The sequence below is a fragment of the Tiliqua scincoides genome, chromosome 4, assembly GCF_035046505.1.
Source record: "Tiliqua scincoides isolate rTilSci1 chromosome 4, rTilSci1.hap2, whole genome shotgun sequence".
Lineage (NCBI taxonomy): Eukaryota > Metazoa > Chordata > Lepidosauria > Squamata > Scincidae > Tiliqua > Tiliqua scincoides.
The window spans coordinates 153,058,733-153,130,821 of NC_089824.1; the positions used below are offsets into that span (position 1 = coordinate 153,058,733).

General features: G+C 43.3%; 1 protein-coding gene across 6 annotated transcripts; it reads left to right on the plus strand.

Moving 5' to 3' along the window:
- The first annotated feature begins 4,324 nt into the window (after window positions 1-4,324).
- Window positions 4,325-49,594, plus strand: OMA1 (OMA1 zinc metallopeptidase). Of its 6 annotated transcripts, XM_066626351.1 has the most exons (11): window positions 4,411-4,564; window positions 6,736-6,792; window positions 7,196-7,261; window positions 9,241-9,765; window positions 16,114-16,342; window positions 18,198-18,371; window positions 18,540-18,647; window positions 19,602-19,730; window positions 22,826-22,900; window positions 25,568-25,717; window positions 45,774-49,594. In XM_066626351.1, exons 4-11 carry the CDS (start codon window positions 9,269-9,271, stop codon window positions 45,909-45,911), a joined length of 1,500 nt encoding a protein of 499 aa, XP_066482448.1. In that variant the 5' UTR covers window positions 4,411-4,564; window positions 6,736-6,792; window positions 7,196-7,261; window positions 9,241-9,268; the 3' UTR covers window positions 45,912-49,594. The 6 variants fall into 6 exon arrangements, with proteins under 6 accessions (XP_066482452.1, XP_066482448.1, XP_066482447.1 ...); XM_066626350.1 differs by lacking the exon at window positions 7,196-7,261; XM_066626352.1 differs by lacking the exon at window positions 6,736-6,792.
- Window positions 49,595-72,089: the final 22,495 nt, after the last annotated feature.

Here is a 72,089-nt window from a genome sequence, read left to right on the forward strand (position 1 = left end):
CTTTCCTGTTGAGTTGCCCCTGCCACACCTTAGATATGCCTCTGATGCTTAATTCCCCCCCCCCCCGGGGGGGGGGGAGGAGGATAAGATTGGGCTGTTAATAACACTGCTTTGAGGAAGGGTGCATTTCATCTGTGGTGGAGTAAAGGATGATGGAGGGAAAATGGGTGTAACACCTGGCAGTTAGTAAGGCAGAAGAGGGACATCACTATCTATTTCAGACTTCTTACAGGTTAAATTGGGAATAGATGGAAAAAGCAGTACTTTGCTACCATCGTCTACTAGAAAGCCCAGACAGAAAAAGACTTTTTTGGGAAAGCTTTTCTGTATCAGGTTAACAAAGAGTCTCAAAATCCAGGGAATGCCTTAAAACCAAGTAGTAGCAGAAAGTGATGGTCTGGGAGACATGGCAATTCACCCATTCCTAACTGAACACACAACAGACAAGAAAAATGCAAGAGGTTTGGTAAAGTGCTGAGGAATCAATCCAATGGCTGGAAAAAGGCAAAGAAGGAAAGCAAGTCACTGATCAAGTAGCAAATGGAGAAAAGGGTGGGGAGGGAGAAGCATGAATAAAAGCTACTGCATGGATCAAGATGAAGGCAAGGTAAAGAAAGGTGGCAAAAATTGGCACAGAGGTTAAAAGACAAGCTAAAAACAAATCCTTGCCACAGCTTTCTTGGTACAGTCCCTACCCTGACTACTCATATTCATGTTTACACATGCAGCATGGAGCAGGCAAGCCTTTTCTGAAGCTTCCAATGACACAACTGGACAACATGCAGAAAGTATGTATGCACCTCCCTGTATATAGCCTTTTTAGGTATCTGGTGAGTTAGCAAAGTTGAAAACAAAGGAATATCAGGGATTTTTACAAGGGATATCAACCAACATAGTAAGATATAAATGTTTTGCAACAAGATTCATAGTATTCTACCCAACCATTTTTGGGATTCTTTCAGACCAGGGGTGGGCAAACTTTCAACTTTAGGGATCTTGGACATGTCAAGCTGCACCTGCTAAAATTCTCTCTCCTACACAATTGTTAAAGGTCCAGGATCCCTAAAGTTGAAAGTTTGCCCACCCCTGTTTTAGAATACAGTACTATGTACAGTATTGACTGTCTCATTTTAACAGATACAGGAATTAAACTAGGCATTCTGGGGAGGGTTCTTCCACCTGAGTTTTCACCAAAACTTCATATTTTGACACTGAAATCGAATTAAACTTTAATCTGAGAACTACTCCAAATTTCAGCAAAGTGTCATTTGTTATGCTTTTCGTTGCAACCTCTCTGGACATTGTACACATGGTGCTTGGTAGGCAAAGTAGGCCCCAGGTAATGAACTACAGATGGAGTTCTATTTTTCTCCCTTTGTCACAGTAGCAAAATGCTGGAAGCAGCTATTGAAAGGACAAAGGTTGGGTGTATCTCAGAATTTGCATATAGTTAAATGCATGGGAGCAGCTATTGAAAGGATAGGGTGTATCTCAGAATCTGCATGTAGTTAAATGCACTCTCTTCTGTAGAACCCAGGCCTGTACCCATCACAGGTGCCTGGTGAGCTGTACAGAAAGTACGCTTTCATGTGTTACTAAGATTGGAGTATTTCTTGGGTCTAGTTCTTTTTTATCTCCCTCTGAAAAGAAAAGGTGCCGTATCTTAATTACAATTCAAGAAAAGCCACTGCCTATAATGACTACATTTAATGTCTTTTGATCAAGCTGTCCATTTAAAGAAAACCAGTGCTTATAAATTTCTAATTATATAACTATACATGCCATATTCCTATACAAAGAGGCATTCTCAGTTGGATTTCAATAGAGATAACCTGTAATTATCTAGGCTTTATTTGGTGACTACTTTGGAACTGTAACATGTAAGATTGCCTGTCAAGAATGTTGTAGAAAAGCAGGATACATAACTTTATTCTCATCAGGTATTCTTCATACATCCAGAGTAGACACAGTAACTCTGCAGAGTCTCTCAAGACTTTGAAATTGTTGAGATCAAAGCACAGCTAATTGAAAGAGAGATGTTTAGTTACAGGATTACCAACTGTAGCCAGTTTAATTTTACTGCAAGTCTCATAATTTTATCCCACAGTTTTTGTTAAACTAGCTTCTAGAGCTGGGTCAACTACCTCAGGGGTCATGAGGACATGAGGAAAGCTTTCTTTCTCATTTGCAAACAATCTTCAAACCCTTACATAAATAGATATATCCCTACAGATTCAAAAGCTCAACACTCAAATTTTAAAGTAAGCCTGCTTCTTATTGTTTTATAAATTTTTAATGGAGATTTACCATTATTATTATTTTATGAACATTTAGTGAAAGATGATTTTTGTTCTGTTTTGTTTAAAGAACCAGACCACAGATAGGGTTACCTTATTCTTCTGATTGAAATGATGAAAAATGCAAACAAGACTGGACAGTGAGCCTACTACTGTTCAGTTTTACCCCAGTTACTCCTAGGGATAATGTGGAATATCTTCCAGGTGGCTATCTATTTCTGTATAATTTGACATAAACTAGAATCACCAACCCCACCCTGAAGCAGTGACAGTGAAATGGGAAACTCCTGGGAAACTCCGTCCTCTTCAGATTATTTTTTTTAGATTGGGTGCATGTTTGTGCAGTGAAGATGGTGAAATAAGTGTTAATGAGTGTTGGGAATTGATTTGTAACTTTTCATATGCACTGAGTTATGTTTTAATGTACTTACCACATGTGCATGTAAACCTATCAGATCAGCTACCAAAGCTGATGGGGACAGAAGTGAATGTGCAGAGAGGAGGGGTGTGGTGGGCTACAACATCAGCACTCTAGTCTAGCCCATCTTCTCCTCTCCTCTTTTGCTCCATCCCCTGTTTTCCTTTCATAACCAAAAAAGTGGGAGGAGGACTGGTGGTAAGTGGGTGGAAGTAGGTCCTGCCTGCCAGCCAATGGCAGCTGCCTCAGGTAGCAATCCTTTACACACTTTACTTGGAGTAAGCTCCATTGAACATACTGGGACTTGCTTCTGAGTAAACATACGAGCTTATACATAAGCTTATGCTTGTACATAAGCTTATGCTATAAGTCCTGGGTCAGTCAGCCCTGTCAACAGCACACCTGACAGGACCATCAATGGCTGGTACCTAACTATTCATATATACAGGTGCCACAGCAAGTACTAAATGCACTTGGAAGGCCTGCTGTACACACAGAGCAGAATACACTACATTAACAGTGCTTCTCAAACTGTGGGTTAGGACCCACTAGGTGGGTTGTAAGTCAATTTCAGGTGGTCCCCTTTCATTTCAATGTGTATTTTATTTTTAATATATTAGACTTGATGCTACCATGGTATGTGACTGCATCCGGGGAAATATTACAGATCCGTACTTTGAACAGGCTACTGCGTATATGCTTTTAACAGTGATTGTCAATGGGGCTTACTCCTGAGTAAGCATAGATAGATTGCAGCCTTTTGGGATATCTGGGGAATGTGAACAGATTGGCATCTGCTTGGGAGGCCTAGGAGGGCTCTTCTGTATTTCAGATAGATTAAAAAATTTAGGGTAAACTTTTAATTTATGTAATTTGATTTTGTTGGGGGGGGCGGTTAAAAATTTTCCCTGCTTGATGATGTCACTTCCGGCCATGACATCACCTCCAGGTTGATGATGTCCCTTCTGGCCATGACATCACTTTCAGTCATGGTCCCAACAGATTGTCATTTGAAAAAGTGGGTCCCGGCGCTACAAAGTTTGAGAACCACTGCAGTACAAGAAGCAGGTGGTGGTTTGGGGAGGAACAGCGTTCTTGAGTGTTGGGGTGGCAATAGGATACAGGGATCTTGTGTGCTCCCTGAGGTGGGCCCCTGTGAGATACAGGAAGCTGGGACTAGATGGGCCCTTAGCTTGATCCAGCAGGGCTCTTAGGTTCTTAAGAGCAGCCGTTCCTTTCAGACTCGCTGCAATGAGAAAACAGGCACAGCTGGGGAAGGCTCCGACTCCCTGCGCTGCTAGCTCACTAGCTGCAGGGCGGTTTCCTTATGGTTCACGCGTGGGGGGGGGGCAGAGGGCGGGAAACGTCCCCCCGCTCCAGCCTGCTCTGCCTTTGTGCCCAAGGGAAGGCTCCCCTTCCCTTCCCCTGCGGCTTGCGCAGCGCACCTCCACCCGCTTCCTTCCGCGAAGCCGGCAATTAAGGGAGCAGGCGGAGGCGCTCCCCTCTCAGCCTCGAAACTGCCCGGACCGGGAGCTCGGTCCCCACCCCGGAAGAGAAGCCGAGTGGCCGCCCCAGCCGGAGACTGAGAGCCTGGCGGGGAGGAGCAGACGGCTGGCCTATCGCTGCCTGGAGGTGCCCTTGGCTGGCGCGCCTTCATGTGCTCCGCGCCGGGGAGGGGGGGGAGGAAGAGGGGGAGGAGAGGAAGGCGCGCTCTTCCTTTCTCTGGGTCTGGAGGCCGTGGGGCGGCTCTCACTGCCCTCCTTGCTGGAAGGGGCAGAGCCCAAGGACGGAGGGGGTGCCTGGAGGAGACGCTCTCCTTCCCCGGAGTACCTCATTCCCCTCACTGCTGGTGGGTGATGGGGAGGCCCGGCGAGAGCCCCACTTTGCGCCTGATGCCCTCTGGGCCCCTGGGCTTCTTTCCCCATAGGCGCCCGGGGGGATCTAGTTGCCTGGTGCTGGGAGGGTTTGTTCTTCCCCTGGAGATCCCAAGAACATACCCACAGGCAGGGCAATCTATGCAGCTTCACTCCTTCCAGGAAGCGCCAAAGCCCAAGTGGCGGCTGTGAGTCACTCTCTCTGCGCCTGTAGGATGACGTGGGGAAGAGACACGTCTGGGGGCCCCATCCTGTCCAACTTGCCAGCACCGATGCAGCTCAGGAGGTCTCTGTGACTGCCTCCCCACCATAAGATGCAGTGCACCCCCCTCATTGCCACGGCACTGCCAAATCGGATCGGATTGGGGCCCTGGAACCTGCTCCCGCAGCCAGCGGTGGGGATCTGCTGTGGCGCATAATTCTGCAAGCTCACCAAGTAGATGGGCGAGTTCCTTTGGGAGTTCCCTCTTGCTGTGTAGATCCACCCCCCTCTGTCCTCACTGCCTGCTTCTGGATTCCTAACCATTCAGGTGGTTTATAATCCCTGCTGGCTTCAGCCCTTCATTAGCACTGAACCGAGAAGAAGGGAATGTGCAAAATGAATGGAAAAGGAAAAATGAAACTAATCTCAGTTGGGCTTCTGTGTTGAGGTGGTGGCTGTTGTTGAATCCCTTGACACAGTGACAAAATGTGAGAGCTTAATTCAGAACAGGTCAAGCAAAAACTCTCTTCAGTCTGCATTCTTTTTTGTTTTGTAACAGCTCTTTTATGTTGTCACATCTCAAAAAGGACATAGTGGAAATGGAAAAGGTGCAAAAGAGAGCGACTAAGATGATTGCTGGGCTGGGGCACCTTCCTTATGAGGAAAGGCTACAGCGTTTGGACCTCTTCAGCCTAGAAAAGAGATGCCTGAGGGGGGACATGATTGAGACATGCAAAATTATGCATGAGAAGGATAAAGTGGATAGAGAGATGCTCTTTACACTCTCACATAACACCAGAACCAGGGGACATCCACTAAAATTGAGTGTTGGGAGAGTTAGGACAAAAGAAAATATTTCTTTACTCAGCATGTGGTTGATCTGTGGAACTCCTTGCCACAAGATGTGGCGATGGCATCTGGCCTAGATGCCTTTAAAAGGGTATTGGACAATTTTCTGGAGGAAACATCCATGATGGGTTACAAGCCATGATGTGTATGTGCAACCTCCTGATTTTAGAAATGGGTTATGTCAGTTGCAAGGGAGGGCACCAGGATGCAGGTCTCTTGTTATCTGGTGTGCTCCCTGGGGCATTTGGTGGGCCTCTGTGAGATACAGGAAGCTGGACTAGATGGGCCTAAGGCCTGATCCAGTGGGGCTGTTCTTATGTTCTTGTGTCTTGCTGTGACCTGTTGTGCAGCCATTGACTGAACTGCATTCTGCTTGCTGATGTGGAGAGGCATAACTGGAAGCCCCAGCACCCTGGGTAGTGATGTCTATGATGTCACATAAATCTGTGATGTCATTTCCCAGTTCTCCCTGGTGGAGGAAGTGCTGGCTGGTTCGCACCCTTCTGTTCCTTTGGGGAGTGCCCACAAGAGAAGGAATGGGGGAGTGGAGCCACCAGCACCTCCTCCTCCAGGGAGAACCTGGAAGTGAGTGCCTTACACATTTGCCTCCCCCCCCAAGCAGTGCCTGGGGCAGGTGCCCCTCAGACTTTCTGACATTTTGATCAGGCAGTTTTAATTGAAGCTGGCCTATCTATTTCCCAAAATTTCTTTGTAGTTTGCCTCTGGGGTGCATGATGTCTTGGCCTGTGTATTACTGTCTCTGTTCTGATGGGGTGGAAAGTAGTGCCTCTGGTGTTTTTACTGTTGGAATTGGAGTGTGTCCTGGATTTCCACCTACTGGAGCATGAGTGCACTGGTTTTTAATAAAATATAGCCTTCATATAATACTGTAGAGTTTTCAAAGTGTTTTGCATTATCTCAGAAATCCTTATAACAGTCTTGTCAGGTAGATCAGTATTATCCCCATATTGCAGATGGGAAATGGCAGCTGAAACTGAGAAATAGTGGCTTACTTAAGAACACCTGGTGAACTGATAGCAGGAATGGTATTTAATTTATTATTTTCTTTTTTTTATATGTTTATACTCCTCCAAGGAGCTCAGGGTGGTGCACATTATTCCATCCATCATTTCATCACAACAGCCCTGTAAGGTAGGTTAGACTGTGACTGGTCCAGTGTCTCTCAGGAAGCTTCATGGCTGAATGAGGATTTGAACCTGGCTCTTTCAGATCTAAGTCCATCACCAGAACCACTATACCAGAGGATCCCAAACTGTGGCATTGCAATGCCCAAGCCGGGGAAGCTCTGCCTCTGTCCCCTTGAGGGGCAGAGTGACAGTGAAGGCAGCAGCAAGATGAGGATGATCAGGGTACTGCTGGGGAGGGAAGGGTTTTTTACACCTACGTGGAGGACACTATGGCTCTCTGGAGAGTCTGGGGAACCTGTGACCCCCTCTGCAACCTTCCTGGCAGCTCCCAACTGCTGTGTAAAAGAAAAAAAAAACCACTTCCTGTTTTCATTGCAAATCCAGAAGTTTTTCTTTGTTTTTCACAGTGGTTTGGTGCTGCCGGAAGGACTGCAGAGGGGGTTAGACCCTCCAGAGACCATTGTGACCCCCAGGTAAGTTTAAAAACCTTCCTTCCCCGGCAGCAGCGCGATTGTAATAGATTCTCTCTTTTACTAGAGCACAGTATCTGCAGATTTCAGTGTGTCATTCTAGAGCTAAAGTTTGACTAATTATCACTATGTGACATCCAGTCCCTGCCATGTCTTCGGAATCCTATGTCCATGCTCCTGTCCTGCTTGCCTGGACAAAGCCACCAGCATATGCCTGTTCTTTAGTTTTTATCTGTTCAGATTTTATCACACCCTTTCCAGAACAGCAGTGTGACTGTTATATCTCAAGCCTCCTCTCTTCCCCCACCTCATCCATTCTCTCCTTTATCTTTGCTGCCCCTTTGCTCACTCTTACTCCTGCTCAGCCTCCCATCAGCCACCTTACTTCCCGTTTTTGTTCCTGGCATCTTCCAACTCTCTCCTTATTCCCACCCTCAGCAACTCTCATGTACTATGTAACTGTAAGCCCAAACTGCATGTTTTCACTTCTCCCATAATCAAGACAAGAAACCTTTTTTTGGCATGTTTAAAATACAAACAGTGTAAAGCACAAAATTGGCTGGAGGGCAACATAAATCAAACAGTTCACCTTCAACCAGGCCTTGCTGCCTCAATTCAGCCATTTGGGACCAACATAGTAATACGTCTCTTAATAATCATTTTTATATATTTGGCCCCTCCCCCCCTCCCCGAAAGCTCTTCATTAACCCCACCGAGTATGTATGCAATTGTGTTCTGGTCATCCCAACCCCAGATAGTGGCCAAGATTGGTGCTAAGTAGCATATACGAAGATCTTGGTATAGTGTGCAATGTAATAACATGTGGGAAAGAGTTTCTAAATTTCCCATCCTACATAGGCAAACTCTGTCTGCAGCTGGAATGCCTCTATATCTGCCAAATAACTGCTCAGATGGGATGACATTGCATCTCGCTAGGGTAAATACCCTCCGTTCTTGGGGGCATTCCAAGAAATCAAAATATTTAGGCCTCCTTCCAGGTAGAACAGCAAGATGGAGATGTACTGGAGAGCAGGTTTTGTGGGCATTGCTATAAAGGTCCTGTTGTTTGATGTCAAGGAGCCTTTGTTTCAGGGTTCTGTAGGCCTGCTCTGCATCTAGAGCACCTAGCAAGTCTAAGGAGAGCACCATAGAACAGATTTTCTTACTCAGAAGAGCTAAGCCTGGAAAGAGAGGAGGATCGGGTAAGAGGCCCCAAATCAGGCTATCTTGATCTGACAGGTGATACACTCTGAGCCAATATCTAAAAGTCCTAAGCCATGCCAGGGTATCCACTCTGTGTTGACCAGCTTCCAAACAAAGAGTTGCATAGGCTACACAACGTGGCACCCCTAGTATCTTACGTAAGAACATCGCCTGCTCTCTCTCAATTGTGCAGTCGAAGGCCGGTGATCCATAATCACTATACTGTACTGTGTTCATGCTCAGATGTGACTGTGGGGGAAAAAGACCCAAGGCAGAGAAAATTAGCCTCCAGAGTCTTTGGTTATATCTTAGTTCTAATTGTTGTTGTGGGTGTGGTTCACACAGGACTGTGGAGTGGAAGTTATTCATATTCTTTCCCATGGCATATATAACCTTTTATTGCTCACTGAGTTGCATACAGTCTCCGTTCAGCTCAAAAATTAAATGTGGGAATGGAGCCTACAATAGTTATCCTGTTTGTCCTGAAAAGTTAAATGCAAGCTGGTGGGAAAGAGTGTATGTGCTGCCATATGTATCACCTATACACTTGGACTCTGTGTGAACCAGCCCATTAAATGTAAAAAGATCTTGTAAGCCACATTGTCCCTGACACCCAATCCTGCCACCTCTTGCAGATTTACTTGGAACTTTTCGTTTAGTATTGATGATTTTTTTTGACCAGAAACAGGTTTAAAAGAGCATGCTATTACCTGACACAAGGCCATTTTTCTTAACATTCGTTATTACAATAATATCTTGTCTTTGTTATTTTCATTTAGATACCAAGATCAAACACCTGAGAGAGAGATGATTGCCCTTGGTGGTTCACGCCTAGCAGGCAGGAACTGTGTTTTAATTCGATTAACAGCTTTGACCAATTGGAGAAAGTCCATTAATCCTTACCAGTTCTCCAGTGAGGCCTTGAAGGGATACAGACATCAAGTGACTAAGTGCCAACAATGGAATGAAAGCAGCACCACAAGATGCTACTTTATGACTAGAAGTTCCAACTTCTACCAAAGCTGTCTTAATCAAAGCCAAGGGTGGTTGCTGAATCCGAAGAATGCAGGAATACGCAATGTTGCATGTAGCTTCTCTAGAAAGCCTTGTACTTTCTCTGGGCAAAGGGTGAGAGGAAAGGAAGCTCTCCTAGGCATGTTACCTTCTTGCAAAGTACAAAACTTTCCTGCTGTCCAGATCTTCAGGCCTTTTCACCAGTCGTCTGCATTGAAGGCTGCTCCTGTTCCCATTGTCTTGATGATCTTGAAGCCAGTTCAGAAACTTCTTGCTATCATCGTTGGGAGGTAATGTATGATTGTTGCTGTGGGCAAATGGGATTCACTACATGCCCTATTGTGCTTTTATAGCAGTTTGCACATAAGTATGGCAAGGTACTTTACAAGCACTCTTGTGGGAAGCGTTCGTAAAGTCGATGAAAGCTCACAACTTGCTAGAAAGTTCCCTGTGGTGCTGTCTGAGCTCCTTTTTGTGATTGTTTTAAAGCCAGGGAGGACAACTAGGATAGCTGGGTGGTACTCTTCTCAGCTTGAATAGAGAGCAGTGCATTGCTGTGCTGTTCTCCAGATTAACAAGCAAGGGCATCCTCAGAAATGATTCTTGGTGGGGAAAGGAGGACACTTAATTGTAACTACAGGCCACCAGCCTACTTGACTCCCTGCAGTCATTTTATCACTGACACCTGTGCCTCCTGCACTACTGCATGCTGCTAAAGAGAAATGAGGACCGAAGATGCCAGAACTGTATGGGTAGATTACTACAATATGCAGTATTGTACATTTTGCGTCCAACAGGCAGTTTTAATGTTCAGTTTAAAAATACAGAAAGGGTTCTAGGTAGGCATTGTAACACAGATTCAAGCCATGCCCCCAAGGCTGCATTGCATGGCTCTTCCACAGAATCTACGTTCTGGCTCTGGAATGTCAGGCTTCAGGTCTGAAGCTAGTTGGACTTCTTTATTACTGTGTGCCTGTTTCTTTTAAAAGGAAATCCAGTGAAGTTTGCATGTTGAATTTAGAATTGGAGGCAAGAGGCAAGTAGCCCCTCTCCTCCATCTGCTGCTCCCTTCCCCCATACACCATGTTATGGAGTTTATCTAACTGTTAGGAAGAATAGCAGTCCTTTTTTCTGTTAGTACTATGAGGCTGTGGGCTCAGTTCTATCCAACTTTCTAGCACTGGCAGCCACAGTGCAGGCCCAAGGTAAGAGATTAAACTTTCCTTTACCTTAAGAATGCCTCTATGACTGCCCCCTCAACTGCAGGATGCCTTGTTGGTACGGCTGCATCAGTGCTAGAAAGTTGGATAGAATTGGGCCCTGCCTCTCTTCAATGGCGTCACTAGGATTCGCGTCACCTGGTGTGGGAGGCCTGTGCATCACCCCATGCAGTGGGCGGGGCTACGTCCCAGGTGGTGAGCGTGGTGATGTACCATCACTCCGCCCCCACTGGTGTTTTGGCTGTACTTTTTGTTAGAACACAGATATTTCAATGTGGTTTGTTTCATTGCATTCTGCATGAAATTACGCATTGATTGATATATAACACGATGGTATTATTCCTCCAAACTCTGATTTTGAAAACTTGTGGAGTCACACACACACACACACACACCAACTTACTAACACCTTATTGCAGCAGTTCCCAAACTTTTAGCACCGGGATCCACTTTTTAGAATGACAATCTGTCCAGGACCCATTGGAAGTGATGTCATGGCCAGAAGTGACATCATTAAGCAAATTAAAATAATTATAAATAATTAAATTAAAATAAAATAAATAATTAAATAAGGGGGAGCCAGTCCTGTTCCACCAAGTGAATCTACTCTGAAATAAATCCTATTGTGGTCAATGGGGCTTACTCTCAGGAAAGTGTGGGTAGGATTGCAGCCTGTGAGCCCAATCCTATGCATGTCTACTCTGAAGTAAGTCCCATAGTGGTCAATGGAGCTTACTCTGTAGTCTGCTTGCAATAACAACCCCCCCAAAAAGAATCAGTGAGATATTCAGCCCTCCCCAGTGCCCAGTTTAAAGTTCTCTTTCAGGCATATCAAGATAAGGACCCTCCTGGCTTTGCAAGTGCAAAATAGAAAACTTCCCCCTTACCAGTTGAAGTCTCTTTTTTTTGTCCTTTTTAGTGAGGGGGGGAGAGGCTGCCATCTGGAGCATTTGTTGCACTCCAGCTCCATCGAATCAGGACCATTCTGGTGTCCTCACATTTTCCTTTGCCTAGCCTGACCACCAGCCAAGGCACGTATGCCTACTCACAAGTAAACGCGACCGTGAGGCTGCTTCGCTTTCCATTGGATCAGGACCATTCTGATGTCCTCGGAGTCCTATCAGCCTGCCCTTTCCGATGGGCTAAGGCAAGTGTGCCTACTTGTGAGTAAACGCACAATATGGCTCATTTTCACTTTCCATAGGACTCCATGCATTTTTTCTTTCCGGCTTTTTTGCCATAGCCTTTGAATGAAAGGAGCTATTTCACTCTGGTTTTTTGCATTGCACTCCACCAGACATTCCACATCCAATGGTGTATGGCATGATGGGGTAGCTCCTAAAGCCGCGATTTTAGTGTGTCATCCCCCAGGGCGCATCACCCCCCGGTGCATCGCCTGGTGGGGTCCGCACCCCCCTAGCAACGCCAATGCCTCTCTTTCTGGTGCTGTTTTTCTAGTACATGTGTGTCAAGCTGTTTCTGATTCCAGGAAAGAGAAGTAGCAGCAGCCCTTAGGAGGAAGTGACTTTCTGTTCACCTGTGCCAAGAGGCAGGTGCTTTTTGCCCCAGGAAAATGACACATTGCACTAAGTGATTTAATGCATGCCCTATGCCTGTAAATCTGAAAGCAGCTACTGCTTTTTAGTGACATCTTGTAGACTTTTACCTCACAGATGATCAACTTAATTTCATCAAATTTGGATTAGCAGAAATATCAACTGCTCCCTTTATTTGGCATGATAGCTCTCTGCTCTTTTTTGAAGTTTTCACATATAAAGATGGGCATGCTGCAGTCACTTGGGAGTAAAAAAGCACATGGACAGAATAAAACGTGTCCAAAATATGGTTAGCTTGAAGTCACACCCAATTGGTGGTACAGATTCTCTTTCTCTGGCTTCCAACCTGTATTTTCAATGCAATTGATGCATTTCCCAAACACTGATTAGGAGTGAGGCACACTATCTCATAAAGATAGTGCTAATTTGTAATAAAAACTGCAAAATAAATTGGAGCATATCTTTCACTAGAAACATGTTGAGTGATGCTTTGTTACACAGTTTTCATTCGTATTGTATTGGCAACCTTCAGTCTCGAAAGACTATGGTATCGCGCTCTGAAAGGTGGTTCTGGCACAGCGTCTAGTGTGGCTGAAAAGGCCAATCCGGGAGTGACAATCCCTTCCACACCGGGAGCAAGTGCAGTCTGTCCCTGGTCTGTCTCCCTGGCTATGGGCCTTCCTTCTTTGCCTCTTAGCCTCAGACTGTTGGCAAAGTGTCTCCTCAAACTGGGAAAGGCCATGCTGCACAGCCTGCCTCCAAGCGGGCTGCTCAGAGGCCAGGGTTTCCCACTTGTTGAGGTCCATCACTAAGGCCTTCAGATCCCTCTTGCAGATGTCCTTGTATCGCAGCTGTGGTCTACCTGTAGGGCGCTTTCCTTGCACGAGTTCTCCATAGAGGAGATCCTTTGGGATCCGGCCATCATCCATTCTCACGACATGACCAAGCCAACGCAGGCGTCTCTGTTTCAGCAGTGAATACATGCTAGGGATTCCAGCACGTTCCAGGACTGTGTTGTTTGGAACTTTGTCCTGCCAGGTGATGCTGAGGATGTGTCGGAGGCAGCGCATGTGGACTGATGTATAAAACTTGTCCTAAATATTTCAGCCTTTTTCATCTCACAGTACACTGACAAGGTACTGAAATTGTCAAGGCACACCATCAGTTTTTTGACAACTGTCAAGGCACATCATGCTGTTGGTAGGGGGCTCATATTCCCCAGTGGTCCTGCTAATAAATGACCCTGCCCCCAAACTCCCGTGGCACATCTGCAGACCATTTGCAGCACACCAGTGTGCCATGGCACAGTGGTTGAAAATGGCTGATGTAATTGCTTGCTTTTCTTAGGTTTTAACAGTGGTTTGGTAGAAACTTGATTTCATTCCTTTCTCTTCAGAGCTTGTGTGAAGCATGTTATGAAGCAGTTTATAACAAACTGAATGCTAATGTACTGAAACAAGAAGACTTGCTGGTTTTTGGTTGATTTTCTTGATAGTTTTAGTTGGTGGCTCCCGCAATCTGGGCATATCATACTCATGGTAGGACATCAGCCCATCTCTGCCTTGTATGTATGTCCTGATAACGCCATACCTTTGCACGGTTCTCATGATCCTTGTACCTCAGAAGGATTGTGATAATCTGGGGCAGTGAGTGTAGTTTGTGTCCTCTCTGCACATTGTTGAATTGTGATTAGGGTGTGCCTGACCTCATGTTGTATGTAGTATTTCTGGAAAAGTGGTATGCGCACACTGACCTTAAGAAGAGTGCAGTAGGTTGTACTTGAAATATGAAGAATACATTTTTCCCCAACAAGTTTAAATCTGAAAAGCTGCTTAGGCTTGCCAAAGGGGCCTGCTAGTCCTGTGGAATTTTTGGCAGCTCGTGCCCCCATTCTCCCTACCCTATGCCATATAACAAACTGCTTTTGAAACCCTTTCTCAGTTTTGAAAACAGTTTTTCCTTGTGGCATGAAGGACTGCTGTTTGAGCACAACAAGTCTAAGACCCCCTTGGGCTGCTGGAACCCATCTCGAAGTTCTTTGGAGCCCGGCCACAAACTTCGCATACATTGGTTTAGTCGTCAGGCAGGCCGGAAAAGCAAATGCTGCTCTCCTTGTACTTTTTACCATATGGATGTTCTTCTGCTGCTTGAGAAATTGACAATAAGATTTAAATTCCACAGATATTCATATACAAATGGGGCTTTATGAAAAGAATCCATGGCATATGTGGTAAATCCCACCCCTAATTTAACATTTTTTGGTTAAGACATGCCAAAAATTCCCATTATTTTTATTGTAAATATAACTTTGATTGTGTTTTTTTCTTCTTTTCAGCAAGAGAACATACTCCTTTAAAACTGTTACACTTTATCTTCAGTTTTATTTACTACACGTTCTTTCTTTTTCTGTTCTCAAAGGTTCCCAGAGTTATTCCTTTAGTTCTGTAAAATATATTTCTTGTTTGTTTTTTAAGCTGAGTGTACCTTTTTTTTCCCTTTTCAGTCACTTTTTTCCTTCACTTTCCAAGTTTGGATTAAGCATGTTTGTTTGTTTTTTCTATTCTCTGTGCCCCCGCCCCACCTGCATCTACCTCTGTTTTCTTTGCATGTGAGAGGCCATTTTCTGCTCAGGTGTGTAGGTGTACTATATACATTCGTTCCTATTTCAATCTTCCTCTTTAGCTGTATTGCAGGTTAACATTTCTTTGGCCTGTAATTGATAAACTTTTTAAAGCTATGTTCGTGTTAACTGATCTATCCTACTGTATAAATTACGATTTACACTGTAATCTATGCGTAACTATTTGAAAGTATGTAAGCCTTATTCAGCACAACGTGTTGCAACCTTAGTTACATTAATTTAATCAGTTACTGTTGTTCTGAGTTGGATACTCTGAAACTCTGTGATCCTGCTGCAGGCTCCTGAATGCGTTCATGAAGGAAGGTTCTGAATGTGTCTCTAGGCATGCACGAATGGGTCCTGTTCACTCAGCAAAGAAATATGCTAGAACCACACCAGTTTCTCTCCCCCACCCCTTAGCAAACAGAAGGATTCAGTTGTTGGGTGTGTTCCCATTTTTTTCAGAGTTCTTAGCTCAATAGAGAAAACAAGAACACACCCAACAACTGAATCCTTCTGTTTGGTAAATGGGGGGGGGGGAAAGCTGGTGTGGGTCCAGCATATTTCTTTGCCCCCACCTCTCATGTAATTTTGCTGAGTAGGGAGCTTGTTCTTCTTGCATTCCACTGAACCTACTCCTTCTGTCTGTATTCCCTCTCCCTGGGCTTTGTACAATTCCTCATTCCTCAGTCCTCATGGTACATCTGCCCAACCCAATGGATCATGCCATTTTTTTCATTGCTTTCCAATTTGTCTCTCAACAAAGTCCAGGTTTTCCTGAAAACCCATAGTATTGCCCTACTAATGACTACAGAAACTAGGTCTCTCTTTCCTCCTGTTCTTGCAACCTGTTCATCTACATGTGCTGCATACCCACTTGAGAGACATGAAAACGGACACAAGTGCAGTTTTGGCGCTTGCTGTATCGGTGTGCTTTCGCATTTCTTTCCGGCCTCTTTGGAATATGTCTGTGGCTTACTTGAGTGCTTCAAATGTGATTATTCACTCTTCTAGCCCACTAGGCTGGGTATTAGTTAGCCTCAAATGTACTTGTTCCAAGGAACAGTCTTTTTGCTGCTAGTCTTACCTTTGCCCATCACTCAGAGGGAGGAGAAAGGAAGCTGGTAGTGCTGTGATTGAAATGCAACAGTAGGGTGTAGTTGTCATTTGCAGCTTGACTAGGGCAAATGATAACCTTGACATTCACAATAAACATGATTTTTTTTTTTTGGTACTTTACAGAAGCATAAGAAAATGGTGGAGTGCACTTCCTCCGAACAAAAAGGAGCTAGTTAAAGAAGCTGCAAGAAGAAATAAATGGAAGATAAGCCTGGGTCTTTGCAGCCTTGGAGTTGTATTTATCATGTTTTATTTTACTCACTTGGAGGAAACGCCGATCACCGGACGTGCTCGGCTTCTGGTGTTTGGGAAGGAGCATTTAGCGGAACTGTCCCAGATTGAATATAACATGGTAGGTAATAGTTGAAGCAAGGAAGTGAACAAAACAAAGTAATTCCTCTTCCCTTTTTTATTTTTTTTTTAAAGGCAAGCTTATTCTGTTCTTGTAAGGGTGTGGTGTATGAGAGGTGTATTGATGTTGAAATAACCCTTGTTATTGAGGGCATTCCCCAGATCCTGGGCATGACTTCTGACTGTACATCACTCTTAGTCAAGTACAGTTTTTCCCTTTGCAGTATATAAATCAGTGAAGCCTGATTTTCAAAGCAAAACTTGTCAGACCAGTAGGATGAGTTGCTGTGATCTGAGGAATAATAGTCTTTCTTTTTATCAGCATATTGAGAATTCATATCTCATGTGTCTGCTACAGTCTGTTCCTTGGATCCTTGTCTCAAGGACACACCCATGTGACGTTGTGGGGGGGGCGCAGAGGGGTTTCTTCCTGTAGTTGGGCCGCACAAGCTCTGTCCTCATGGCTTCAAGTAAATACATGACTGAAACTGGTCTTAACTCGGGAATGTTACACTATGTGCTGCTGGGCAGCAAGGGTGTGGAGGAGCCTAGACACGTCCCTGGTGTAACACTTCCTTGCAGTGGGAGATTTTTCGGCTACAGGAAAGCTCCTGAGCTCCATAGACTGCCAAACTGACTCTGCAACAACTTCCTTCAGGGCATTCTTAGTGAGTCTGGTGCTGAGATTAATCTAATTGATTTTCCCTGCAGCATTCCCTCCCCTGCTGAAGGAGGCAGGATGTGCTGCTTTATAATTTCTGAAGCCTGGCTGGAGAGGGGCATGCATTTTCTCCTGTACTTCAATTTTCTGGCTGACCAGAGCAGTATAGGTATAATAGCCAGTGATGCCAGCAGGCCATGCCGCACCGACACTACAGTCGCCCTGCATAGTAAGGAACTTAAAAGATTATCAATATGAAAAGAAGGTGCTTCGATAATCATGGTTCAGCAGTGCTTTGTGCCTTGGTGGTCCTGTAGGATCTGGTGACGTCTTCTCCAGCTCTGTTCCTAATAGCAAGCACAAGAGATGTTCAAAACACATAGACCACTCACATGAGGTCCAAAACACAAAGCCACTCACATGAGGTCTCTTGTTATCTGGTGTGCTCCCTGGGGCATTTGGTGGGCCGCTGTGAGATACAGGAAGCTGGACTAGATGGGCCTATGGCCTGATCCAGTGGGGCTGTTCTTATGTTCTTATGTAAGAGAAACATCCTTTCTGAGCATGTACTGTTGTCCCAAATGTGTATCTCAGCTCATTAAATGTTTTTCGCTGCTAATGTTGCATGAATGAACCAGACCTGCTTAAAAGCATGCTGAATTTGGGTGACTCATATTCTTTTGTGAATACCAGTAGATCTCAGATTTTTATGAAATGGACATTTTCCGTCCTCCCAACATTCCTAACTAGAAACCTCATTTGACTATGGTGCATTCTTGGAGTAGGGCTCATTCTGTGAGGGGAAGACCCATGTGGTCAGGCCTCACTCTACAGTTGCGATTTTCAACCGGTGTGCCATGGCACACTGGTGTCCTGTGAAAGGTCCGCAGGTGTGCCATGGGAATTTGCAGTTGACGAACAGCCGTTTGAAGATCAGCAGATTATTTTGTTCTGAGAGAAGCACTTTAAAGTGGAACCTAAAATTTGTGTTCCACCAAATATCACTTGTCTGAAGCAAAATAACATTTAGCATTTTTAAAATTGACTCTTATATTGGTGATACTAAATCCTTCATGTGTATCGGTGTATATTGTAATTTTGAACTACCATTTGTATGGCATGATTATGTCCATACAATTATGATTGTATGTTCTTCTCTCTCTCTCTCTCTCTCTCTCTCTCTCTCTCGCTTCAGTGGGTAGAGGACTTTAAAGATAAAATGTTACCCGAAACAGACCCTCGTTATAAAGCGACGAAGCACATTGTTCTCCACTTGGCTGAAAGCAACAAGGATATCCCCCAGATCTCAGAGGTCAGCTGGACAGTCCATGTAGTGGAGGAGCCTGGCATGAATGCTTTTGCACTTCCAGTAGGTAAAAATGGGGGAAGACAAGCTATGTTTCTATTCTTCTTCTTCGTTGCCTTGGAGATGCCCGTGGCACAAAAGGCAGGATGCAAATGTGTTCAACAATAAATAAGCTTGGGAAGAAGCTATTGAAGTAGCTTGTTTTACAGTGCATTTTCTTTTTGCCTACAGAATGGACAGATATTTGTTTTCACTGGTTTGCTGACTGCTGTGTCAGATATCCATCAACTTTCTTTTATTTTGGGACATGAAATGGCTCATGCTATTCTGGGACATGCTGTAAGTATTCATTCTCTCTTTTTCTCATTTTAAAGCACTGACTTTTAAAAATTCTTTTATAAATTTTGTTTATGGTTGCTTGCAATCAGTAACATGGGAAGCTATCCTATCAAAATGATGTAACAAAACTCACAGTCAATAACCTTGGACCTGGTATCTATGCAGATAATATTGTATGTGTGTGATTGTCAATTTACTGAACAGCCATGAACACATGCTAGGTGCATAGAGTACAGCTGAACAGGGCATGAGCCTGGAGTTCTTGATGTGCTTGAAATCAAGGCAGAATTGCCCTAAAATGGTGTATAAAGTTACCTAATCTCAGACTGATACTGCAGAGCAATTAAATATTGCATCTAATATTTCCATGTATGAGTGGAGCCTTGGTATCCATGGGGGATTTGTTCTCGAACCCCCCATGGACACAAAAACCCACAGATAAGCAAACGTGGTTTTTGGCTCCTTATGCCCTCCAAAAGGGACTCTGGTGGGCTTTCTGAATTCCACAGAGACTGTGTTCATCCGCCTGTGGGCCTCAGAATGCCTCATACAGGTGAAAAAAGTATAACTTCTAGTTTTTGGAGGAAAACCACAAGTGACGTTTTTATGCCTTTTAAAGGAGCTAATGCCTTTAAAGGCATAAAAATGTCACTTTTGGTTTTCCTCCAAAAACTGGAAGTTATACTTTTTTCACCTGTAGGAGGCATTCTTAAGCTTGCAAAGGCAGCAGGCAGAAACACACTGCCCCTGTGGGCTTCAGAAAGATCTGTGGACTTGACCAGAGCGCAGCTCCAGTTCCCTTCGAAGGGTTGAGGTTGAACCATTTCTGTGATAGAAAATCTGCAGTTACGTGGGCTCAACCTGTTTTTTAAACTGTTGTTAGGATTATGGAAAACTCTATACGTGACTGAGATTAAGTCACAAAGAAAACAACTTCATTTTCTTTCTTTTTAGGCAGAGAAGGCAAGCCTGGTTCATTTCGTGGATTTCCTGTCGCTTATTCTTCTCACAATGATTTGGGCAGTCTGTCCTCGAGACAGTCTAGCAATTCTAGGCCAGTGGATCCATTCCAAGTTTCAAGAGGTAGGATAATTAGGCTCTGCTCAGTGCCTTGCCCTCCAGTTTGGCCTAGGTCTGGTATCAGTTTGGGGTTTCTGTGTCAAAGGGCGTGTCAACCACTGTTGAAATGGGAAGCTAGACGGGATGAATGCTGGGTCTGATCCAGTTCACTGTGAGTCTGCATATGCTTTTTGGCATACATGTGTATGGCTAGATGATCATATTTTGACTTGTTTGCTTAAAACAGTGGAAAGAAGTTGTGGCAGAGAATGGTAGAGAGGTGTCATGTTATGTACAAAGAGGGACTCTCTTTATAAGACAGAATTAGGGAGTGGAAACTTTGACTTAAAGTGATAAGATTTATAAAGAGGAATTTTTCCACCTAAGAAATAAGAGGCTATAAATAGGGGTACCAGGGATTTACTGCTAAGATAGTGTTTGTGCAGGAAAACCAAATATCCAGGGAGGGCATGATGCAAATACTGAAATCCTATACCTACTTACCTGGGAGTAAGTTCTATAGAACTCAGTGGGGCTTACTTCTGAGGAGATGTGCACAGAATTGTACTGAAGGACCCTCTCCCTGTTACTCCAATTAATAACAGCCCACAATGCCAAAACACAACAAATACCAAAGTTTACAACATGGAACTGTACTAGTGATGTCCTTTGAAGAGAGCCCAGTGGAAGGTGGGGAAGAGAAAGAAGATCACACAGGCAGTACAATGACATAATGTAAATACTGTATCCTGCACTGTCCCTTTAAGAATGTGGAGTTGAAAAGAGCTTCTGTAAAATCCAGACTGCCCTTTTCAAACCTCAGAGAGAAAGAAGAGCATGTGGGACATAAGTTCAGGGAATTTTTAACACTCAGTTCTTGAAAAAGTTGAGTGCTTATATGCAGGAAATATGTAAGTGGGGGCCCATAGTTGTTGGCAACCTTCAGTCTCAAAAGACTATGGTATTGTGCTCTGAAAGGTGGTTCTGGAACAGCGTCTAGTGTGGCTGAAAAGGCCAATTCAGGAGTGAAATCCCTTCCACAGACCTCCAGCACCTGACCAATAAATACGTAGGGGACTTGGTGTACTGTCATCTTCTAGACCTCAGTCTTGAACACTCTGAGAGTACAGTTTTCTGTTCTTTCTCTGGGCCTCTGCTCTGAGCCAGAAACATTTTTCTTAGAAACTCATTCTACTGGACCCTGCGAGACTACTGAGTGGAACCTACTTGTCTAGAATCAATAATTTAAATTCTACCATAGCATTCATCACTTGCAATATTTACTCCTTGCATCTGAAAAAAAGGTTACATTTGCAGCTGAACTTCCATCTCCTTTTTTGCCTCTGGGTTTTTGAAAGCTAGACTGATCACCTAGAAGATGGTATGAAATGCAGTGTGGCATGGGTGACTGGGCGTATGCATATTTTTATTTAGCCAGTATTATAGTATTTTAGTTGTTTGGGGGAAACCATAAAGATCTCAGAAAATGAATGGGTTAGTCTCAGAACTTTGAATGCCTTAAGATCCTTCCACTTGGCTTCTTCTGACTCCAAGCTCTAAGGCTCATTAACCAGAAACAGAAAAGAAGATAAATGACCCTGTCCTTGCTGCAGAGTTGCTTGTTACATTTGAACTTCATGCCAGTCTGGAATAAAATCCAAGATGTTGGAAAAGGCGGCTGAGCTGGGAAAAACGATCAGGGTAATCGATGAGACTTCAGCACCATTCTTCCTTGTAGTACACAAGTTGCCAAGCCCAGGTCTCTACTCCTTGCCACACTTGGCAGTTTTGTTCTCTCCGTGTTCTAAAGTGAAAAATGTCCATGGAAGTACTTTTTTCTCTTTGAAATGGAGCAGCCAGGATCACTTTGAGGGTTGCAGAAATCAGCTAGCTGTTTTTATTGTTTCCTGGCTTCTACAAGTGCCTGGGCTGGGTAAGTTGCTGCTTCCTCCATGTCATGTGTACAGGTATGTGCCACTTATGTTCTGAGGAGCAGGTCTTTAGGTAGTTTTGTCATTTTGTGAACATTCTTAGTGCACAGCGCCGCCTTGTGGGACAATCTGGTATAGCCTGTTGCTCCTAGGCTACAAACCTATGCAAACCTTGATTCTAATCTTATGGGGCTGTTGTCGTTTATGTAGTCCATCATTGGCGGAACATAATTCTTGTTCTAGCAACCATCCTTTGTCAGCCCCTCTTGCAAGGTTGGAAACTTCTGTTATGACTCGCTGGTTCCCACAGTATTTGGTATGGTGACTCCATTCTGAGACTGGTGTTTTAGTTAACCTACTAGTTTTCTTGCATTGGTAATGAAGACTAATGGTGTCAGCTGGAAGTCAGGGAAGCACACATTTGAGATGCCTTTAAAAATGTGCTTGTAAGCTCTGGTCCCCCATAGTCATTGGGTGAGGTGGGGAAATGAATTAGGCAGTGTTGGCTATTGCCACCCAAGAAGAAAAGCTTGATGCTCTTGCAAATAGACTTTTGGCAGGGAAAAATATCTTTCATGTGCTTCAGTTATCAACATGAAAAAAAACTGGCACAAAATATTTTTTTTAAAATTGCTATTCCTGATTGCACCCCCCCCCCCCACTTTCATCCACCAGCCCAAAATGCTAAACACAAATTAGATGGTTGTCCAATTTGGCTCCTTAGCTCTGCTTCTCCCAGCCCACTGAGAATGGAGGAAAAGTCAGTGGAAGGTTGGAATGGAAGTGGTAGGGATGGGATGTGAGAACAAAAGAGCGGGATTCAACCCTTCATTCACAAGCTAATTTACTGATAAGCTTGATCAGTCAAAGAAAATGGCATTTTAGAAAGGGCCTTCCATTGTACCATGTATGTTTAAATCAGTGGTTCCCAAAGTTTTCCTAAGGGGGACAGAACCACCTAAGTGCTTGTGGTGGCAGAGGGATTGCAGCAATGTTTAGCTATGTAACCGTGCCATTATAGCAACTGCTGATTCTTTAATTTTACTAGAGAAATGACTTTCTCCTAAGAGCTACAGGCAAATAGTTAACTTTGCTCTTAGCCTTTGCATGTTGGCTAGAGGTAAATGGAAGCTATTCCTTTGATTTCAGAAACTGACCAGAACAAAGTTTTCTTTTTTCCTTTTTTAGTTGCTGTTTGATAGGCCATACAGCAGGGCATTGGAAGCCGAAGCTGACAAAGTTGGACTTCAGTTAACTGCTAAGGTAAAGTTAGCCTTTTCCAGTTGTATATAGTTGTTGTGGTATCCTTCAATTTGGAATTTCAGTATTGTTTCATTTTTTGATTAAATACTAGTTATGTGCAAGAGGTTGATAACTATACCACTGCTGCCACCTAGTGTTAATAAGGAAATTGTGCTTGCTTATCGGAGCTTTTAGAAAACAAACCGCTTGGGCTACTAGAGAGACTAGCTGAATCACAAACCTTGATAGGTAATCTAGAAATATATGAACAGCACTCCTTTTTAATAACTAACTTTGTTTGTTAGGGTCAGCATTCTTCAAATTGTTTTGAAGCCTTTGTTATTTATTGGAGAATGTGATGCTTCTGAGTTAAAAAAAATTTTGAGGAAATATTTTCTTGAAAGAGGAGGACAGGGAAGCAGTCATGTAGCCCAGGGGTCTCATGTAGCCCCCATCATGTAGACCCCATCATGTAGCCCAGGGGTCTCTAAACTTTTCGACTGAAGGGTCACATCAAATATCTGGCACAGTGGTGAGGGCCGGAAAAAAAATTAAATATAAAATTTAAATAAATACATTAGAGATAGAACTTAGATGAATGAATAAATGAATGGGCTCGAATGTCCAGGATTTCTCTGAGCACCAATATGGTCCAACTTAAATGGACCCCATTCCCCCACCCCACAAGCACAACTCCGGTTGTGTTTGGTCAACAGGGCCAGAGGCTCTCAGGGGATCAGAGGCTGGCAGCGGGTCAGATAGAGGCCTGTCGCGGGCTGCATCTGGCCCCTGGGCTGGGGTTTGGAGACCCCTGCTGTAGCCATTGGTGTTGTTGCGTCTGTAATGATATACGTATTAAGCAGGCAACATTTTTAAAAGCATGCCATTTGGCCCTCTGTAAAATATCACTTGCCTTGCTTGTATAGTCTGTTAGTACATATGGTACAGATGCCATTTGAAAGTTGAAGCCTGTGGAGGTTACACTACAAGTCAAGACGCATGGTTACAGTAATCTATTTTTTTTCCCACCACATGATCACAAACCTGTTTTTTCCCCTTTACAGGGCTTTGCAGTGACATGGTGAAAATTACTGTATCCTTATGACAAGTGTCTTTTATCTGCTTGTATTACCAAGCCCCTTTTAACCACAGATTACCTATATGAATGAGGCCTGTGCAACTACAAGTACTTGTAAAGGAGACTTTTTTATTAATGGCCAAATTATGCATCAGTTCAGAGAAGTGTTGTGGGGTTTAAGCCAAATGATTTTTATATTACGATTCATCCTTCCTTCATCTCTGGGTGCCCTATTTATTTGTCTAGAGCACTTGATAAGTCAGTTTCCATCTCTTCCACATTGCAGTTGCTATTGCAGCTCCTTCTTAGCCTGTAAAGGTCAAGATCTTAACCCAGATGGTTTTGCTTTCATTAGCATAATTGGTTTCTCCTCCTCTCCCATTTGCATATGTGCACAAATGCCACCTGTTCATTTCAAGAGTTGTTTGCATTTGCAGACTCCGGATAGTTTGCTTCTGACTTGAGTTACTGTCTCATGTGGCTTTATTTCAAAGAAAAACAGTTTCAATATGGATTTGAAAAGGATTCATTTCCTAATGTTGCTTGGTTGGAAGCAAGACAGTTCTCCTTTGCTCTGTGTTGAAGCCTATGGTAAATTATGATGCAGCCTTTTGCAACTTGAGAGCCAGGGTAGTGTAGTGGTTTGGGAGGTGGACTTAGACCTGGAATATCCAGGTTCGAATCCACCCTCAGCCAGGAAGCTTCCTGGGTGACTTTGGGCCAGTCACTTTCTCTCAGCCTCACCTACCTCACAGGGTTGTTGTGAGGACAAAAGGAGGGGAGCAGCTGTGTATACCACCCTGAGCTCTTTGGAGGAAGGGCAGTATAAAAACGTGAAAAATAAATATCGATTGGCCCAGTAATTATGTGCAACAGATAATTTGCAGGCCTTGGAAAGTCTCCGAATGTGACCGGAAGGAGTCCCTGTGGGTCAGAACCCACGGATTTCATTATTTGTGGGTTTCGGTATTAGTGGGGGGGGGGAGAGGGAGGGCAGGGAACAAACTGAGACTCCTCCTGTATATACATAATAAATAGTATTTAATAAATCATAAATTGAATTTTAGTTAAAGCTGCATTCCAAAGCACATTTACTTGGCAATAAATCTTGACATCTGTGTTATAAAGAATGAGAGTGCTAATGTGATCTTTAGAGATGTTTAATTTAAAATGTAAGACTAAATGTCTCCCCAGAATCTACTTTGCTCTGTTCTCCCTCCCCAAACATTTGTTTTTCTGGTGTCCCACTTGCTACCCTCTCTGTTTTCACATGGTATGTTATTTATTTGCAAATGTTCCATGTTGGAGTTGTGCTGTCCAGAAAAGCTCACTGTGTTGTATATTAGGCTTCTAGGTAGTCTTCTTTCAGATGTAGTGCTTTTTCATTCAGCACTTCTGAATGAAAGACTAAATTGGCCAGCTAAAAAATTACAACTTGCATGAGTTTCAGCACATTTGAAATGCTAGCAAAGGTATCTGGAACCCAATGTACTGTAAATGGATGTGATAGTTCTGCTTCATGTGCTTATAAGAATTCTAAGCTTGTGTGTATTTCTAAGAACTACTTCCTCATTTCCACATGGTACATGTCTCCTCCTCTCTGCTTCTAGGCTTGTATGGATGTACGAGCAAGTTCTGTAGTCTGGAAGAAAATGGAACTGATTGAGACTGTTCTAGGGCATCCCAAAATACCAGAGTGGCTCTCCACACACCCTTCTCATGAGAATCGAGCTGAGCATTTGGATAGACTTATACCAGAGGTAGGCTAAATCTTGAGGCTGTCTTGGCAGTTGGTTGTCTGGGTTTTTTTTTGTTGTTGCTTGTTTAATCCGAGTATCCCTGCAGTGTTGTCATATTTGCATCCCACCCATCTTTAATCAAGAAATTCAGGGTGATCTGTGTGGATTTATTCCCTTTACTTTTCTCCTTCATTACAAAGTTCATATGATTGTATCTTAGCAGCATACTTGGATTGCTTGGTAACCTACAAAGATATCCACATAGAGCTGTGTTTCTCAACCAGGGGTACTCTTACCACTGGTGGTACTTGAGATGGTGTCTAGTGGTATGCACAGGACCCCCAGACTCCCACTACCTGACAGCAAGACCAGCAATGCAGTGCAACAGGCAGGAGTAGGAGGCTCCATTTGCCAGTAGGCAGAGCTCTAGCATGTGCTTTTCACGCACTTGAAAAAGCCCTCCTGTCTGCCCTGAAGTTTACTTACTGAAGTTTGTCCCTTTGCATCTGGCCTCCCAATTCAGAAGTAACTGGGAATGACACCAGTTACCTCTGGTAGTACAGGTGGGTATCCTTGGTATCCACTGATTTGACTTGCCACTAATACCAGGGTCCACCTTTAAATGCCTTGTAAGAAAAACAGAAAGCTCCAAAATCTCATTTCCTACCTTTTGAGCTTTTAAACCATACTGGTTTCAAGCTTCTTGGGGTTAAAGATAGCTTTAAAGACTTACTTCCTAGGTTCTTGCTCATCTGTAGTCACCCCAGAATAATTTGTTGGCATCCTTCAGTCTTGGAAGACTATGGTGTCATGCTCTGAATGGTGGTTCTGGAACAGAGTGTCCTCTCCAGTGCATGAAGCCTGGGTAAAGTAGGTATGGAGGATAGGCTGTTACCCATGCAGCAAATCCCCCCTCTCCACGTCGCTGAAATGGTCCAATGGAAAGGCAGAGGCCCATACGGTTGGTTCCAGCAGCGTCGCAGGAGTTGCCAGAACGTGACTGTGCTCAGCCATGAACTGCCTTAGGGACTCCGGCTCCGGATTTTGCCTCGAGGTTGACTCCTGAAGCCTTTTCCATAACTGAATGTAGCCACAAGGCAGTGGAGGTTTGGGATCAGCGTTTTCCTTCTCTCAGATGAGCTGCCTTCCCAGGCTGATGAGTCCCATCTACCTGGTGGCTGTTTAGTCGCCTCTTACGACAAGTACAGCCAAACTGAGGGCCTATTCTTATCCCCAGCCCCCAGGGGCTAGTCACCCCAGAATGCATTGGTATAGATGCTATACCACATTCAGTCACTAGATGGAGTGAATAATGGAATAATCTCATTCCAATAGATTCCATTAATCACCCCATCTAGTGGCTGAATGCAGTATAGCATCTACCTTGTTACAAGGCATTTAAAGGTGGGCCCTGGTATGCATGGCTTTTGGTATCCACTGGGGGTTCCATTCTGGAACACTCAATAATTACAGAGGTTCTACTGTACTTCCAAGAAGTGGACCATGCAAAGTGGTTCAGTAGGGGAGAAACATTGAGAAATGCTGACATAGAGCATAGGGAACAAAATTTTGAATTCCTTCAAAATTGAAGGAAAATGATCAGTCTCATTTGTTTGGGCTTCAAGCCTTCATTTGTCCTGTGGGAAAAAACATTTGTATCTTTTGTGGCAATTCCTGTATTGCCACTACCTGTATGATCTAATTATCCATGGATTTTTCACCTGTGATTTTATCTCAATGCAGTGAGAAGGGCCCTTTAAATTAAAGGAAAAAAGTCGTTTAACAGCCAAATTTGAAATGTAAATTCTTTTTTTTCCGGCCCCTGGCATGGTGTCAGAGAGATGATGTGGCGCTCCTGCCAAAAAGTTTGGATGTCCCTGGCCTGGAGCAAGGAGAGCAGGAGTCAAATCCCTGCTCAGATGTGGTTCTGAGCAAACCGCTCTCCTAAGTTTAGTTTTCTATCAAATGAATGTTTCATAGGACTTGAGTCCATTCAACTTTCTGCCTTTTTGGCACTAGTACAAATGTGGGACTGCTGTTTTTACATCATTTAACTACAGCTGTATTGTGTTGATTAGTTTTACTGAAATATTTTTATGAATTGTATTTTGATTGTTGTACACTGCTTTGAGCACTGGAAAAGCGATATAGAAATCCTTTAAATAGGAAGGCACAGCTGAACCCCAGTAATGGGTGTCTTTGTAGCAACATTGGAGAGACCCCCTCTGATTTTCTCATTGCTTTTTCTATTTTTTTTGAGGGGGGGGGGTCCTCTTGTGGTGTGTCCATGTTGGTTCACTTTTCTGGCACACCATCACAAATGTGTTTAGATTTTAAATAATTTGCTCCTCATCCCCACACAACATGAGTTTTGTGGGTCTCGCATGCTGTCTCCTATTTGTGGGCTCCTTTCTATCATACATAGGTTATGATTTAGGGATGAAGATTGGAATCAATTTATGCAGAGCTATATATATGCCATTTTGCAAGGCCCTAGTTTTCTGTATGTATGTGTTTTGTTTGTGAGGGAAAGAAAGCAGCCAAACCTAAAAATAGAGTGCATGTTGCAAATACACATATTAGATGCAGACTGTATAAGATAATGGTGAAATATAATGAGACAAATTATACACAAATTGGCTGGTACAGGCATGCTGTTGGAGGGCGCGAAGAGAATTTATATTGTTTACTTTCTAGTCTTCTCTTCAATCAAATGTCCTGTGACAGGAATAGTAAGTGGATCACAACATGTGTGACATGAAGAATCTTCTTAGTGGCTCATTCTCATAGCCATGGTGTCTGAAAAGTTCATAGTATTCAACTGCTAAACTTGTCCTTGGATTTAAGAGGAGGAGTTGTTTGTGTATTGTTCTGTCTCAGAATTAAAGTCTCTTGTGCTTTCTTAACATAAGAAAAGCCCCACTGGATCAGGACATAGGCCCATCTAGTTCAGCTTCCTGTATTTCACAGTGGCCCACCAAATGCCCCAGGGAGCACACCAGATAACAAGAGACCTCATCCTGGTGCCCTCCCTTGCATCTGGCATTCTGACATAGCCCATTTCTAAAATCAGGAGGTTGCGCATATACATCATGGCTTGTAACCCGTAATGAATTTTTCCTCCAGAAACTAGTCCAATCCCCTTTTAAAGGCGTCCAGGCAAGAGGCCGTCACCACATGCTGTGGCAATTAGTTTCACAGACCAACCACACGCTGAATAAAGAAATATTTTTTTTTGTCTGTCCTAACTCTCCCGACACTCAATTTTAGTGGATGCCCCCTATTCTGGTGTTATGTGAGATCTAAAGAGCATCTCTCTATCCACTTTATCCTTCCCTTACATAATTTTGTATGTCTCAATCATGTCCCCCCTCAAGTATCTCTTTTCTAGGCTGAAGAGGCCCAAATGCTGTAGCCTTTCCCCATAAGGAAGGTGCCCCAGCCCAGTAACCATCTTAGTTGCTCTCTTTTGCACCTTTTCCATTTCCACTATGTCTTTTTTGAGATGAGGCGACCAGAACTGGACGCAATACTCCAGGTGTGGCCTTACCATCTATTTGTACGGCATTGTAAGATTAGCCGTTTTGTTCTCAATACCTTTTCTAATGATCCCAAGTATAGAATTGGCCTTCTTCATTGCCGCCGCGCATTGGGTCGACACTTCCATCGACCTGTCCATCACCACCCCAAGATTTCTCTCCTGATCTGTCACAGACAGCTCAGAATCCATCAGCCTATATGTGAAGTTTTGATTTTTAGCCCCAATGTACATGACTTTACACTTATTTACATTGAAATGCATCTACCATTTTGCTGCCCATTCTGCCAGTTTGGAGAGATCCTTCTGGAGCTCCTCACAATCATGTCTGGTCTTCACCACTCGGAAAAGTTTGGTGTCGTCCGCAAACTTAGCCACCTCACTGCTCACCCCTGTCTCCAGGTCATTTATGAAGAGGCTGAAAAGCACCGGTCCCGGACACATCCTTGGGGCACACCGCTTTTCACCTCTCTCCATTGTGAAAATTGCCCATTGACACCTACTCTCTGTTTCCTGGCCCCCAACCAGTTCTCAATCCATGAGAGGACCTGCCCTCTAATTCCCTGACTGTGGAGTTTTTTCAGTAGCCTTTGGTGAGTGACCGTGTCGAACGCCTTCTGAAAGTCCAGATATATAATGCCCACGGATTCTCCTGCATCCACATGCCTGTTGACCTTTTCAAAGAATTCTAAAAGGTTCATGAGGCAAGACTTACCCTTATAGAAGCCATGCTGATTCTCCCTCAGCAAGGCCTGTTCGTCTATGTGTTTTGAGATTCTATGTTTGATGAGACATTCCACCATCTTACCTGGTATAGATGTTAGGCTGACTGGCCAATAGTTTCCCGGGTCCCCCCTCCTTCCCTTTTTAAAGATGGGTGTGACATTTGCTATCCTCCAATCTTCTGGCACTGTGGCTGTTTTGAGGGAAAAGTTGCATATTTTAGTCAAGAGATCAGCAACTTCATTCTTCAATTCCTTAATAACTCTTGGGTGGATGCCATCCAGGCCCAGTGACTTATTGATCTTTAATTTATCAATGAGGTCAGAAACATCTTCTCGTTCAACCTCTATCTGACATAATTCCTTGGTCAGGAGGGGCCATTTGGGCAGTGGTATCTGCCCGAGGCCTTCTGCCGTGAACACAGATGCAAGGAACTCATTTAATTTTTCTGCCATCTCTAAGTCTCCTTTTATCTCCCCCTTTCCCTCCCTCACCATCCAGAGGGCCAACTGCTTCTCTGGCAGGTTTCCTGCTTCTAACATATTTGAAGAAGCTTTTGTTATTCCCCTTAATGTTGCTGGCCATGCGTTCCTCATAGTCTCGCTTGGCCTCCCATATCACCTTCTTACATTTCTTTTGCCACAGTTTATGTTCCTTTTTATTCTCTTCATTAGGGCAAGACTTCCATTTATGGAAGGAAGCTTCCTTGCCCTTTACAGCCTCTCTAACTTGTCTGGTTAGCCATGCGGGCACCCTCCTGGACTTAATGGAGCCCTTCTTCCTTTGCGGTATACACTTCTGCTGGGCCTCTATTACTGTTGTTTTAAGCAGCTTCCATGCACTCTGGAGAGATTGGACTCTTTTCACCTTCCCTTTCAACCTCCTTCTAACCAGCCTCCTCATTTGAGGAAGTCCACCTGTCGGAAGTCAAGGGTTTTTGTGAGAGATTTGCCCGGTATTCTTCCCCTGACTTGCATGTTGAATGGGATCACAGCATGATCACTGTCCCCCAATGGCTCAGTAACATTTACATCTCTAACCAGGTCCTGAGTACTGCACAATATTAAATCTAGAGTCAGCTGTTCTCTGGTGGGCTTCTTACTTGGTGGTTCTTGTTACTGAGTGTTGGCTCAGCTGGAGGTTATTTGGTTTTGTCCAGAGATGTACGCTGTAGTTTGTTTTGCTCAGTTGCACAGAGTTGTGTGTGCTTTCTTTCAGATATTCAGGGGGTCCTTGTTACCCATGCCCCTCCCAAAACTTCTGAACATGACCAGAGTTGTGGTCTTGAGGCCTGGGTGTTCTAAGGGCTGGGGGAGCTGCAAGTGGCAAAAACTGGAAGTGATATTCTTAGGCTTCCCAATGCCTTAGAATGTCATTCTGAGGACCAGCGAGGCCACTCGTGGAGCTCCAGTAGCCCCTGGAGGGTCCAGGTCAGGCCAACCCATGGACTTGAGCATCTATGGGTTTTGGCATTTGCAGGGGTTCTGAGAATGGAACGGAGGACTGACCTGTATGTAGTTTTGCATACAGTTTTACAGACTTTCTTAGGGTGACTTCAGGCATTGTGATCACATCTTGAGATGGATGCATGAATGATTTGTGCATCTGCTTCAAGTGCTTCTGGTGTAATGTGCGAAGAGGGAAGTTGTGTATCTTCCTGTAATGAGATGTGTGAACTTCACTTAACACCCAGTACCAAACTTCTCACTTTATGAAGAGTAGCAGCTCCCCTTTGCACATTACATGAGATGCCATAATGAATAACAAAAATCAGTTGTGTATCAACTATTTTTGTTGCAACACAAACCACTCATGTTATGCAAAATCCTTCATACGGGAATATGCATATCTGTGCACACTCTGTCTCTTACATGTATGCAGAGTAAAGAGACACACAGATGCACGGAAGTCCTAGAAAATAAAGCTTGCATTTTTCAAGCATAGAGGTGTGTTCCTGCCTGCTGCTGGAAGTTGATCTTTCTTCTCAGTCTAACAACCTGTTCTGATGTAGGTGTGTCAACAGAATGTGCAGTGTATCCAAGGGAGGGGGGAGGTCCCGAAGGTGGCCTTGAGATTAGAAATTTATCCCCTTACCTCAGAGTAAGACTCTGCTTGCACCAGCAACTATCAGTTGCACCAGCATCAGTTGCAGAATACCTACAATATGAATTCTGAGAGGATAAGTCTTTAACAAAGTATCTTTCCATATCTGTTGTGAGAGGCAAGAGGTTGTTTGTGCGAAGTGCTCCCTTTGTGTGCCAAATGCCTTTTCTTATAGTTCCAACTACCAAAGTTCTCCTTTGACAGACCAGAGAAGTGTAGCTGCCTGATGCACATCTGATCATCTGAGTTGAAGTTTGCCTGGCAGGGGCTTTAGTACTGAGGAAGGAGTACTGTGATTGGCTACCAATTGTATTCCATATCCCATGTTCCATTGTAGGAAAGTGGTTGAGGCAGGTGTGGTAGAAGGTGCAATTTCCTGCTATTTTCCCCTTCCCCCTTGTTCCTTATGGAATAACTCCTAGTTATACCAGCTCTGTCTTTGGCATAGCATTTTTCTGGCATGAGGGGCATGTCCATTATTTGAAGAGGGTTTAGAACTGTGGTTCCCCAACTCCTGGTTCCTCAGGAGTTTGGGAACAAGAGTAAGTTGTCATGGGGGGTGACAAAGGCAGCAATGCGATTCCCAGGATTGTGCTGCTGCTGGAGCTGATGGTGGCATTTCTTATCTTCCAAATTCCCTTGCTGGCCTCTGGGGGTGTGGGGAGCCCCACAGTGCCCTTTTCAGGGCTTCCCAAGCTTCTGTAACATTAAAAAAAGTTAGAGGAAACCACTTCCCGTTTCACGCTCAAAAACTGGGTGGTTTGGTTTCTGATAACTTCTTTTTTTAGTGTTACAAGTCTTGGGGAGCCTTGCAGAGGGCTCCACAGGGATTTGGAAGGTAAGAAACCCCCGATTAACCCCAGCAGTGATGTGATCATGGGGATTGAGTTTATTTATTTATTTATTTATTTATTTATTTATTTATTTATTTATTTGTACAGGTATTTATATACCGCCTTTCTTTTGGTCATCAGATTTCTCCTCAGACTTTAATCCAAGGCGGTTTACATAGGCAGGCTGTTCTAAACCCCCGTAGGGATTTTTACAATTGAATAGTTCTAGTCTTTCATAGACCTCCTCCTTCCAGCTGGATTCCTTCCTGGTCTGGCCTCTCTCTGGCCCTTCACCTCCCATGCCTCTTAAGGAGGTGTGTTAATAATAATATATATATATATAATATACAATATTTATATACCGCCTTTCTTGGTCTTTATTCAAGACTTTATTCAAGGCGGTTTACACAGGCAGGCTTATTAAATCCACGCAGGGATTTTTACAAATTGAAAGAAGGTTCTCTCTTTCAAGAACCACCACATTCAAGGTGTTACACTCCGATCTGGTTTAACATTCTGGCCTCCATCCTCCCACGCTCCGAGCAGATGGAACAGCTCAGCTGCAGCTTGCCAGCTGCTTCAAGGTCGCACGGTGCCGGTGGCCTCGAACTGGCGACCTTGTGGATGTTAATCTTCAGGCAAATGGAGGCTCTACCCTCTAGACCAGACCTCCTGCCCCTGTTAAGGGGGAGTTGCTGCCTCCCCCCCGCCTCTTAAGGAGCAGTTAAGATGCTCCTTAAGAGCATCCCCCCCGCCTCTTAAGATGTCCCAGTTCGAGAATCTCAGGGTTAGGATTTGGTGTACATTGATTCTTCCTTGTCCCTTTCATGCTGTGCCCCAGTCTTCTCCCTGTTTTGGTCTCTCCGCAGCAGTGTTGTTCTTGTATCTTGCGCTACTAACTGGGTAAGAAGCACTTTTTAAGTGGGTGCTTCTCTTTTATTTAGCAGGGCGAGAGTAACTGTCCCTCCTCACCCCAGCAGTGTCTTTTCTAGTGGCTGGTATTCTTTTGCATCTTTTTAGATTGTGAGCCCTTTTGGAACAGGGAGCCATTAGATATTTGATTTTCTCTGTAAACTGCTTTGTGAACTTTTCATTGAAAAGCAGTCTATAAGTACTGTTAATAATAATCTGAGTGACAACTGTAGCTACATGTAAATCGGTGCAGCATTTTTTCAGCGTTGCACCAGTGTCTGTTGTGTGTCCGTTGGTGGGTGGGAAGGTTTCTGCATAGGTGGGCTGTCATTGCGCCAGCATGCTTGGCGTATCTCAAGGATAGGATTTGTCCATTTACTAATTTGTGTAGGCTGCAATCCAGTGGGGTGCATGCAACCTGCGCATGCTCAAGCAGCTCTCATGATTATTTCTGTTCTTTTCTTCCTTTAATTTTTTTTTATTTTCCCAAGTTTATAAAACTATATTGGGGTTTACATCAGAATAGTTGCTGAGAGGACATGCTGCAGTGTGAATATGCACGTGATTCTTTGTTTTGCAACCACAATGCATATGAGAAACTCCCTGGTAGAAACATTTGGTATCTCTGTTGGTGACCTTATTTTTCACGTCTGTACTGTTCTAACTGTATATCACGGGAAGAGCAAAATTGTGAGTTCACTAAAAATGGCCTAAACTAAGAATGTTTTTCCCCCCTATATATGAGGGGAGGGGGGAATTGCGGTTTAGGACCATGTGCTATCAGAGCCTTGCAGGATTAAAAGCAAGTGCTAACTCTTATTGAGAAGCCATAAAATTCATTCTTCCAGTTTCTAATCCTGCAAGGCTGGCAGATGACAGTTTTTAAGCAGAGGCACGTTTATGTAGAGAAAAGCTATTATTGCCTACCCTCAGCTTTGCAGTAAGAAGTGGAAAAGGATTATAAATTTAGTGAGAAGGAAGGAATATTTGTTCTTAAGATCATTGGGGAGTGATTCAAAATGTAAGGCTAGGTTTTAGAGATTTAGGAGAAGGAGGAAGTCAGATGGGAAATTTAACACATGGATAATCTAAGGTGGAAAATGCAGAGATTGGAGAAGCAATAATTTAATCATTCTTGGATGGTTTGTATTGGTGCCGCACCCATGACTAACAAGTCTAGGGCACTTTATGGAATTAAAGTTAGAGATACTGCTTTTCTCCATCAAAATTATGTGTCTGAACAAATTAATCACATTAATGTTCATGTTTCTAGAAAGCTGTATGTGATGGGCCTTGTATTACTGTAGCTTTGAGCCAAAGTGTGTTGATGTTTTGCTTATTTCATTTTGCATTTCCTCCTCGGAGTTGACAGCTGCAAAATGGGGTCATTTTGGAAATTTAGAGCAATTTAGAACTATAAATACAAGAAGAATCTTCTGAGTAAACATAACCTAGGACAGTGTGTTACTAGCTGTGTCTTGCCTCCTTCCCCATCCCCGGCATGTATGTGATAGAGACAGATCTATAGATGCTCCGTGAACTGAAAGCAGTTGAAGTTAGTACTGTCGTCCAAGAAATAGAGCATTATGAGTTTAAAACCTTAGACATGTAGTCTCTAAAAATGTAAGAGTTGTTTTCTCTTTTATTTTGTCACATTCAAATTCCGTGTTTGGTATTTAGAGAAAGACTTTCAAAAGCACAAATGGCATATCTGTTCCAGTGAAAGTTGCTATGCTATGCTCTGCCTAGGAACACCTCTGTGTTGCAGTTCATTCACAAGGTCTCCTTTTTAAAAACGTAATTGTACTTCATGGAAACCAAATCCCAAAGTAAAGGTCTTGACTTTCTTCTTTGTACCTAAGGAGTGCCATTGGAGCATCTGCTTTTTGAGACATAAGATGTGTAGTATGTAATGTACTGAATTTGTGGGCTGTGTCATTTGTTACTAGATAGTTGAACTTTGAAGAGTTGTGATTTATAGTATAGGCCTTGCATCTATTTGTTAGAACTTCTCCTCCCCCAAACCAAAGCTCTTGCATACATAAACCGAGCTTATAGATCATTTGTGATTCCACAGCAATGAAAAAAAACAAAGCACCATACTGAACTGTCCAGTAATTGCTTTCCGTAGTCACTGGGTAGAAAATTGCATTGCTGTGTCTCTTTACATACCTGGCCAGATAAAGAGATGGAGACCCAATACTGAATCATATTTTGTGGTTTTCACAAAGGCAGAAGTGCATGTGCACAGAGCATGACACAGTCCAGTCATGCCTTTTGCTTTAGTTGCCCAGTAGCAAAAAAAATATTGTATCCTCTCAGGCAGTGCAGCTTGGTCATGCTTCCTGGCTACAAGCTGTTCAAATGCTTCTACGCTGGAAATGTACCCATGGCTTCACTGTCCTGTGATGATAATGCAGCGTCTATAGAAGTGGCTGTACGTTGGGGAGAGTTGCTTGCTTTGCATGCCGAAGGTCTCCAGTTCAGTCTCTAGTGCCTCCAGATAGGACAAGGAAAGATTTCTGCTTGAAACCTTGGATAGCTGCTGCCAAGCTGCTACCAATGGTCTGACTTGGTATAAGGCATCTTCCAATGTTGCAATAAACTATATTTTTCTAGGTTTACTGCTGCTTTTTCTGGCAAAGCTCTTATGCCTTGAACATTGGTCCAACAGGCAGACATTCAACAAGGGCAGTTCTCCTGCATGGAGATGTGGTGGTGGAATAAGCTTCCATTGCCCAATGTCTGCTTGTTATGCAGCTGTTGAGGGCACAGGAACCCTGAGATGGGCAATTCTACCTGGCAAGCCTCTCATTATGCCATATCAAAGACACTCATACAAGATCCTTCTAATCTGCTTCCATGGCAATCCCATAAATACAAATATATGTGCAATTTATGTGGATCTAATAATATGGATTTGTTGTGAGTCAATATGGATAATTGTACAGTAATGACATTTGCAAACTTACAAATTTGCACTTTAATCTAGAGTAGACTGAAGAGCTATGGAAGCTACTGCCTTAGTACTTGAAGAGCAGGAAACAGAATGACTGGGAAAAACGTTAATATAAAGAAGTAAATCAAAGGGTACTCAAGTGTATTTTTATTTATACAGGTATTTATATACTGCCTTTCTCTGGTTGTCAGATTTCTCCTCAGACTTTAATCCAAGGCGGTTTACATAGGCAGGCTGTTCTAAACCCCGTAGGGATTTTTACAATTGAATAGTTCTAGCCTTTCATAGAACTCCTCATTCCAGCTGGATTCCTTCCCGGTCTGGCTTCTTCCTGGCCCTTCGCCTCCCACGCTCCACCTGACGGCAACTCCTCTCTGCCACCGAGGGTCAGCTCATCAGTATATCAGCGTGTCGTCAGTTCTTGGGTACTTCCGGTTGTTTCGAGCTGGCAGCCTCAGATCTTCAGGCATACAAGGCGGCAGCTAAGCCACTTGTAGAAGTGAATGCACTTTTTGCACCTTTTATGCAGTTCTTATCTTACCTTGCAGGGGATGTATGGGACAAGGTATACAGAAGAGTGTATAAAAGTGACCAGTTTATTGGTAGGAAAAATTGAAAGAGACAAATAAGAGAAGCTCTGGTTGAATACTGGTGAATTGTGAAACAGAGAATAATATATGAAGTTCCCCACTGAAATTAACATACAGCAGGTTCAAAACAGGCAAAAGGTCACCTCAGAACAAAGTTGACCTTCAGAAAAGTTTTTCTTCCAGAACATGTAAGAATCAGTCACAGAAGATGAAACTATATCTATTGTGGATGCTGGCACTGAAATGGTTAGAACAAATGCTGCAACTGAAGTAGAAAATGGTAGGCGGTTGAGCCCCTGGAGAACACCTCTCCTTTTTTATAAAATATCTTCTTATTGTGGCTGCTACTACACCACTGGCCTTTAAATTTGGCTAGCTCTTGAGTAACGGTAACTATCTGGAGATGGGAAAGGTTTAGGCAGAGTGGAGCTGTAAAGAAAGGATAGGAAGTAAGACAGTGGCCACCAGTTGGGTGATATAGGATCTTCACCAGAGTAGATTTAGAGAAGTGTCCCACAGCTTCTGAAGTGCATGGCTAGGAGCTTTGTCACTGAATTTTTTAAAATTAGGTTGGTTTTAGAAGGAGGGCAAGTGGAACCTTCAACAAAATGTTGCAGTGTACTTCAGCACCTATGCAAAGCATTTTAGGTCAGGGTTCCAGTCAACCTAGAACAGGCATCTTGCAGGTGCTGTTCAGGCCATACTGAGGGTGTGGGGGCAGACGAGGGGAGTTGACCCCCCCCCCAGAGCATATAGACAGCAACTGTGCAAATGGTGTCATCCACCAGTAGGGAAAGTTTGTTACTTAGCTTAAAGGCTTGTGGGTTGCTCTCTCCTACTGTTACTAGACCCCTCATTAGACTTACTTGCCTGTCTTGTTGTTGTCTACCTGAGTATAACAATGGCTATAGGGTTATTAAGGAATTGAAGAATGAAGTTGCAGATCTCTTGACTAAGGTATGCAACTTGTCCCTCAAAACGGCCACGGTACCAGAAGATTGGAGGATAGCAAATGTCACGCCTATTTTTAAAAAGGGAAAGAGGGGGGACCCGGGAAACTATAGGCCGGTCAGCCTAACATCCATACCGGGTAAGATGGTGGAATGCCTCATCAAAGATAGGATCTCAAAACACATAGACGAACAGGCCTTGCTGAGGGAGAGTCAGCATGGCTTCTGTAAGGGTAAGTCTTGCCTCACGAACCTTATAGAATTCTTTGAAAAGGTCAACAGGCATGTGGATGCGGGAGAACCCGTGGACATTATATATCTGGACTTTCAGAAGACTTTCAGTAGCCTTTCACCAAAGGCTACTGAAAAAACTCCACAGTCAGGGAATTAGAGGACAGGTCCTCTCGTGGACTGAGAACTGGTTGGAGGCCAGGAAGCAGAGAGTGGGTGTCAATGGGCAATTTTCACAATGGAGAGAAGTGAAAAGCGGTGTGCCCCAAGGATCTGTCCTGGGACCGGCGCTTTTCAACCTCTTCATAAATGACCTGGAGACAGGGTTGAGCAGTGAAGTGGCAAAGTTTGCAGACGACACCAAACTTTTCCGAGTGGTAAAGACCAGAAGTGACTGTGAGGAGCTCCAGAAGGATCTCTCCAGACTGGCAGAATGGGCAGCAAAATGGCAGATGCGCTTCAGTGTCAGTAAGTGTAAAGTCATGCACATTGGGGCAAAAAATCAAAACTTTAGATATAGGCTGATGGGTTCTGAGCTGTCTGTGACAGATCAGGAGAGAGATCTTGGGGTGGTGGTGGACAGGTCGATGAAAGTGTCGACCCAATGTGCGGTGGCAGTGAAGAAGGCCAATTCTATGCTTGGGATCATTAGGAAGGGTATTGAGAACAAAACGGTTAGTATTATAATGCCATTGTACAAATCAATGGTAAGGCCACACCTGGACTATTGTGTCCAGTTCTGGTCGCCGCATCTCAAAAAAGACATAGTGGAAATGGAAAAGGTGCAAAAGAGAGCGACTAAGATGATTACGGGGCTGGGGCACCTTCCTTATGAGGAAAGGCTACGGCGTTTGGGCCTCTTCAGCCTAGAAAAGAGACGCTTGAGGGGGGACATGATTGAGACATACAAAATTATGCAGGGGATGGACAGAGTGGATAGGGAGATGCTCTTTACACTCTCACATAATACCAGAACCAGGGGACATCCACTAAAATTGAGTGTTGGGCGGGTTAGGACAGTCAAAACAAAATATTTCTTTACTCAGCGCGTGGTCGGTCTGTGGAACTCCTTGCCACAGGATGTGGTGCTGGCGTCTAGCCTAGACGCCTTTAAAAGGGGATTGGACGAGTTTCTGGAGGAAAAATCCATTATGGGGTACAAGCCATGATGTGTATGCGCAACCTCCTGATTTTAGGAATGGGTTAAGTCAGAATGCCAGATGTTGGGAAGAGCACCAGGATGAGGTCTCTTGTTATCTGGTGTGCTCCCTGGGGCATTTGGTGGGCTGCTGTGAGATACAGGAAGCTGGACTAGATGGGCCTATGGCCTGATCCAGTGGGGCTGTTCTTATGTTCTTATGGCTGCAGTTCTTCCTTTGTTATAAGGACTTAACAAAAGTCAGTGCTGCTGTGTCTGGGACTGCTTTAATCCCTCAGCTCAGCTAACACACCCAGTCTTCCATGGCACTCCTAATGCACATTTTGAAAAATTTGTATCCATTTTTCCATGACAATTTGTTGGGTAGGAAGTGACTCTCCCCAGGAAGCAAAACTGAAATTTATACTCTGAGAGGAAGTCACATATGCACAATAAGCTTGTGCAGACTTTGGAAGCTAATTTGCGCCATTTGGGGAGCAATTTTTAATAAATGAATTCTAGTGCTGTTTCTCCAACAGATATACCTCTTTTGTTTTTGTTCATAGCTCCATCTTCATACAGTCTGAGACCTGAAAGAGTTCAGAGAGCATCATGTTAATGATGTGGGACAGAGTCAACCATGGTTCATGCTTTGATATCTTGGTAGAAAAGGATGAATTGACCTTAGATCATTATAAAAGAATGAATGTTAATTGATCTAAATCATGACAATGATATAAACAGACTCTCCCTGTTTAGCAGAATAAGAACATAAAACTGCATACTTAATAAATAAAAGGAAGTGTAACTATATAGTTACATGCAAAACCTGAACTGTATAAACTATAAGTGCAACTATAATGGGTGCTTCAGGTTTTAAGCAACAATCAGAGAAACGGCTTCCACTATACAAACATCGGTCGTTCTCAGTCCAGTTTTCAGTCTGCTTATGACGCAGTAACTAAAGGTAAACATTTTACTAGCTGGTGTAATTGAATTGGCCTTAAAATTGCATGATGCTGGAAAGCCTAACATTTTCAATATTAAAAAAAACCCAAAATGTGACTGTAGATTGTGATGCATCTGCTGCTGTCCAGAAACAAACAGGCTATTACAAGTGATTCCATTTGAGAGAAGTTATTTTTAGGAAACTCATTAGAAGAACATGAGGTCATCTTTATTTCTGCTTTTAAGATATTTTAGTATTGAATTACTGGACAAAACCTTTCAGTCTCTTGAGAATCTTAAAGCAATTTTGTAGCTGTCTTGCCATCACTTTTTCTGTTCCTTTTTATAAACATGATGAGATATATATTACTGAGAGAGCAAAATTCACTCTCTTGCCCAGGGTTTTATACATTTTCCTCCCTTGAGTGTTCATTTACTGTGAATACGGTAGAAGATAGGTGCACAGAGCAAATATCCAGGCAATTTTTCTTATAACTTGTACATAGTGCTATGAGTCATTTGGCTGCATACTTTCACATGGGCACAGATATTTGACTTGGAGACAGAATTTCCATAGCAGAGTAGTTCTGAATCATGACACGAGAGCCATGTTCCCTTGGGCTCCCTTGGTTGACATTCCGTATCTCACTCAAGGGTCTTTGAAACCATAACTTCAGTAAGGTGTGTGTTTGTAGGAAAATATATTTCAATGTTTAAATATCATCTGAGTATAATTTGTCACTAATGTGGTACAGACCTGTTGCTCAAAATGTTATAACTTTCAGAATTCCATAACACCTGGAAAATCTGTGCACATTTGGTATAAATACGAGACATTTGGGTATGCGGGAGATGATGTACGTATTTATATGTTCCAGAACACACCAGCAACTTGAGTGTACAGCGAGCAAATATGTATGATGTCCAGATCTTATGGTAGCAATACAGGTTGAGACTAATTATTTGCATGGGTTCCGTTCCAAGCACTCACCTGGATAGCAAAAAATGCACTATAGCAAATCCATTTAAAAAACAAAGTTTCTTTGCTCCAGTGATTTAAAAACAGCCTTGCTGACCTTTTGACTCTAAGATAAGAGTCATTAAGAAGACAATCCATCAATCAGTCCACCTCAAAGAGCTTAGAAAGGCGCTTCACTCAGCCCCTCCCTTCACCAATGCAGATATGCTCAGGGGGAAGGAAGGGGCCACTGGAGAGAGAAGGATTGATGGATTGTCAGCCAGCTGCCCCCCCCTCTCATTAAGGAGGCTATTGTTAAAGGACTGTTCAGTTTTTTAAACTGATTTTAAAGGGTTGCATTTTTTCCCTTCTCCAGGGATCAGCACATTCCTTCTCATTTGCAGGGGCCATTCGTGTTGAGTCAAATCCATGTATAAAAATTCCGTGTATAAATAGGCCAGACCTGTATAGACATTTTTCATAGTGCCCTAGTGCTTGTATGGAAATAGAGTGACTGTTATGATGAATAGCTCCTCCCCTCACTGACCTTCAGTATGGCACTGAGGAAACAGCAACAATATATTTTGATTAATGTACCGTACTGCCATTCCTACTGATGGTGCTTTACAGTAGGAAACAAGTCCCTGCCCCGAGGCACCTGCAGTCTCGAAAAGGAGGGAGACAAAAGGGAGATAACAGAGGCTGCCTGTTCAACCTGATGATAGCCAGCTTGATTTTTTTTTTTTTTTTGTGGCCATTGACTCTGGTGGTTTCTCTTCAGCTTGGGGAGAAAAATCTTGTTTTAGTTTTCTCAGTTTATATCCTGTTTCTGAAAGCAAGAAGCTCATAAAAGTATATTTTATCCTTAGGATGGTGTGGGTGAGATTGCCACCATCAAGGCCACCCTAGATGCTTTATACCCTGTGGAGATCTGAATTTGGATCTCCAGTGTCTCTGCCATTCTGGTTGAGTTGAATATATGGGGCATGATGATGTGACTGACATCCCACAGTACTAACTGATGAGCAAATGCTTACTGATGAGAAGAGAATGCAAGATTAAGGTATGAAAACAGAGGATCAGATATTTTTCACACCAAGCTGTACTAAATAGCAATTAATCTTGATTTACATGTTGGATAAATAACACAGGCCTACAAAAATAAAATAAAAACACCACCTCTTTTTTTAGTTGCCAAGGATGTTTGAACAAATTTAGGATATTTTTGGGGTGCTGAATCAAAAAATGGCATCAATTTTAGCCAACTTATATGCCACTTCCTCATGAGGAAGCCAATGCCGTGGCTTTCTCATGAGGAAGCGGTTTGAATCAGCATATAAGGTAGCAATGCGGTGTCCCCAAAACTAGAGCCAATTGGGCAAAATCGATGCCATTTTTGGATTCAGCACCCCAAATATACCCAAGAATAAGTTTAATTCTTACAACAACAAAATGTATGTAGTGCTGTGTAATAATAACTGAAATGGGAAGGAGAATTCTGCTTGTGAAGTCTTACAGGTACAAAAGTGCTGATTCTAGGAAAATCAGTATTAAGGTGGCAGAGTATTCTTTATGGACGATACCATATTATTGCGGAAGTAGTCATGCCTTTGCAATGTTGCAAATGCTGATCTTTGTTGTAATTGACACTGAAGAAAACAGCAGTAACCACAACAGGGCACTCCCTAAATGCGTTCCATTTTTCCATTTTTGTTTTGCAATGAGGAGAAGCATCCATACTGAGAATTGCTGCAAAGTTCACTTTGACTAAGCTGTGACTGCAGGAAAGGCCCATGCTGATCCTAACCTTCTCTCTGTTATGCCTGCAGTCTTCATCTTGTATTTAATAGAGTATGAATCAGTGTGGTGTGTGTGTTTAATCGGGCACCTCTTGCCCCTGACCCCGAATGAACACACACACGATTCTTTGGATTTTGGAGAGGCAATCAAACAGGCGACAGGAGAATTCAAAGAACTTCTTAACGTTTACTCGTTTGCAAACGGGACCTCCACACATGTAGAGGACCCAGAAGGATTACAATAATGCAGGTTTTATAGGGAAAAATAACATACAGGCAGACGCCTAAAACAACATTTGGCATGTTATCAGTACAGGATGTTGATCTGAGGATGGCAATCCAATACACATTGGCAGTTTGTTTACAGAGATATCCCTTAGAGGGGGTCTGGTACTCTGACTCATCCCTTTTACCCTAACCTTTTTATCCTCGTTTGTTGATTGCCCTTATCTAGGACCTTTCTGTTCACCCTTGGAGGCCCATATCACAGTTAACTGGTTCTCTGAGAGGGATAGCTTTTTGGTCAGAGAAGAGCCTTATGGGTGAACTGGGCATCTTGGGATATTTCCATATTGTGAGCTGGGCATATTGTTATCACCCCCTCAAACTGCTTGATGAGAAATAAGAAAGCAAATACCTCCACAGGGTAAGAGTGCTCCAACTAAGCGACCACATGCAAATCTTGGGGGGGGGGGGGGAGGGTGTGTGTGAGAGAGGCAGTATTTAGATAAGTGAAACTAAAGGATAGACACTATATAGTCAAAGCCCAGAGATTTTAAAATGCTTCATTATTTGAAAAGAGGATTACATTGCCCTTTTCAAGATACAACTTAAATCTTATGTTTTTACTTGACTTGAATAATGCTGTTTGGCTTGAATAATGTAGTTTGACATTAATGCAGTCTTGCAATGGCTTATGTTCAGCACAAGCACAGGAGAAAATTCTGGTCTGTCATTATAAATATCAGTTAAGAAACTGATTTATGACTGAAGTAGAAACAGGTTGATATGCATCTAGTGAATTTTTATGAGCAGAATTAGGGTGATCGTCTACAAAATAAAAAGATGGTTCTTAGAGTCTTAAAACTGTATGAAGAGAGAGAGAGAGAGAGAGAGAAAATGGAGCATAAACATATTCATTATGCCAGAGGGGTAAGGGGAACCTCTACCCAGAGTGACTCACAGATCTCAATTCAACCAGAAACTATCAGGTTGTTCAGCTGATAAAACTCTTGACAGAACACTGTGATCAACCTTTGAAGACTGGCTGTAGGCATGGTTGTTTCTAGGCTAGTTCCAGGACAGTGTTGTGTTGTGCAACGCTGAGATTTTGCTGCAGAGAAACATGAATTCAGAATTCCTTAGAATGGAGATGTTGGGTTGCTTACATTTTTTCTTTTATAGGCTATAAATGCACTGGTTCAAGAACGATAGGACTCACCCAGTCCTATTGAACTTTCTAGCACCATGCCACCCTGAGGTAAGGGAACAAATGTTCCCTTACCTTGAGGAGGCCTCTGTGATTGCAGAATGCAGTGTATGTGGTTGGCACAACTGCATCAATGCTGCAAAGTTGGGTAAGACTGGATTCTTTGACTGGCCAAGCTAGAAGTGGGAGGAAGGGCTGGGGGATCATCCCCACAGTTGCACTGTGTTTCTAAGATGTTCTAAGCACTCAGAAGTGCAATGTATTATGAACAAGCTTCAGGCCTTCTCACATGTGTGGAGTTCAGACGGATTATTGTACCCGCAGTCATCCTTTGCTTCTGACATGCTTTGGAAGAGTGCTTTGAACACAGATTAACCCTAGCCTTCTCTCAGGCTTGAAACTGGGCAGAGGCTGAGAGTTTGTTCCCTTGGTCACAATGCACATCCGATGCAGTCTAAGTAGCTCCACAGTACAACTATCTGGATAATCTTCCTCCCCAGCTCCAAGTTTGGAAACAGTGCTGAGACTCTCCAGATTGGATATGCATCTTGGTGGACCTGTGTGTGAGTGCATAAAATGAGCTAATTGAATGAAATGAAATGAAATTTATTAGCACTATTTAGATTATTAAACACTGCTATTGGATGTTTTGTAAGGATAATTGTTCTTCCCAGTCTGAGAACTGTCTTTGATCCTGATGCGATCATATGAATGACTTCTTCTTTCCCCAAGAGACTAGGGAAACTTTGTATGTAGTCAAAACAGTTCAGTGAGCTCTGAATGTTCAAACCCTGTTCCACTTATTGAGATGTTCTGCTTCATTATTTTATTAATCACTTGTATAAAGTTTCTTCCTAGCACTGTGCACTTATCTTCTTTCCTTACAACACTGTTTCCACATTAGAAATTAGCCATAAGTCTCTTTGGTAATGTAGTGGCTCTTTTATTTGCTCTTTTTTTCCCCAGGCACTTAAAATAAGGGAACATTGCAAGTGCCCTGCTTTGCTTGGCCCGGACCCTCGTCTTACTTTCAAACTGAGCATGCCGTATCTCCTGCAAGAAGCTAAAGCTAAGGAAGACCCAAATGTCATCTCACAGTCTTGAAAAACAAAAATGCCTCCCTTTTTTTCCCCATTGAGAAGAAGATGCCTGATGATATTGCAGCTGAAAAAGAACTGTCAAGGTGAAGGCAGAAATACGTCCTGTGTAACTTTTGATCCAAATGCTAATTGCATAGTTTGTTTCTTCTTCAGACTTTGAAGGATTTTGAAATGCAAAGTGAGCAGACAGCTCTGGGTAATTGCCAAAGACTTGTGACTGTGACATGTACGTGGAATTCCACTTGCACATAAATTTGCAGAAGATTGCTTCGTGTTTGCATTGAGAAATTTCTCTGTTGATGGGGAGCAGTTGCCTTTGTAAGAGAGAACTGGAAACCCATGCTTGCATCAGGTATTGAATTATACTTGTTATATTGACAGGCTATGGTAATACATGCTCGCATGCACAAATAAATAATAGGGTATGATGTTTGACTTGCAGAATTGACCCAGCAGCAAAGAATGTGAACTCTCACTTTTGTTTCCAAATGCAAGTCTCAAAGGGACAATCAATTAAACTTTTTGGGGGGAGAAGGGAGAATACTGGAAGTTTAAACATCGCTTCTGTCTAAATGTCCCTATAGGACCAGTTCTTGTGGTGCAATTTAAAGCTGTAGCTGCAAGCTCATGTTGGACTTGGATCTGTCCCTTTCAGTGCAGGAAATTCTGAAATGAAATTTATTAGAGCTATTTAAAATAATAAACATTGGCATTGAACTTTGTACAGAAAAGATTACCTTTATAAAAGTGGTGGGGAAGACCACCTTTTGAGCATGCATCTATTTCTCGTAACTATATTTTTGGAAATGAAAATAATTCACTGCCTCTGTAAGAAGAAGATGCAATAAACGGACCAGTGAGCTACTCAGAGTTCCACCTGAATTACCACTGGGATCTTCAAGCACAGTGGTTTCCAAACTATTTTGACTGGTAGCTCCCTTGACCTAGTAACTAGGCTGTTGGCTGCAGCTCCCTATTAGGGTTACAATCTTACACATTGTATTAGGGCAGTAGGTTTTTGCAAGGATTCTGTGGCTTCCCTGGCTGGTTTCCACGGCTCCCCAGAGAGCTACAGCTCACAATTTGGAAACCACTGTTCTAGCATAATGCTTTTACAAAACACAGACTGAGCCAACACTTAACATTGAAGGAATCCAGGAGGACTGTGTAGTTCTTGCAATGATAAACCTGTTTGCAAGTGTTTTCAGTTAAAACTTGCATCACTAAGGTGCATGTTAAATTATTTGTCAGTATTTTAAGTAAACAAAATACCTCTTGAGCCATTGAGTTAGTTACAGTACCTCTCTGCGGAACAAGTACTCACTAAGGCAGGGCTTTTCAAACTGGGGCGTTGCGACGCCCCAGCCTGTGGGGCCTGGCCTCTTGCCTCCTTAAGGGGCTGGGGCAGCCTGGAGGCAGGGAGGAGGCAGCGGTGCAATCCCCAGGATTGCGCCACTCAGGGGGCTTCAGGGGCTTGGGAGCACTTACCCAAGCCTCCTACAGCCTCCCCAGGGTGCAGGGAGCCTGGTGCGAACCTTTGGCAGGGCTCCCTGCAGCAGTGAAAGTGAAAGCAGAGCGATCGTGCTTCACTTCCGCTTTAGCGGAGGCAGGGTGCGATACATTCACTGCCCCTGCAAGCACTTGCAGTGGCTCAGACTCTCCAGGAGATTTTGAAAACCACTGCACTAAGGGCAGCAGTGAAGGTTTTGTTGGTCAGTCATGTGTGTTGTGGTATGGTGTAGGAGTTTCTAGCAGAGTGAAAACAAAACAAACGGCAGCGCAGCAGAAACTCGAGGCTAATGTCCAAGGTAGTTCTTCAGGAGGCTTGTAAATTGTAAAGAAGCACTCGACACGAAAAGCTGGGTTCCATCACCAAGGTATAGTATATACAAAGGATATTTACCATAACATGGTCAAACATACAGCAACACACATACGGCTTCTTGATTCCTATGTCGTTGTCCCCCCAGCGTTTGTCTGCAGGCTTGTTTTATGCACAAGGCACGCCCACAATCAGGTGCACAGAGTTAGCAATCCATAACGGCTGCTACTTGCTACAGACAGGCTATTCGAACATAGAGCTTGTCACATTTCCTCCTGTGCACAGGACCTGAGTGATTTCACTGGGTTCAGACCGCAACAATATGGGTTTGTTTTTTTTAAGTGAAACATACTTGTGTACCCTTATTAAGACCTGAAGGAAAATTTGGGGTATGAGTGAATTTTCTTCCATTTTGTCCTGAAAAGCTTTTCCATTGGAGAAATTGAATTCAAAATGATGACCAAACTACTTCTTAAACTAGTATTTTGACGATAATGTTCTTACAGTCTCACTGTGCAAAACCCCTGGATTTAAAGGTGGAAATATTTATGACTATAGTCCAAGTGCTACTGCCTTTGTCTCTCATTTGCTTCAGAACTTGATATTAAGTAAAATAAAGGGATTAATATTTGAAGTTACCAAAACAATTAGGGAGCAAACAGGAGTTTGGGTCAACGGTAATTTTGGACTAAGGACCACAGTTACCGACCCACTTCTGTTCTTTCAGGTATACTGCGTTGCAGGAGTCGCTGGCTAGAATGCCAACTGATCCTCCTGTTTCAAAACAGGGTATAAAAGGCCAAAAGGACTTCGAAGCAAGCCCACAGCCTAGAGTATAGCCATATCTGACTCCAAGGAGGGAAGCAGGCCAAGGGAGCCTGAGCTACCATACTTGGAGCATGTTGCAAAGTAGCCCACCCGGATGACTGGCACAGTGGCTTTAGGCTGCACTCAAGCGAGGAAAGACACAAAGGTTGGAAAGGAAAAAGAAGTGGCTGGTTACCTGTCCTGCAGGCTAGCTTGGCACAGTGGTTCTTGGGTACAGGCTGGAATGGATGGAGCACCACTGGACAAGCAAATGCTGCTGCTGCAGCAACAAGGCAGGCAGATGAGAAAAGAGATAAGCTTTAAGGTCACCCAGCTTTTTATATTCTTCCCCCCACCCATAGAGTCTTATAGGATCTTATCCAGGGGAGCTCAGTAAGGAATGTCTTGTGGCGATTGACTGCTCCTTTCCAGTCCTATATTGGTACCACCATTACTTGGCAACTTAATGAAGGTGCAACAATCTCTGGAGGCCAGTTGCTTCATTAGCATTGACTCCCTAACTGAAGTTGGCAATGGAGTTGGTGAGGGCAGCCTTCTGAAGAAAAGCATTCTTTCGTGTTGCTGATGACTGTTTAGTTGAAGTCATGAAGCTCCCAGGGATGTAGCTTTTGTTTAGAGGGTAATATGCACTATGTGGGGTGCTGCCACCCATGGAATTTTAAAAAAATCAAGCAAGGCTTCCTCCAAACTAACCTTATTGGGAAGGGAGTGCAGTGCAAAAAAAAAAAAAGAGGCTGCAATCCTATGCACACTTTCTTGGGAGTAGGCCCCATTGGACACAATGGGACTTACTTCTGAGTAGACATGCGCAGGATTGTGCTGTTAAAAGTTACATCTAGTTTGACCGTATTATATCTAGTGGTGATATATACTTGTATCCAGATTTTTATTGATCTTTAATTATACCATACAAATATTTCTGTGTGTTCTGAATGCTTTACCTAAAAATATGAATTTCTTATGTTTCTGCATGATAACGCTGAGGTTAGCATGTGATTTCTAAGCCCAGATAATAAAATTCTTTTTTGGGTTTCTTATAGTGTTGATGGTTTCAGTTTCATTTTATTTATTTTTTTCCTATCTTTCAAACTTGGCAAGTAACTTAAGATGCAGGACCTTGAAGCTCCATTTCCAGCAGTGAATATGTTTTAGAATCCCTTTCGCATGAGAGGGAAGGGGAAATGCCTCTTCTAAAAGCACCTTTGTGGCACATATGCTGCACCTCTGGCCACACAGCAACAGCATGGAAGCATGCAACAGCACCCCAGCTTTTGTGCCACTGCAAAGGGCCTTGTGTTGCTTGATCATGAGTTCTGGCCGTGTAAGGCCCAGACAGGATTGGCTTGTGAGAAACGTTGCTGTGAACCGGGGTTGCCTTGGCTTGAATCTCATTTCCAACATGAACTTGCTAGGTACCCTTAGAGCCACTCCTTCTTAGCCTTGGTTCCCCTGTACAGTAAGCAGATAATGAACAGACAAAAGAAACTATTTATTACCCAGCATGTAATTCATTTGTGGAACTCCTTGCCCAAAGATGTGGTGATGGTGTCTGGCCTAGATGCCTTTAAAAGGGGATTAATCAAATTCCTGGAGGATAAGTCCATCACAGGTTAAAACCATGATGTGCAATCTCCTGATTTTAAAAGTAGACTAATTCAGAATGCCAGATGGAAGGGATGGCACCAGGATGCTGGTCTCTTGTTGTCTTGTGTGCTCCCTGAGGCATCTGGTGAGTCACTGTGAGAAACAGGAAGCTGGACTAGATGGGCCTATGGCCTGATCCAGTGGAGTTCTTATGTTAATGCTTCTCTTACAGGGTTATTGTAAGAATTACATTAAGTCTTAAGATAATACATCTGAAGTGCTTTTCACGAGTAAAGCATTATAGTTAAGTGGTGTTAACTGTGCTTATGAATGCCCAGCTAATATTCACCTTGCTCAAGAAGATCTGAAGTGATGCAACTCTTCTGCTGTTCTCTCTAGGCCAGTGGTTCTCACGCATTTAGCACCAGGACCCATTTTTAAGAATGAGAATCTGTCAGGACCTGCCGGAAATAATGTCGTGACCCGAAGTGGGTCCTGATGCTAAAAAGTTTGGGAAATACTGGTCTATAGCATTGCTTCTGAGGTCAGCCCAGAACCTCTCCTTCTCCTTACTAGTGGGAATGTTCTGATGATGCTGTCCCTTACTGTGTTAAGGAGGTACATGAGTTGCCCTAAGGCAGTGGTTCTCAAATGTTTTAGCACCGGGAAACACTTTTAAGAGTGACAATCTGTCAGAACCCACCAGAAGTGATGTCATTAACCTGGAAGTGATGTCTTGGCTGGCAGTGGCATCCTCAAGCAGGAAAATGTTTAACAATCCTAGGCTGCAATCCTGCCCACACTTACCCAGGAGTAAGTCCCATTTACTATCATTGTTAAAAGAATATACATAGTAGCTTGTTACAAGTACAGGTCTGTAATATTTCCCCAAATGCAGTTGCATAGTATGGTAGCATCAAGTCTAACATTTTAAAATATTGAAATGAATGGGGTCCCACCTAATGGGTCCCAACCCACAGTATGAGAAACACTGCTCTAGGGTCATTCCATGTCAAGTGGTCTAGGGCTCCCTGCGTGATCATCATGGATTTTAATGAAATTTTGTGTGTAGAGTCTCACATCTCTCAAACTTTGGTAAAGGTTTAGGTTCGCCGGTTCAATACTTGTGGAGCTATAGCCATTTGTTTGACCCCATACTGCAACTATGTTCAGTATGAATGTGAGATTTTGACAACTTTGAGACATAATATCCCCCTTGCTAATTTTTCAAAACAAATGAAACCTAGCTGCTTTATACAACTTTTTGCGCTCTATTTAATGAAACTAATAACAATTTTTGTTGAGTGTGTCCAAAGTGGTTAAAATTGTAGCAAAGCCAAAAAAATCAGTGGTCCAAAAAAAATCCAGAGTTTAATGTTGAATAGCTCCAGCAATAATTAAGTAATAATTGTGAAATTTAGTGCATAATATCCCAATATAACCTTGTTTTCAAATATGTAATTTCAGCCTCCTAGCTCTTTCCATTAGTTTACAAATTAAGTGTAAAGTTGTTGTAAAAAGGCCAAAATTGTAAAATTTTGCTTTTACAAAAAAGTACCTTCTAGAAATGCTTTTAAACTAATCTCATTCAAAAGAGCATGTTGCAAACCCTCCAGAAAAATGGGTTTGATTTTCTAATGCAGGCAAGCAGTGCCTGAAAAATAGGGACAAAGTTGGGAGACACTGCCATAGCAACAGCCTATATTTCAACATGCAATTCTGTCATTTTTCAGGTCGTGCTGATTTTTTCAAAACAATTTTTTATCCACATCATTATAACTATTCCATAGTGACATCGTCACTACCAGTTCAAGAACTTGCTGGCAACCCCATTGCTGTAGAGGTTACACCTGATAGCCGTGCAATACCAGCCACTGCAATGGGTGGGTTTCTTCATACAGGTTCCCAAGCCTGTAATTTGCTTTCTTTGTCAAGATTCCAAAGCCTTGTATGGGTATTTTTTCTGGTTCCCAAGCCAATGATTGGGCTGCTTATCCTAGGTTTCCAAGCCTAAACTGGGTATCTTACATGGTTCCCAAGCCCAAATCTGCAGTTCAATTTTAAGCGCTAACAATATTTTTTTACATTCTGTTTGCATTTATGAGCCACTTTCTTCAACACGTTCAAGTTTCCCGGTTGTTATGTTGTCTGTACATATCAATTTCCAGAAACTGTTGAAAGTCTGTTTTCAATTTCTAACAAGACAAACTCTGGAATGTGCTAAGCCATTTGAATTCATAAGGTAAATTGAAAAGCTATTGCCAGAAGCTATGGCCAAACTCTGAAGCTTCCTGTCAAGTGACTCCACCAAAGAGAATTATTGAACTCCTTCCTCTTTGCCTCCCTCCTCCATGACTCAGACCCAGGTTCAGTCTTCTGTGTACCCTGTGAGAATGCTCCTTGGTAGACCCACAAAGAAAGAGGCATGCTGTCTGCAGTTTCTGAAGAACTATGATCTAGTCCAGGGGTATCAAACTCATTTCATACAGAGGGCCAAATAGCATTCATGATCACTGATGAGAGTTGAAAGTGATGTCATTAGGCAGGAAGTGATGTCATTAAACAGGTCATGACCAAAAATAAGCACTTTTTCTCAGTTGGGAACTCATTAGCTGCAAATGACAGAAGAGAAAATATACACATCTTGATCATATTCAAGATATGGGAGAGTTTTCAAGTGGGCTGCCCTTTCCGCAGAAACACCTCAGCATGGCTCAGCGCCTGAGGGCCGGATAAAAAGCTTCCGTGGATTGCATCCAGCTCCCAGGCCTTATGTTTGACACCCTTGATTTACTCTGATCTACATGAGAGATCTAATGTCGATCCAGTGGGCGGCGGCAGTGAAGAAGGCCAATTCTATGCTTGGGATCATTAGGAAAGGTATTGAGAACAAAACAGCTAATATTATAATGCCATTGTACAAATCGATGGTAAGGCCACACCTGGAGTATTGTGTCCAGTTCTGGTCGCCGCATCTCACAAAAACATAGTGGAAATGGAAAAGGTGCAAAAGAGAGCGACTAAGATGATTGCTGGGCTGGGGCACCTTCCTTATGAGGAAAGGCTACGGCGTTTGGGCCTCTTCAGCCTAGAAAAGAGGCGCCTGAGGGGGGACATGATTGAGACATACAAAATTATGCAGGGGATGGACAGAGTGGATAGAGGGATGCTCTTTACACTCTCACATAACACCAGAACCAGGGGACATCCACTAAAATTGAGTGTTGGGAGAGTTAGGACAGACAAAAGAAAATATTTCTTTACTCAGCGTGTGGTTGGTCTGTGGAACTCCTTGCCACAGGATGTGGTGATGGCGTCTGGCCTGGATGCCTTTAAAAGGGGATTGGACAAGTTTCTGGAGGAAAAATCCATTACGGGTTACAAGCCATGATGTGTACGTGCAACCTCCTGATTTTAGAAATGGGCTATGTCAGAATGCCAGATGCAAGGGAGGGCACCAGGATGAGGTCTCTTGTTATCTGGTGTGCTCCCTGGGGCATTTGGTGGGCTGCTGTGAGATACAGGAAGCTGGACTAGATGGGCCTATGGCCTGATCCAGTGGGGCTGTTCTTATGTTCTTAATGGAGGGGGGCTGCCAACTTTCATAGTGTTGAAGGAAGAGAATGACCAAAATGGTGTAGGAGAGGGTGATTATCTAGTAAGATGTTTCCTGCAGGAGCCTAGAACTGTACAGAGATTGGGAGGCACAATGATATTTGAGTGAACAACATCCTTTAGGGCATTCATTCAGCTTGCTTTGGTTTGGCAGTATAAAGTTGAATGAGCTAAACATTGCGCTTGGCCAGTGTCTCTTGGACCTGAGGCAGGGAGAGAGTATAGTTTAGATCAGGGGTGGGTATAGTTGAGTAGCTGCCCAGAAGGGCCCACTCCTGAACTCTGAGACCACCCATGTTCCTATAACATGTAGTCGTGATGGGGCAACTCTCTTAGGGTGCAATCCTAACCCCTTATGTCAGTGCTTTCCAGCACTGGCATAGCAGTGCCAGTGGGACATGTGCTGCATCCTGCAGTTGGGTATCACTCACAGAGGCCTCCTCAAAGTAAGGGAATGTTTGTTCCCTTACTTTGGAGCTGCATTGCCCTTATGTCAGTGCTGGAAAGCACTGACATAAGGGGTTAGGATGGTGCCCTTAGGGCCTACCAGGTTAAGAGAGGGCCCATGGAGAGCAATTGCCAAGGGCCCCCTGAAACCTGGAGCCAGCCCTGGTTTGAGCAGTTAGAAGGGTTTTACCCCTTGCAAATCCATATCATACATGGGGATACATTCCCTTAAGGGCTCTTGGAGCTTGCCATAGGAACCGCCTATCAATTCTATCCTGAGTAGTTATGGGCAACATGAGCAACTAGGGTAATTTTGCTTTCTTGGGGTACCTTCCTTACTGGATTACCAAGTAAGCCTGCTGGAATCATTTATCAGGTCAGCATTCACTATCTTTCAGAACCTTCAAAAGAAGCAAGAAATGTTGGAGCGAAAAGTTGTGCCGTCTCAAGTGGCATACTTTCCTGTAAAAATAAGAGAGTTGTTGGCCTGTAACTGGTGCCAGTTGTAACCAGTTGGAATTGGGGTTGAATGGGAGGCAGGGCCAGGATCCAGCGCTTGTGCTGGATCCTATTCCCATTCCTGGGTAGCCTCAGCAGCTGCCGGCAGCTCCAAATAGCCCCACTGGGGCTGCTGCAGACCCAGGATATGGGAAAGCGATTCCCCTTGCCCTGAGCTGAGCCGCTTTTGGCCTCAACCCTGCTCGGGATGTGGGGCAGGCCTGCCGTCCTGCCTGCTCCAGGGCAGGTTAGGATTGGGCTGTTAGGGTCATGTGCATTTGCTTACCCAAGTCAATAGGCTGGTCAAAGTGGAAACATCCAAGGAGCAGGTTCACATGTTGACAGAAACTCAGGTGAGATGAGGAGCAGGCAGACCATAGATAATGACTGGCTACACAGAGCAAAGTCACTTATGCAGAGTGTGGATTTGTAATTCTTCTGTTAAATGCACACACAACTGAAATCCCTCTGAAATCCCATGTGGGCCATCGGTCATCTGTAGGATGAGTACGAGAGAGGCAACATTTTAGCAGGGTCAGGTTAATGAGAGGGGAGGGTAGAAGTGCCATATGGCAGCTACAGCTGGCTCTTGTTAAATGCACCGACCGCCTGACAAACCTGAAAAACATCCAGCAGGCTCCAAAATCCCTGCATCCATTTCGGGGGCAGACCAAGACCTTTTAGCATTGATTTCTTTTGTGTGAGTGAGAAATGGCAAGAGTGGACTCCAGAAGGTAATTATCTATATCACAAATATCAAATGTAAATTGGCCACAATGCATACTTCTGTGCCCTGCCTCATTTATTTCACGGATGTCTCTGTAGGGCTCCACTTGCCTGTATGCCTGCCAGCATCATCCTTCTATGATTTTTTTCTCACCCAAATAATTCTTCCTTACTCATGTTGTAGCAGTTGTTTACCCCATTATCAGGTAGTTTTAGTGAACAATGTAGCACTTAGGTGGCCTCTGCCCCTTTTCAGACGCTTCCTCCCCCACTGTCCACTGCATTCGGTTTAAGGCTTGAGGTAATTAAATTTCTCTCTTTTTCCCTCTAGCAACATTGATCTATATTGGATATTTAGACTCCAGAGAATCAAAGCTCTTTATTCCTGCCTGGAATATGTTGCCCTCAGATTTATTCCCTACGTGCACGGAATAAATGAGAGAGGACTAATGTACTGGAGTCACAGCAGCAAGATTTGTTAACCACAAGATGGCAGTTTGACTGCTTGGGCTACACTCTGGCAATTGATGTGTTGTAACAGCTTAGTTTTTAGTCTGGCCTTGGCAAATTATTGAGATGATCTTTCTTGGGGTTTTTTTTAAATGGTTTGAAAGAGAGGCTTTATTCCTGGTGTAATACTGCATCTTAGCAGAGGATTTCATGGGAACTTATTGCGTGGGATACGGTTGCGGGCACCCATAGTTTCTAGATATTCTAGACTCTTTCTAGAGCAGTGGTTCCCAAACTGTGATTCAGGACCCACCAGTGGGTCACAACTTGATTTTTGGTTGGTTGCAAAACTGACAAGCTGATAGCTAACAAGGAAAATCTATTGTGCCCTATGGAAACTGGAACTATTGTGTAGGTGACCATGCCTCAGTACACTTCAAAGGGCAGACCAAGAGGAACACAACACCACCAGAAGGGTCCTGATTCAATGAACATGGAACTCAACAAACATTCCAGAAGGTGGTGCCCCTCCCCCAGTAAAAAGATTAAAAACAGAGGCTTGAGCAGCAGGTAAAGTGAAACTTTTTAAAAAGTCTCATAAATCTAGGTGGGTCCCAATAGACTATCATTTTAAAAAGTGGGTTCAGGTGCTAAAATGAACCACTGTTCTAGAGTCATCAGCTGGAACATTTATAGAGGGTCTGTTGCTGCAGAACTGCAACTACAACTTCAACAGAAATGTTTGAGTTCTGTTGAAAATGTGGTTTGTTGTGATTCTGTAATAGCTGGGGGATGGCTTCTCAGGGGTTGCCTATATACAACCTTTGAGTTTTGGAGGTAGCCTACCTCTATGTCAGATGTTGTCTTGAATGCTCCCTGAGGCATCTGGGGGGCGACTGTGAGATACAGAAAGCTGGACTAGATGGGCCCTTGGCTTGATCCAGAAGGACTCATGTTCATAATAGGTGTGTAATTACGATTCATTCTGGAAGTGCACAAGTGTGTGAGAAAATGTAAACTATGCATGCAGGTCTCCCAGCCAGAATTGTAGATAAGGCCTGCTCTTACAGCTTGCCAGTTCTGACTGCAAGCCTAGCCATGTCTGCTCAGAAGTAAGCCCCACTGAGTTCAATTGGACTTACTCTTGGGTAAGTGCTTATAGAATTGCAGCCTAAGTTTATGTATGATAATATCCAGGGACTTTCTGAGCATGAACTGGGGTGCTGGAATAAAGTGTGAGTTTAGACCCATGAGAACAGTTTCTGCTCTGTGCCATTGGAATGCCTGAGATCTGCTAAGAGCCATTTCTTAAGATGTTTGTGAAGTGACATTGTTTAAACTTGAGAGACCAATGTAGGAGTCTTACTGGTTGCTTCATAACTAGGGAGTGTTATTCTCTTGAGAATGAACTGAAGCCCAGCTTAGCTTTCAAAAACAATGTAAGGTTCTTATCTTTGAGCTAATATTTGGTAACCAAAGGTTAATAAGTGGTTGTTCATGTATAATCCTAAGTGATTTTTTTTTAATTTTAGAGACTGTGTGCTCTGCCCCCTTTCCAGTACTGGAACAGGTATCTTCCTCCACCCTGTCACTACCTTTTTAAAACCAAAGAAAGATGAGTACAGTCTCCTACAGCAAATCTTCTGCTGTCATCCAGTAAGCAAGGATGATACAGCAGGATACTAGCATTGCGCTGGGGATAGCACAAATATCATTAATTCTTCCTGTCCTGGGCATGAGATTAAAAATGCTGTTGAATCGGTGATTGGCACTAGAAAATACAAAAAAAAAAATCGGTTTTAAAAAATTTGAAGTTATAATTGAGAGAAGATACCCTAAAGCAGAGTTTCTCAAACTCATGATCAAGTGGTCATGGCCATTTGGTCCTGATGTCTAGTGTGTCTTGGTTGGGCTTTTCTACCCGCTCTTGCATCTTCTTGTCTCCGAATTGGAGCCATCTGGACACAATTGGAAGCTACACCAGGTCTCCCCAGGCTTCCAGAAGCAGCCGGAAAGTCACTTCTTGTTTACTTCTGGGTTCGTGAAAGCAGTGGCGTAGCTAGCGGGGGGGCGGGGGATGGTCCGCCCCGGGTACCACCCTTGGGGGGTGATACCACAAATGCCCCAACATCACGGAGGTTAGGAATAACCCCATAATGCTGTATACCATTGGATGTGGAGTTTCCAGCGGAGTGCAATGCAAAAAACTGGATTGAAATATCTCCTTTCCATCAAACGTTATGGCCAAAAAACTGGAAACAAAAAAATGCATGGAACCCTATGGAAAATGAAACAGAGCCATATCGTGCATTTACTTGCGAGTAGGCGACCTTGCCATAGTTTGTTGAAAAGGGCAGGCTGAGACAAATCCATTGACACTTGAATGGTTCTAATCCAATGAAAGCAGCCCCCCCAAACACCCAAGTCCCTCCCTCCAAGCAGACGAATGCATTGAGCCCTATGGAAAGCGAAAGTAAGCCACATGGTCGCATTTACTCATGAGCAAGCAAATGTGCCTTGACTCCTGGTCAAGTCAGGCAAAGGGGAATGCAAGGCTAGCTGCATGGTCCCCATCTAATGAAAGTGGAGCTCAACAAATGCTCCAGAAGGCAACACCCCCCAAAGAATAAAACAGAGGCTTCAGCTGGTAAGGTCCATTTTATTTGTTTTCAGACTTGTAAAGTCACGTTGGTCCTGACAGTGCTATGCTTGAAATTTAAGAATTTACACTGAACTGGGTGCTGGGGAGGGTTGAAAATCTCACTGATATTTGTGTGTGTGTGTGGGGGGGTGTTCTTGCAGGCAGGCTACAAAGAAAATTCACTTGGTGGAACAGGGCTGGCTTCCCCTTATTTATTTGTTTTTCTTTATTTATAATTTATTTTATTGTGCTTGATGATGTCACTTCCAGCCATAACATCACTTCCAGTGGGTCTTGGACAGATTGTCATTCTAAAAAGTGGGTCCCAGTGTTAAAAGTTTGAGAACCACTGCCTTAACTCAAAACAGGTCAATTAGACATTCTTGGGGGGGGGAGGGGTGACACCCTAGTGACCAAAATTCTGGAAATCATGGCTTTTAGGAATAATACCATCATGTTATATACCATTTGATGCAGAATTTCATCCATTCCTTGTGGGGAAATATTCACTGCATTTATTTTCTGGCCATTATGATTATTCATTTCAAATCCTGAGCTGCTTAGAGGAAGGGTGGTATAAAAATGTGAATGAATGAATTAATAATTAATCATGTCATATGGGGTGACAAAAATTTATGGGCCCTAGCTACGCCACTGCGAAAAAGTGACTTCTGGTTCTTCCAGAGGCCTGTCGAGGCCTGGCACCAGAGAAGGAAGTGGGTCATGGCACCCTCTGCCACAGAACAGAGGTGGCAAGTAGAGTTGATGTTGGTTTAAGAGGCAGATACTTCCGTTTTTTTTTTTTTTTACCTTACAGAATGTTCATTGTCCCCAATGTGAGTCTTGCAGTTTGACAAGGACTGCAATTGAAGAAAAAGCAAACAAAAGAAGTAATTGGGAGAAGACATTTGAAATACCATTGCATTGATTTTCTTTAGTGCCACCAGCTCTTTTCTACAATTTCAGTGTGATGATAATTCCAGTGACAAGCGGGAAAGGGGAGGCAGAAGCACAAGTTAAAATATGTAACTTAGGGTCCCAAACGACTGATGTTCCTTGAAATGAAGTACCCTAAAGAATTTACTCTCTGCTGCGTTTTTGTTTTTGTTTTGAAACTTAATATAACAAATCAACTTCAGAATAATCTTTGCAGTTCCCGTTCCTTTCATATATGCAGCCTAGCTGTCACTGCTCCTGTCTCTCTGATGCCACTGCTTGATGAAGTAGCAGTCTTCCTTTTGTTTATGGCAGCTTGCAAACTTTGTGCTGTGGACTTGGCTTGGGATGTGAACTGAAACCCTTTCCTGACTCTGGAAAGTCTTCTTCACAGTTTGTGGCGGCTTTTAAAGACTGCAGCTTCTGAGTGAGCACTTGGTGTCAAACTATAGGTAGAGATAGGGCAATCTATAGGTAGAGATAAGGTAAAGATGGTAGAAATCTATAGGTAGAGATGTTTGAAAATGGTGTTAGCTACCTTACTCAGAAGTAAGCCTATTGTGTTCGGTAAGACTTACCTTACTTAACGGAAACAAACACCTCGACAACAAACCATGGGCTGGATCCAGCATCTGTGAAAATCCTTCCCCCTAGTGCTTACTGTTCTGCAGGGCCACCTGGTATCTTTGTCACTGATCTCCCTTAAGCTTTGTACCAGCCAACCAGCCACTTCTGCAATCCATCACCCCAGCAGGCTCTGTGCCTAGATTTCTGGGCAGGCATGGCTGGCTGGTGCGAGGTTTAAGGGAGATCAATGAAAAAAATATCGGGCTGCCCCATGGAATGATAAGCTCCATTCATGCAGGGGACAGGATTTGCGGTGCACAGAGGTCCTGAGTTTGGAGGCTGTAAGTTAACAAATATACAGGACTGAGTAGGCGGCATGCCCTGCAGCATCAGCTACATGGGTACTCTAAGTTGCCAGCAATTCCTCTTGGCTTCTATTCTAGTCTCTGCCAGATCAAATCCCAACTCTCTGCCTCTTCCAAAATCTGCCAGCCCCCATGCAGTTTTTCCTGTTTACCCAGGATTCTTTCCCGCAAGAGCGGGAAAGAATCACCTTATGCCTTGGCCTCCCCTCTAAGGTTGATGTACTTGGAGCTCCTGATAGTGCTTTCATTCCAGGAGTTTCTTGAGCCATTAACATTGGTTAACCCTCTTTTGTCCATTCCAGGCAACTGGCTAAACTTCAGTGCTTGGCTCTAGCACCATGTTCATTCATAACCTCAAATTCCAATCTCACAACAATATGTATTCCAAACAAATATGTTTGAGAATGGGGTTGCGCTCAGTAAGACGAATCTATCCATCATGCGTGTTTAGTGTAAAAACCTATATTTGCTTTTCTTTCTAGCCATACAGATTCGATCACCATAGCTGGTTTGTCATTCGCTAAATACATGGGCTCAGCTCTCAGGGACCCCAGCTCATCAGTTACCAAGTGAGCCGCCTGTCATAGAAGCTTCGCATATCATTTATTACTGTCAGGCACCCAGAGATCAGAATCTTCCTTGAGCATCTTATCCTTTGATGACTTGGAAATAGAATGTCTGAAAATCTTGTACATTAGGATGGGAAGTGAAGAGCCGGGGAGCAGAAGATGCTGTGAGGTAGTAGGACTTTATCTCTTTGAGACAGAGCAAACAATAGGGTTGGATATGCTTGATTTAATTCTAGTTGTACATCCAGTTCAGACATTTAAAGTTACATCTGCACAATGCATTCCAATGATCTCTGGGGGGAGTAGGAGTGTTAACATGGAGAACCTAATGAATACCAGCCCCTCTCTAGGTTTGGCCTCCCAGAATTGATTTCTTTGGTTGCAGTGTCTCATTTCAACCACTGTGATTAGGCAGTTGTTTATGGGAAGCTGAGGCTGTATTCTTGGTGGGCTGCATTTGTGCAACATATTGGAATATCCTTGTGGATGTGTCCCCAGAGGTGGTCAGAATGCGTATGTGGATGGGGGAAGAAAGTTTAACGCCTGAACTGAAATTGTGTGTGTCACCTCCTGCCCTCCATGACTGAAAGTTCACTATTTGCTGGAACCTTCATATATAACATCTGCAACCCACCATTTTGCTATAAGGATATCAAAACAGCTTACAAGATAATAAATAACAAAATTGCATTTGAAGTAAACTGGATACTATTTTTAAAATTTAATATAATTTAAGGGCTGCAGCAGCATATGAAAGTCAACAAACTCCAAAGTCACAGAAGGTTTGGTGGCAAACACTAATATCAGCACCTTGAATGTGATCCAGAAACAGACAGCCAGTGAAGATTGTAAAGGCTTGACAGTATATATGTGTGTTTGACAACTAGCTCCAAACAGAAACTCAGCTGCCACATAGTGAAGCAGTTGACATTTCTGACCTGAGCACAGAGGAATAGTGACCTACGGGTGTTCTCGGACTATTGCACTTCTTAAACCACCAGCCATTGTATGGAGGTCTCTCACTCTTGCAGTTCCAGGCACATTCTGCAGATAGCTGCATTTAATCTAGAGCAGGGATGGCTAACGTTTTAGAGACCGAGTGCCCAAACTGCAACCCAAAACCCACTTATTTATCGCAAAGTGCCAACACGGCAATTTAACCTGAATACTGAGGTTTTAGTTTAGAAAAAAACAACTCATACATTAACATCTTTTACCTACTATTACTTGTAACCCTTAATGAACTTTTCCTCTAGAAATTTGTCCAATCCCTTCTTAAAGTCATCTAGGCAAGTTGTCATCACTGCTTCATGTGGCAAAGAGTTCCACAGACTAATTACATGCTGGGTAAAGAAATATTGGCAGGGAGGGGGTGGCTGCAAGACCTTGCCACTGCTCACTTTCTCAAACAAGAAAATATTTTTTTTTAAAAAGCCCCGCCCACAGAAGAGGGCTCTAAGGCTGCAATCCCAGCCACTCTTTCCTAGGAGTAAGCCTCATTGACTCTAATGGGGTTTACTTCTGAGTACACAAGCACAGGAGCAGGCTCCATGGCTGCAATCCCAGCCACTCTTTTCTAGGAGTAAGCCTCATTGACTCTAATGGGGCTTACTTCTGAGTAGACACGCACAGGAGCAGATCCAATACCAGGCATCCTTTCCTAGGAGTAAGCCTCATCCACTGTAATGGGGCTTACTTCTGAGTAGACATGCAGGATGTCTCCTCTGCTGTGGAGGAAAAGCTTCTCCTGGCACTGAGTGGGGAGCTGCTCAGGAAAAGGCAGGGCTGGCAATGGCTGGGGAGGAGGGTGGCTCAGGATTGGCTGGTGGTCAGCCAGTGAAGGGCCCTGAGCCATTCCAACAGAAAAAGCTAGGAGCCTGCTGGATGCTGATTGGCTGAACCTGCTGGAGAGTTGGGGAAGGGAACAACAGGGACCTTAAGCATGCAGAGCGGGCAAAATTGAAAAGGGAAACAAATGCGGGGCAGGTGGAGGTGAAGGGAGAGGACGGCAGTGAGCTCAGGGTGGAGGGAAGCAGCCTGCCCTCCCAACACATGGGGGCTCGGAAAAAGCCACCGTTTTCTTTAAAGTGACCCGCAGCTTCAGTGCCCCTCTCCAGGCTGCCTGACTCAGCGCTGCGTGCCCTCAGAGACGGTGCTGCGTGCCCCCTCTGGCATGCCTGCCATAGGTTCGCCACCACTGATCTAGAGCATTCCCCTTTTAAGAAGAAAAAACAAAAAAACACTCCTGCACAGGGAAGAACTAACCAACTGACCCTGTTGATCAAGAAGTGTTTTCTCGGCAAGAGACTGATATACTTTCAAAGGGAAATTACTGGGGATTTTCCGTTTAGGCTGGTTATGGAAGACTGAAAGCCCTTTAAGCATATATTGACAGTTGCTCAGTTTCATCAATATGTCTTAAGAGACTACTAATGCTGTGAATGCTCCTTTTGGAATCCCTGCAGGCTGCCAGGGCAATGATTACTTTACTCCTATAGGAATAGCAATGTCTCCATTGGGTGCAGTATTCTGTTGTATACCTCCCGTCAAATGGCAGGCACAGCTTTTATCCTATCTTCTTCGGAACACTGTACAGGTTAGTCGATTGTGGTTGGCAAATGCTGTGCTGATCCATTTATAGATGCTCTGTAAGGATCTGATCACCCAGCTTTAGAATGATCCATGATGTCTAAATGGAACCTTTATGTACAGAGCTGGATAAGTTTCCCCGTCTGGATGAGTGGGGAAAAGTTATCATTTTCTCATGCCCAAGTGAAAACACCTGGCTGGCCACTATTGGAAACAGAATTTAACAGAATGGTGGACTATGTGAATTCCTGTCTGATCCAGCAAGGTGATTCCTAAGTTTGCTTGGGGTCAAGCTAGATGCTTGCCCAGGAGTATACTTAAGGATCTTGCTTTACTTAATAGCATGTGTAGGGTGTTTTCTGAGCATGCCTAGTATTATCCTATCTATTATCTTGATGTAGTACTTACAACTCTGAAAGTAGTAAGAAGTATGACCCCCTGTTGCAACTGGGGTGCTTGAGGCTGAGAGGGAATGACTCTCCAAATGAGAATTCTTGGCAGAGGTTGACTCTTATCCTGCTGTTCTCCTACAAAGTTTTCCTGCCGTTTCTGTGCCCTCTCCTGAAAGGGGCTATCTGTGTGTGTCTGTGTGGATTTTCAGCAGGAACATCATCTGAAGGGAAAGCGTATACCTCCCCACATGCTGTGGTCTCAATCAGGACCCTGTGACTCCCAGATGGAAATATTCAATTGGATGATAATTTACCTTGACCTCCAGTATTTCCTACATCAGGAACCCAAATCAGCTATAATATCCATGCAACCTAACATGTTAACTGGCTGAGTCTGTTTTCTTGAGTGTGCTGTTGAAAGTTTTGGCTCAACAAAAGCACATTTCTCATCTATTATTTTTGTTAAATGGTATCTTTGCTCAAAAAAGCATAATTTTTGAGACACTAAATTCGTAGCTATTGCAGCTATGTGTTCAGATGTTGAGTTGAAATTTTGTTGAACATGCACACACCATTGCGATGTATGTCACTTTTCCCTGCCGCACTTCAGTATGTGTGCGGTGGGGTCAAATTGGGTGTTCACACTTGTTATCATTAAAAATATCTATATACTCCTTTTCAACAATAGCAGCAAAAAATCACAAAGCTGTTTGTTGGCCTTGAGACAGACACACCAGCAGGCACACCAGCTTTCGTTTTTGATACCTCATTCTTTAAAGAAGGCAAGTGTTCCCAGCAAATGAATTCAAAATCAAAGCATTCGCTTCACATAGCCTGCTACATAGTTGCCTCTTTTATGGTGCTCTGAAGCATGGTGTAGTGTGTAACCCAGAATACCTATAAAGGTTTTATCAACCTAGCTTAGTGACTTGACAACATATGTGTTCCCTGCTTGCTTCTCAACAGTATCACATTTTGATCATGAGCATAAATACAAAGCTGTTCCTGATTTTAACTAAAGGCTAATTGTATTCCTCCATTTGCATCCTATTGTTTCTAATTAGATCCATTCTAAACAAACCAGACCTTGAAAAACACCTTGCATTTCAGGGTTATCGTGTGTCCCACTACCACTTGCCATCTTCCTGCAACTTCGTCTCTCTGGCTCAATAATAGTTTAAGGGCCCAATCCTATCCAACTTCTCAGCACTGATGCACCCATGCCAACAGGGCATATGCTGCATCCTGCAGGGGAGTTACAGAGGCCCCCTCAGCAGTGGAAAGTTGGATAGGATCAGGCCCTTAATTATAGATTGTCTGAATCCCCAGTCCAGCTATCAACATATTTCTGTGATAGCAAATTCTACCATGTCCTTTATTTACTGCAATTTCTCACCCTGGTGCTCAGCGCCTGAAAAAAAATCACTTATTTCACATATTGACGTGAGAATGAATAAAGTGAGATAGGTGGGCTTTATCCCAAATATTAAAATTCATGTAATCCATAAATTATAATCTATAATTTTTAAAATATCAATGACATTTTGGTTCTGCATAGTTGCATATTGATTCTTAATATTGCTTCCTTTAGATTTGTTGATCTAAAGCAGGGGTGCCCAAACCCCAGCCCTGGGGCCACATGCAGCCCTCAAGGCCTCTCATTGTGGCCCTCAGGGAGCCCCCAGTCTCCAATGAGCCTCTGGCCCTCCGGAGCCCGCACTGGCCCAACGCAACTGCTCTCAGTATGCGGGCGACTGTTTGACCTCTCTCGTGAGCTGTGAGACGAGGGCTTCCTCCACTGCTTAACATAAGAACATAAGAACAGCCCCACTGGATCAGGCCATAGGCCCATCTAGTCCAGCTTCCTGTATCTCACAGCGGCCCACCAAATGCCCCAGGGAGCACACCAGATAACAAGAGACCTCATCCTGGTGCCCTCCCTTGCATCTGGCATTCTGACATAACCCATTTCTAAAATCAGGAGGTTGCGCATACACATCATGGCTTGTACCCCATAATGGATTGTACCCCATAATGGATTTTTCCTCCTTTTACATCTGTGATGCTGCAGCAGCAGCAAAGGAAAGGCCAGCCTTGCTTTGTGCAAAGCCTTTTATAGGCCTTGAGCTATTGCAAGACTTTCATTCGTTCATATAAGTTCATCTTTAATATATTCATTTATGTAAACTTAGGTAAATTTATTCAAATTTTAAATGTAAATTAATTCTTTTTTTCCCCTGCCCCCCCCCCCGACACAGTGTCAGGGAGATGATGTGGCCCTCCTGCCAAAAAGTTTGGACACCCCTGATCTAAAGTAAAGTGTCAAACGTAAGGCCTGCCCCCGGAAGCAGTTTATCTGGTCCCCGTTATTTGGGCTCTCCCAGCTTGATAATTGAGCTCTCTCATATCTTGAAAACATGAACAAGCTTTGCACATTTTCTCTTCTGTCATTTGCAGCTAATGAGTTTCTACATGAGAACAAAGTGCTTATTTCTGGCCATCATCTGCTAAATTACGTCACTTCAGGCCCTCAGCAGGCACCATGAATGCTAACTTTGGCCCTCTGTATGAAACAAGTTTGACATCCCTGTTCTTTGAGCTGTATCCAAGGAACGTTAGTAGTGACTAAGCAACACTGACAGCAATGAGACAAGCAAGTCATGACTAATTTGAAGTCTATTAATTTCAGTGAAATTTAATCATGACTTTCTGTGGATTCAACTCAATATGTCTTGTTTACTTCTTCTGTAAGCTACTTTTGATAACTCAACTGAAGGCATCAAAGAAATGAGTGGAATAAGTAAAATAAAAAAAGCCTGTAGTACCTTATGCTAGCATGGAACATCATTGCCTTTCAGATCGCATGTGGAATTTTAAATGATCAGTTAGACTGCATTTCTTGCATGTTAATTTTACTTAATAGCTGTTTTGCAGAAATAAACGCAGTCCATGAAGGATGTGCATTATGTCTTGCCCAAATTCAGCCACAGACACCAGCCGTGCTGAGCTGTTTTAAGTCCAGTCTAACATGCATTTACATTGTTTTATTTCTCTTGCACACCATAACATGCTCCCTGTGGAGATGCATGGACTTGGTTTCATTTTCACATTCTACCAGCGCCTCTACAGTCTTGCATTTAAATAGTCTCATTTCCTTTTGATACAGTGACATCATCTCAGTGGAGACATATTCTGACTATTCTGAAAATTTAGCGATGTCGCCAAGTCATAATTGAAAACTGAAAATGTTCCTGGAACACAAGTTGGCTGGGCTCATTGCTATGTACTGCTTTGGGGAAAATTTGGGGCCTTTTCCATACTACCAGGTTACCATGCAATAAATGCATGGTAATTATGCAGAGTCCAGATGCCTTCCTTCTCGGTTGCACTTTAGTACAGGGCTATTACATTCTCCCAGAACTATAGATTTCTGCATTATCTTTTAAACGGAGAACAGTATTTATCATAGCTAAAATTTTCATTGCCGGTGTGATGAGGTTCCTCACTCCTTTGAGAAATGTGATGGACTTCTAATGACCATGTATTGGTAGTGATTAATAATGGAGGTGTAGTGCAACTTTAATTCTACATCATTAGGCATCCTGTTTTATGATCAGAAGTCCCTGTTTCCAGCTGTGAGAGCCCAGATGTTTCTAGTAAGTACTCAAGCATAGCATGAAGACAGTCCTATGAAAGGCTATAAAGTTCTTGACTGTGTGAGTCTCCACTCCCATCCTAGCAGGTACTGGAAACATGACACAGACAGTTGCAACATGATGTGTCTGAGTAAGTACTTCCATTTTATGGATGGAGTAGGAATGATCTACATGGGGGTGGGCAGCTAATTTTGTTTGTGCTCCAGTTGGCAAGGACTCTTCACTACCTAGGGAAATACTTAAGAAATGCCAGTCTGAGCAGCATAGAATTGGAACAACAACAAATGTCCTGTCAGTTCTGAGAATGTATGTCCCACAGACATTGGTGCCATGCCAGCACCATGCCAGCCTCAAACCTTCAAATGGGTTGGAGACTTGGAAGTGATGGGGCTGGGGTGAGTAGACCATACATTATATCCTAAACCCTTTCCAGACAATAGACACAGCCCAAACATCAGCAAAACACTATGTTGATGACTGAGCTGGAATTTTAAAAACCATAAGAAACCATGGAGATGGAAAAAACAAAACAAAACAAACCACCACTGGAATAGCTTGGTAGCCAATCACAGCACACTAATTCCAGTACTTAACACTTACTAGAGACCACCACCCCCCCCCCATCAACTCAAATGACAGGGCAAGCAGCTTTCTATAACTCGCTGGCCTCATGTCATCCATGCTTTGGGTACACAAAGAGATATGCTGATGATTGAACTCTGGAGAAAGGACACTTGCTACACAAAGGGAGCACTTGTCGCAACCTGTTGCTGCTTACAGCATGTATGGCAAGATACTACTTAATGCGTGTCTTCTCAGAATTCTTATTGTAGGAGCACACCATGCATAAATAGCCAAGTGGCACCACCACTTATCACCCCAACAGGAGACACACAGGACAGTGCACCCCACACAGGTAAGTAGAGGAAGGGAAAGAATACCATGCCACAACACATTATCCTGCTCATCCTTCTCATGTCTCTATCCCTCTCTCATTACTGATCTTTCAAGGTTGTCAAATTTGTAAAAAAAATAAAATAAATCTCAGGAATAGAGTACCTATATTAAGCCATTTCTGCTCATCACTGCATATATGCAACAGGGACCAAATGTGTACACCTGTGGGCTGGGCAAAAAATGGGATAAGTTTACAAATGTACAATCTGACTTGTACATTGATAGCAAACTTTGCTTCCCTGCCACCGATTTGGATTGTTTTGGTGCAGAATACTTGTAGCCCTCCTCATGGGCATACTTAGACTATGTTGACCAAACTCTTTGTGGTCAATCTATGCAAGGTTATGGAGGGAGAGAAGGGGGCATGTAAGTATCAGGCAGGCAAGTCTTGCCTTGCCTTGGGCAATGATTAAAGTTATCCAGTGGGGGGGGGGATCAAAGGAGAGCAAATAATTTGCTCCCTGACCTGCAGAAGAACTTGCCTTGCACTCTCCTGGATCCCAGAAACAATCAGACTTCAATGGAGAATTGCCTCCAGCTGTCTTGTATGTGTATTGGGAGACCCAGCCATGGCAAAGGTAAAAAGGAAATTGTCATATGCTACAGCAGACCATGAAGATCTACTGCCTTTCACAAAGAAGCCAAACATTCTTTACCTTCTCCCAATTTTTGAAAATGTGCTACCTAATGAGGATAATGAGATTGATATGTAATCTTTGTACCCTAGAATCCTCTCCCTATCCTCACTGTCCTAGTTCTGTTCCTGAAGGTAAGTAGCACAACGGAATCTAAATCCGGGGAGGGGGGGAGGACTTCACCTTCTAATAAAGTACAGTTGTGTGCCGCTTAATGACAGGGATGTGGACCAGCATCTCTGTCAAGTGGGGCTTCACGTAATGTGAAGCCTCCAGAGGTGAGAGGATGCTCCACTCCCCTCACTTCTGGAGGCTTTTCTGAGTCTCCAAGAGGCAGCACGCATCCATGCACTGCCTCTGCGAGGTTCAGATTACCAGAATTGCATGAGAGACGCACATGGAAAGAAGATAGGAAGTCAGTATTGTCTGGTGGTTTGATAGACCTATAACAGGAGCTATTTTGGTACAAACCATTGCATGACTATATGAAAAGCTGTTATGAAGTACTGAATTATCAGTGAAATAAATCCACAGTGGAACCTTGATATCCACTGATTTGGTATCCACTGGTTTGACTTACCACTGATACCACTGTTAAATAATTATAATTTCATTCCGTTAGAGTTCATTATTCACCCCATCTAGTGGCTGAATACAGTGTAGTGTCTATCAGTGCCTTCTGGGGTGACAATAGAGGAGCAAGACACTTGAAAATGGTTCTTTAAAGCTATTTTTCCACTGATTTGGTATTCATGATATTTTTTATACACTAGGGATTCTGGAACGGAACTCCAGTGGATAGCAAGGCAAGACCTGTACAAACAAAGCTATTAAAAATACAGCACTTTATAACAGCCCCAAGAAGTAACAGCAGTTGAGTGTACATGTCCAGGTCCTGAATAACACAGGAAGGAGATACTCAAGTGAACAGTTGCCTTTAGCGCATGGGCACATGATGGTTCTTGCTACGTAGGTGATGAAAAAGAGATCCACTCCTCCACCCCCACATTCAAACCGTCATACTGTCAAACCGTCATGTGATTAGGGAAAACCGATATGTCTGACATGCAGTAATTTTGATAAGACTCCGCCAGGTTAATTCATGCAGAATAAATTTTGAAAAGCTTAATATAGGATGCAAAGAATGCTCAACCACATTGGAAAAGACTCTTAAAGGATTGTGCCGTTGTGCTCCTTTGGTGTGGAGTGATTATTCCCAATGCTCATCTTAGTTATAAGAATAAACCATAATAAAATAGCAGTCTTCTCTATACCGTGCAGCTTTTCTGCTGTGATTCTCTGATAAAAGCAATTGTAATATGAATGGCAAAACTGTTCCCCAATTGCCCAGATCCACATCTTTGTAGAATTTCTACAAGCAAATGAAACTCTAAAGATGGAATCTCTGTCTGGTTTGTTTTTCCTAATAAGCGTTCGAGTGAGTGCGTAGGGGAAGCAAAGTGAATCAATACAGTATCTTGGCTTGATAAAAGCTATATACGAGAATATTAGAACGCATAGCACAAACATACAAATCCACTTTCATGTGGAAATACTTCTTAACACTCCCAGGTTAATGGAAGAATGGAAGCATTCGTCAAAGCCACTTCTGGGATCCAGTGTCTATATGCATTTGTCAAAGGACATATTATTGAATATAGTGTGTAGGGTGCTAGCCTGAGATAAATTAAAGCTGGATACTTGAGTCTTCCTCATATAAATCACTGGCTTATCAATAATATGGCTCTGGCTTTTCCTAATTTTTTTTAAGTAAATATGTCATAAGAATTCTGTTGGGAATAGGTGGATTGACTTTACAAAGTGACTTTGAAAGCTTTGTCAACCGTGATGCTTACTTTTCTGCCAGGCTGAAAGACTAGCGGTAAAATAAATGGGGAAAAATGACTCTGAGAAATAGAGATTAGGTAGGTTTTTAGGAACAGATTGTAACGGCATGAACCTGAAGATATTAGAAACTCCCTAGAGAATTAGTCCTGATTTCTCCAAGGAAAAATATCGTACGGGAGGGGGAGATATAAAATATGGGAATGCCTAGGATTTGTAAGAGAAATGAAATGAGCTTTTTTTATAAGATTTAAATATTTTGACAGCAAAATTCTGGATTTATTACATAATTAGGCTGCAATCCTATACACCCTTTTCCGGGGGCAAGCCCACTGTATGCAATGGGTAGAGGTGTATTTACTCAGTAAGCCCACTGTGTTCATTAAAACCTAGGCTATAATCTTATCTTATCGGAAATGCCCATCCCTTAGCTAATGGGAAGCTGAGGACCTACAGGCTAATTCACCAACCCTTGTGAACTCTGAGATCCCCAAGTTCCAGAGGTTCAAGTCTCACGTTCACTTTTGTAGAGTGACGGCCCAATCCTATCCAACTTTCCAGCTCTGGTGCAACTGCAATGCAGCCCCAAAGGATGTTCCCATAACTTGAGGAGGTCTTTGTGACTGCCTCTCCACCACAGGGCAGGTGGGGGCTGCAGTTTGGACGACTCAGACTTGAGTCGCAAAAACACACATTTTTCATGACTAGTACAAACTCAAATCACGCATGTCAAAAACTTGGGCACTGACTCAGGACTTGGGGGGGGGGTTTACCCTAAAAATGAAAAGACTCAAATAGACTTGTGCCAAGACTCACTTTTGTGTGAGCTTGTGTGGTTTTTTACTCCCTGCTGCTTCTTCAACTCAACTTGCTTCTTGAAATGACTCAGATTCGAGTCAAAATGACTCAAAAAACAGCTCTGGATGAGTTGCAACAGCCACCTGCAGTGGCGTAGCAAAGGCATCTGCTTCCTGGGGTCAAAGATTTTGTAGCTCCCCTATGACAAAATAAAATTTGATTTATTAAGTAAATAAATAAAAAGTTTTCTGGTTAACTGGCC

Bases quoted from the DNA above. Each gene is read 5' to 3' on its own strand.
- OMA1 (XM_066626355.1), top strand. From the start codon at position 9,269: ATGATTGCCCTTGGTGGTTCACGCCTAGCAGGCAGGAACTGTGTTTTA. The intron at 19,731-22,825 runs GTAGGATAATTA...TTCCTTTTTTAG, and splicing joins TCCATTCCAAGTTTCAAGAG to TTGCTGTTTGATAGGCCATA. The intron at 25,718-45,773 runs GTAGGCTAAATC...TTTTTTCCCCAG, and splicing joins TGGATAGACTTATACCAGAG to GCACTTAAAATAAGGGAACA.